Source organism: Cricetulus griseus, assembly GCF_003668045.3.
Source record: "Cricetulus griseus strain 17A/GY chromosome 1 unlocalized genomic scaffold, alternate assembly CriGri-PICRH-1.0 chr1_0, whole genome shotgun sequence".
Classification (NCBI taxonomy): domain Eukaryota; kingdom Metazoa; phylum Chordata; class Mammalia; order Rodentia; family Cricetidae; genus Cricetulus; species Cricetulus griseus.
Window position 1 is genome coordinate 237,804,886 of NW_023276806.1, and position 72,089 is coordinate 237,876,974.

At 35.8% G+C, this 72,089-nt stretch overlaps 2 pseudogenes; both read left to right on the forward strand.

Moving 5' to 3' along the window:
• The first annotated feature begins 11,308 nt into the window (after positions 1 to 11,308).
• On the forward strand, positions 11,309 to 39,652 carry LOC100771605 (annotated as a pseudogene).
• On the forward strand, positions 38,388 to 38,538 carry LOC113833311 (annotated as a pseudogene).
• Positions 39,653 to 72,089: the final 32,437 nt, after the last annotated feature.

Below are 72,089 nucleotides of genomic sequence, written 5' to 3' on the forward strand. Positions count from 1 at the left end.
CGCCCTCACAGGCGTGGTTAGGCACACCCCTAAGCGGGCAGCTTCCCCTACAACAGTTCTTTTATTCTATCAATTGAAAAATTGTGCAGCTTCCTTGCAGCTTCCATAGTCCATTAAAAAATACAATGTCATCCAAAGTAGTGCTCCAAAAGGTGCACAGTGCCATTACCCCTGGCTTTTCTTGAGAACTTTCTCTCTTCAGTGTTCATTTTAACATTGATATATATTTGCATGGATTTCCTTGGTTTTATGTAGACTTCCCTTAACTTATTAATTTCATAGTTTCATCAGTTATTATTAAAATAAAAACAGTTTTGAAAAAATACCCTAGTGAGAGCACAAAGACTCTACTCATAAAGCTGGGGAGCCAACATTTGACTTAATCAAGCCCTCTGAGTATGGGTGCCATCTAGGAGGCTTGGGCAGTCTATAAGACTTCTAGCAGTGGAGCTAGAGTTTATCCCTAGTGTACAAATGGACTTTGGGAGCTCATTCCCTATGGAGGGATACTATTGCAGCCCAGTCACATGAAAGAGAGCCTACGCCCTCCCCCAAATGATGTTACAGAATTTCTGATCCCCCATGGAAGGTCTCACTATCCTTCGGGGGTTGAGGGTGGCTTGGGGAGGTCAGTGGGGGGCATGGGAGGATGGGAGGGCAAGGGAATGGGGGAATTGATATGTAAAATAAGATTGTTTCTAAAATTTAAAAAAAAAATCTTTTTTGGCTTTGCAGTACTTCTCCCCTGGAATTCGGATGTACATCAATTATATGATAAATCTTTTATTACTTTTGTTCTTTTCATTTCTCTTATATTAATTTTAAGAAGGTTGTCCATGACAGAAAAAAGGATAATTAAATAAGTCAATACCTTGAAGCAAGACATTTCCTTATATAGATTTACATTACCATTGTTAAATAGATCTCATTTTTGGACAGTTAAATTATATATTTTAAGATAGATAAAATATGAGATATATTTAATATAGATAGATATAATAAAGATAAGGTAATTGCATATAATGTATCTGGCCTGGAAATATGTACTGATAGCATTTAGCTTGTGATTAAAAGAAAGTTTTGTCAACAAGACCAAGCATCATTTAGTCTATTGTTTTATCTCTAAAGCAATCTGGTATAACTTGAGAATAACTAAATCTAGAGAATTACTCATAAAAATACTCATTTTCAACAATTGGTTTAAGGATATAAAACTGCAGTTGGACAAGAAGCATGGACTCTGTGATGTCTTGAGGTCTACTGAGAGTATGATAAATATGGTTGATAACAATATGCTATATTTTAAAAATTGTGAGATAGTATATTTTAAGTGTTCTCAAGACAAAAAAATGATGAATATGAGTGATATAACATGTTAATTGGTTTAATTTAGCCGTGCCATTGTGAACATATTGTATTATGTATCATAATTCTGCATGACTTTATGAGCTAAATAAATAAATGGAAAAAAGGAAAAATAAAAATATACTCATTTTCACAGAAGTCCTAGTCTATTTGATCAGCTGAGGAGACTAGCACTGTTTTGGGTTATAATAAATGTACTCTATGGTATTCATTAAGACTGGATATACATCACTATTTTATATAATATTTGATTTTGTGTTTTATTGTTGTTTGTTGTTGTATAAGTAGAGAAAAACTCACACCTGACTCAGCAGCTGGTATATTAATAATACTATTTGTGTTCTTTCCAAATGCAGCACTAAATATACATATGCATTCATAAATATACATATATGCAAACATACACCCATCTGAGTGTAGTGGCTCATTTCTTTAATCCCAGCACTCAGAAGGCAGATGAAGTTGATCTCTGTGAGTTGGAATAGACAAATTGGTCTTCATAGGGAGTTCCAGGGCTGCTAGAATTTCATAGGCCCTGCATCAAAGTGTGTGTGTGTGTGTGTGTGTGTGTGTGTGTGTGTGTGTGTGTGTGTGTGTATAAAGACATAGACATAGATATATACATACAGTTTATTTTGTATTTCCTTTTAAATATATTCTTTTTATTGTTTTTATTTAAATTATTAATTACTACTCATATTTACATATCCGTCACCCCATTCCCTCGCCCTCCTATCCTCACATCTTACTCCCCAACCCATCCCACAACTCCTCCCCAGGGATAGTGAGGCCCTCCACAGGGGTCCTTCAAAGTCAGTCATATCATTCCGGGAGGGCCTAGGCCCTCCTTGTTGTATCTGGGCTGCAATAGTATCCCTCCATAGGGAATGGGCTCCCAAAGTCCATTTGTGCTCTATGGACAAACACTTTCCTTTTGAGGTTAAAGTAAACATTTTTCTTTTAAGGTTAAAGTATATTTTGAGTTACCTTCCACATGTGTGCTGCATTTGTATAAACTACACACACACACACGCGCGCGCGCGTGTGTGTGTGTGTGTGTGTGTGTGTGTGTGTGTGTATTAGGAATATATTCTCACAATGGCAACTTCACACAAACATTTACAAAAATCAAGAAGCCTTTTAAATAAATGCATAAAATTCAGGTGTAGAATTTTCTGGCTATTTTAAGTTGAGGTAGTAATAATTTTGTGCTCACTGAACTTACATCAAGTAAGATGAAATATATCCACTCTTGTAACTTGTATCCATTTATGCCATATATATTCAGATTTAGCAGCAATGACGTTTTAGAAAAAATCATGCTGCTTTCCTTATAAATGGATTGATTGATGAACAGGATAGAAATGAATTGGTTATAGATGACAGGATTTACTGTTTCAAAACTCTAAATCTTAACACTGGTTGTAAAAATCATGTTTGCTTCATATTTACATGATGCTTTTTCATGGACCTGCTTTATAAAATAACCTCTGTCTTTTAAACTGCAGCTCCAAAATTATTCTGAAACCACTTCATTTTGTTCACTAAACTTTAGTACCTTTATTGATTATTAGTTTTGAAAATATTATGTAGCTTGGATTTACTTAAAATTTCATCTACTTTAAGTCTGTAATTCAGTTGGGTTTTAAAATTTTCATGGATACAATCATCATTGTAATCCCATTTCAAATATCACCCCATCTTAAAAGTTCCATTTTGCACATTTGCATCTCTAATATAAGGAATTATTAGTATTATTCTGATTTCTGAATAGATAACCTTAAATTTCTACTCAATACTTAGAACGAAATATGTTTGTGTGTATGATTGAATTCCTTCATGTGACAGTGTACATTAGTAATTTCTTTATATTGTTTTATAGCTCTCCTGCATACTTATGTATTCCACTCAGTAATTCAGAAACTGATCAAAATTTGGAATGGAAGTTTATATTTTTTATGCTTAATTTACAAAGAAGCTACAAAATTGGTTTTCAGGGTAGTTACACCGTGACACATTCCCAGCAGCACAGGTGAGCATTCAGTTTCTGCATCTCCTTGCAAACGTATGATGCTGGATTCCTTCAACCGATGATGACCATAGCCTTAGATCAGATAGTACGGGGGTACCTTGTGATTGTAATGGATATTTTTGTACTTACCCATTCATATATCAGTAAGATGTCTGTCTTAATATTATTCCTGTTTTCTAAAGATGCATTATTCTATTTATTTGCGGGAGTTCTTTTTGTGTCTAAAACAAAAGCTTCACATTAAATAAACTTTAAAAACATTTTACTCATAGGAAAATAATTTATATCAAAGTCACGTGAATTAAATAACTCCTGTCAAAGATGCTGTTTATCAATAAACTTTGAAAACTAAGTAATTAAATAAATTATGGAAATATTATTTACTCCTTTAGAGGTTCTTTCTATCATAATGTAATATGTCATAAGGTGTAACTAACATTCAACCATAATTTAAATTATGATCTATGTTCAGTCTTAGAAAGAACAACTTTATTCTATGTCCTGAAGACTTTTTAAAGGTCACTAGGTGTCTCTGTAATTCTCTGTTTCCTTAGTTCAAGAAAGTAAGTTCTTCTGGACATTTTCAAGCTTCTTCTTTCCTGGGCTTAAAATTTCACAACCATGCTCACAGTATCTCCTCTGGAAACTGAGAGAAGGTGATGTCTGGAAGATAGATTGAACTCTGCCCTGAATTATTCACTCCCAACATTTTCAAAGAGACATATATAAGCAAGATTTTATTTCCTTCAAAAAATTCTGCTTCCTCTGTTTTATTTTTCCTTCAACACATGCATCTTTCTGCCTCATTTATTATCACAGGAAGTTGAATTGCAGTTGATGCTAATTTTATTTTAAAATACAAAAAAACCTTCATAGTACAATCAAATATAATGCATTAGATTGGAAAATAACTCAATTATCTTTTTATATTACATAAATATAGTTTTAAAAAAGGCTTTGCCTAATTTGTGAACTTACTCCTTGAACTTTTTCAGGTCTTCAGTAGTTCTTCCTCTCAAATTTCGTATGTTCATAAATTAAAACCCTCTTAATCGTTATCCAGGACTTAGTTCTCCAAATGAAGTCTTCCTTTCCTATATTTTTTTTCATCTTCACATTGATTTCACCATTAACTATTGATATGCTAATATGCTTCATCTCAAACAAATTTTAAAGTATATGTGCTCTCCCTAATATAACATTGTTCTCTTAATCCAATATTTACTTAATATAAAAAAACAGAGATAGCAGGAGACATATATATATATATATATATATATATATATATATTCTCCTTAAGTTTTATATGATTTTTTGTTCATCATAATTGTTATAATTAATTACTGAAAATACTTTACATGCCATACAAAATTCTGATTAGCTTACTACCTTTCTATCACAAATGTGCCCTCTTTGTGATGACCCAAGACATCTTAAGACAGAATAAACTATTTTCTGACCTCACTAACTACAAATATTATGCATTATTAACCAGGCTATGAAGTCATAGCTTCATAATTCCCCCCAAATGAAGCTCAATAGCACATTTAAGCATCTTCTGTTACCACCCCTACCCCTCCTTGTGACATGCTTCTTAAAATAAATACCACCATGACACATATGATCATCCTGTGTCCTCATCAAGGACATAATTATCATTGACCTTCAAGTTCACATTTGTGACAGATAAGTAGGGTATCTCTTTCCACCATTGACTAGCTTAAATTATTAGTTAACTTATTTAGTTATTTTCCTGGGTCTCTATTAGAAACTCCAAGTTTTTGAGCCTAAGTTAATACTGTTCATTTTAACATTGAATACAAAATATAATTGAAATAACATAATCCATTTTAATGCCCTAAATCTATTACTGTTAAAGGAAACTTTTTCCCCAAAGTGTATTTTGAGTCATGCTAACATTGTTCAAAGGCTTTTAATAATTTCTCTTTGAAGACTGTTCATAAAACAAAAATCTTTCAAGAGAGCTACAAAATGTCTCATTATATTAAAGTTATATGGCACTTTTTAAAGTCTAATATCACGGGCTTTTTCCTTTCTCCTTATCTTATCTCTTCATCTTTTCAATTCATACACTAATTTAATTCATGACATCCAGATGTGTTCCAGAATTATAAAGGCTGAAATCTCTGCTATAATTGTGGATTCTTGAGTAAAAAGTGAAGAGAATAACCTTGGAAGGAAGGTGAATGTTTATCAGAGTGAAAACAATGAGATATAAGAGTGTATAATTTCTTAGTTAAACTCTCCATTGTACATGTACACATCATTGATAAAGTCCTCTGAAGATTATCACTGTCTAGAGGATCTATTCTACCCAAGAGTTATGCATTTCCAATAGAAAGTTCTCTAGTTTGAGCAAGGTTAAAAGTGCTCCATTCAGAGAGCAAATGGCTGAAATATTAATTAGAATTTATTTTTTTCAAGCCAGGTATAGAAAATAATTGGAAATAATTCATAAAATAAAGTAATAGTAGAAACTTCTTGAAGAAAATCACATAAAAACTAAGTGCTTTGGGTCTCTGGGGACAGAAGTCATGTGTAGTTTGACACATGTTAATAATAGGATGAAGAAATTTAGCTCAGCATTTTCAGAACTTACTAGGATGGATGACTTTCATGATATTATGGTTAATAAGTCCTTATTTTGTTTCAGTGACTAGTCTGTAACAGGCTTTGCATTACACACTTCAGGGGATACATAGCTGTATACTTTTCATGTTGTTGTTACTTGAATGCATATGACTGGGTCCAATAACTTCTATTTAAAAACCCACATTTCCACTTTAAACTTTATAGACTTCCATCTGATACATATTTCTAGAAGTTTATTGGAGGAAAGTCAGCTTGCTTTGTAAAATAACATAATATTGTCTCCCTTAATAACAACCTCTCTCAAATATAATAAGATGCATTAATGATTTATAACTGTTTTATATTTATAAATATTTTATAAAATGGCTTACAAAGTAATTCATTCAATGTGTGAATACATATGCAAAATATATAACCAGTTGACTGAAATTTGTCAAACGTGTTTTAAAGAGGATAATTCTGGTTCTAGTCATAGTAAGCCACCCAGATGTCAGTGCATTGATGAGAGGTAATCTAATTTCTCCTTAATGCCTCATATAGATTATTTGTTGAAGGATGGCTGTTGTTCACTTTGTGATTCAAAAGACACACTTTTCATTTTATAGCTCTGACTGCTGTTCCCTAGATTCTTAGAATTCTCTCCATCTATTGACAGAATAAAGACAAATGGAGAAGACAAACTCTTCTTTTAAGAGAATGAACTAAGAAAGCAAATCATGATTCTTTTAATTAAGTTTTAAATTAATTAAATTCCACTCATGAAACAAGTTGCATGTCTGTACCTGATTCCATTTCAGGAGAAATCAGAAAGAAAAGTGACTCTGTGCAGCAACCTCAAGATAAAATCCCCTAATCTAAGAACAAAAAGCACAGATTTTCTTGTCAGGAGTAATGGTAATATGCATTAAACTTTTAGTGCCATGTTTATTTCCACATCATTTCCAAATAAATAATATGTAAATAGCATTTAATTATAGTCTGTGTTTAAATATTTACCCAGTTTGAAAATTTTGCCTTGCAGATGTTTAATTGTGGTTCATTAATTGCATACTGTGATATGATGGAGAGCAGTCTCAAGAGCAATATTGTGATACAGTAGAACTATTTACCTACATTATAATGCATCATCAGTCCTATGAACATTCACAACTCCTCCCACTGTGCTGTTATTTCCTAATGACTTTAAACAGCACATGGGTTACCAACCTCTTGAATTAAAGGACAGATGCACACACTCATTCAGAATATTTGCTTGCCTCAGTAATCAGATGCATTACTTTTAATCTTTATCAAACTAATGAAAATTCTAACAATAACAATAGCTTAAATTTCCTTAATTTCTTATTGTTTTCTCATTCTTTTGTATTAACAGGTTTAACAAACTATAAATTTTTGTAATTTATCAATGTTTGCAAATACAATCTGATTTACTGATTTTGATAATTTGTATAAAAACAAAATTTAAGCTTAGCTAATTTTTTAAAGCCTATGTTCCAGGTCTCAATTATAAGTCTACAATTCAGGAGGCTAAGGCCAGAGTCTTACCACAATTTAGAGTTCAGGTAATGATCTGTAGTGAGTTTCAGCTCAACCTTGGCCTCAGCGTAGGTACTGTCTATCCTTCTTTTAATAAATATTCATATTGTCATTCTACCATCTACATACTTGTCTGTTTAGCCTTGTTCTTTTAAAGAAAGGGACAAAAAGTAAACCAATTCTCTCCAGTACCTCAAAAAATAATTTTCACTCTAGAATAAATAATATGAATCAGTATTGGGGAGTAAGAGTCAGGTTCAGTGGGCCATTATCAGAAATATTCTGATTGCAGCAGATAGTGGTTGATGGAGAAACACATAGCTGGTGGAAATTCTGAGAATATGTGGTGATAGAATACTATGCCCTAAAAGGAGCTTCTGTACATCCTCCAAAGTCAAGGAATGTTGCAGAAGAGGCTACAAGAATGTAAGAACCAAAGGATGAGACAATGTGCCGCAAAGGGTGTCTTCTGCACACAACACAGCCCTTCTGCTCATGAAACTAGTGCAGCTATGGATATCTGCACAAGATCTACAGAAGATTGGAAGCATCAGTATTTCTTCATGGATAGGGGAGAGATCCATTCAAGGCTCTGAGGGAAAGTTTTCTGGTAATAGTTGCTGGATTAGGAGCCATTCATCTTTTCCTTGAGTGGGGTAGCCACCTTTGAAACACATCTAATTAAGCTCAAAGGATCACACACAACAAGAAGACATAAAATTAGTAAGTGACTGTTGGAAAGAACAAAGGTTTCGTTGGGGGATGGAAGAAGATGAGAGGGCAGAAAAGGGTGGGGATGCAAAGAACTAAACTTCATTATACATGGATAAAACTGTCAAAGATAAACAAATCAAAAAACTGTTTGAAATTTCCCAATTTACTTAAATGCATTAGTCTTTTGACATTTTTATATGTGGATGAAGATCTATGTACTGGTAAAAGAATTACACGCTATAGCAATGCAAGAATTTTTCCTTTAATTACTATTAAATGGCTATATCCATACATATTTATTTTGAGAGAGATAGCTTTATTTTAATATTTTTACTTACATACTGTTTTCTTTATATTTTAAGTTCTTTGGGAAATGTTCAGCTATATTTGATTTCCCTTAATTTTTTTTCTTTGCGTAATCATCTTGAAGAACTGAAAAGTGTTTAACTACTGATATCCCCAAATGCATTTGTTATCTTTTTACTATTTCCTTGTGTTCTCAGGATACAATTTAACACAGTTGTCTGCCCTCCATATTTCTTATAATTTTCATCTCTGTGCAGAGATTTTAACTGATACATGGTTGGTGCCTTTGGAAAGATCACAGGCAGCATCTGTGAGCAAACCCTCATGCTGAGTGCTTAAACTCACAATCTTTTAGAACACACTGTATCATTAGTCTTCATTAATTTCCAGGAATACAGCCTCCTGGAATATTTACTCATTTCTATAGCAATAAATCAGTTGATATTCAAAGACAGGTAAAGGATTGAGAGCTCCTGAAGATGATGGGAATTTGGGGCCCTAGCACCCAAGTGAGGTGTTTCACAATCATCTGTAACTCAAGGCCCTGTGTATTCAACTCCCTCTCCAGGAATCACTAGGTATTCACACACATGTGGCAAATATGCACAGACACATGAATGAAAATATGGTAAACATTATTTTTAAATTCAAAAGTTAAATACCAGAGTCTAAAGTTGACGAAATTGTCTTATTTTGTTTTCTTTCCCCTATGTGATTATGTCACCCTGAATTTGGACATATTTACTTGTGGCCACAACCTGTTTGCACTCTAACAAAAAAGCTTGCTTGATGATCACAGGTCAGAGCTAGACATAAAGTTAACCATAGAGGTCTGGAGGTCTGTACAGACAGACAGAAAGTGATATGGCTGTGTGGAGAGAGAAATATAAGGCCAGAGGAGACAGTAGCTCTCTCTCTCTTTTCAGTCTGAGGATCTCATAGAGGTAAAGCTCTAGTAGCTGGCTGCTCTGCTTATCTGATCTTTCAGCTTTCACTCACTAATATCTGACTCTGGGTTTTAGTATTAAGACCAATTATAACTTGCACTACCTTAACTTCTCTTTAAACTACTATAAACCTATACACAAATCTAATCCAAAGGTGGCCAGTGACTGGCAAGGTTAAAAATCCTCAAGTATGTTGTCACTGAGTCATTTTGATGGGGCTTTGCTCATCTTTGGTAGTTTCCTTACTCTCAAATATAACAAGAAGCTCCAAGCAGTCTTTAAATATTTCCTGCTCAGAGCTAGACTACATATCTATTCAAGACATGCTGGCTTCAGTCAATGAGAAATTTTATTGCAACATTATAATTAGGACATCAAAATTCTCACTGAAACAAGCTTTTATATTTTTTTCTAAACCAATTCAGTGGTCAGAACTAGAAGAGCATTTGGCTTTATAGAATATTATATCTTTATATACTCCTCATATATATTCACTGACTTTTATTGTTCAAATTGAAAACTTAAAATTTTTATGAAGACTATAGATATTATTTTCACAGTAAGCTTCATCCTCAAAACTAAGAAATAGAATTAGAACATCTCAAAAAATCACTCACATTTTGAACACAGATTTATTAGAAGTTTCAAAATAATACTACTTATACTGATTTAGCCACATACGATTGTTTAAAGCAGGTACGTTGTTGTGTATGTTTTATCAACATGATTCCATATTCTTAAGTACTGTTGCTACAACTACATTGTTGAAAAATATAGCCAACTCTATTCTCCCCCTATTATCCTCTTCTATCTTAACCCAACAAATCACAACATATTTAGCATTCCATATCAGTTATTATTTTTCATTCCAGTGTTTCACTTTAGCTAAGCTCATTCTTGGATATTCTGCAAGATAGACACATAAAAATTGTTAATTGAAGAGATATGAAAAGAGTAGGCAGCCCTGTGTTGCTCCTCATTTTAGAGGAATCACCTTGAGTTTCTCTCCATTTAATTTGAAGTTGGTTGTTCGTTTGCTGTATGTTGTTTTTATCACGTTTGCATATGTTCCTGTTATTCCTGATCTTTCCAAGACCTTTATCATGAAGGGATGTTGGATTTTGTCAAAGGCTTTTTCAACATCTAGGGAGTTGATCATGTGGTTTTTCCTTTTCAGTTTGTTTATATGGTGGATTACATTGATATATTTTCATATGTTGAACCATTGCTGCATCCCTGGGATGAAGCCTCCTTGATCACAGTGGATGATTTTTCTGATGTGTTCTTGGATTCCATTTGCCAGTATTCTGTTGAGTATTTTTGCATCAATGTTCATGAGGGATATTTGTCTGTAGTTCTCTTTTTTAGTTGTGGCCTTGTGTGGCTTGTGTGGCTTGGGTACCAAGATAACTGTAGCTCGTAAAAAGAGTTTGGCAATGTCCCTTTTGCTTCTATTGTGTGGAACAATTTAAGGAGCACTGGTACTCCTCTTTAGAGAGGTCTGGAACAGGGGAAGTATTAGGGGATCCACAGGGATGACCCCAACTAAGAATCTAGGCAGTGGCAGAGAGGCTGCCTTTGATGTCCTTCCCCTATAATGAGATTGATGACTACCCTGGTTACCATTCCTAGAGCTTTTCTTGCAGTAGCTGATCAAAGCAGAAACAGGCACCCACAGCTAAGCACTGAGCCATACTCCTGGAATCCATTTGCAGAGTGGGAGGAGGGATGAACAAAGAAGCCAAGAAGGTGCTAGAGAAACCCACAGTTACAGCTGACCTGACCTAGTGAGAGCATGGAGAACCTCGTCATAAAGTTGGGAATGAGCATTGGACTGAAACAAGCCCTCAGAATGTGGGTGCCAGCTAAGAGGCCAAGACAGTCAATGGGACCTCTAACAGTGGAGCCAGTGTTCATCCCTATAGCACAAATGGACTTTGGGAGCCCATCCTATGTATGGATACTATTGCAGCCCAGATACAGCAAGGAAGGTATGGGCCCTCCCCCAAATGATGTGACTCCCTGGGGAGGGGTTGGGGGATGGGTTGGGGGTTGGTGAAGAGCATGGGAGGATGGGAGGGTGGGGGAATTGGGGATGGATATGTAAATAAGAGTGCTTCTAAAGTTAAAAAAATTAATAAAAGAAATTTCTAATTTGATTTTTTACAAGTCAACAACAGTTTTTATGCACATGGACAGCTTTTTTGATGCATATAAATTCTTGTCTCTTATTTTATTCTTGAATTCTACAACTTCTCTTGGCTTGGTGTGGTGCTATTTCAAATGTATATGGTTATTCAATTTATTTTTGACCCTTAGAGGATACATGTCACATCTGAATAAAATTTTGTAGCCAATAATACTATAAGGCGAGATTGAACTCAATCTCATGGCACATAACTCACATACACCTATTCATTATAGGAGTAGGACTAATACCCAGCCTTCTAGGGCCTATATGTTTCTTCATAACACTCTTGGCCTGAACCTGCTGCCATACACCTCAGGTGATTCTGGCTACACCCATGCTTATCTGAATGGGTTGCACAACTCATACTTGCATTGGAGTCTATAGTTTCCATTTGCAAGCCCTGGCTTAAGGACAGAGGCTCATTGAATTGCTTCTGTTGTTTTGCAATGATCTGGTATAAAGTACAATGCAGAATCCTATTATGACATTTCTGACCTGTGCTGCAGTGATCAGAAATTGTGTCTATGCTGTTTCCCAAAATAGGAGGATGTATGCTGAAAGTAGAACTTCTGCAAAGTTGAGTCATAAGGTTAAAGCTTACCTTACCTTATACTATTCTCCAAGTGTAAAGTATCTCTCATCCAATAAAATCACCTGAAATTTGACAAGAGGTAATGAGGACACATTTCCTTTCTGTCTTCATCAATGCATTCATTTTTGTAATTATGGTAAAGATATGCACTCTGATCTCTGCCATTTTTTTTAATCTTCAAAAAGCATTTAATTGATGGTTCCACATGGTTCTACAGTTAATTGATGGTTCCATTGCTCTGTCTCATGCAATAGTATTTTTTAGGTTTTCACAGGGTCTGCACCAGAAGGGGTCCTAGATCTGAAGACAGAAATGGACATACATATATCTCTAACCCAAAAGTTATGTGCACTTGACAGCCATTTGCAAAGATTTTTTTTTTCTGTGGGAGTCTCACTAGGGAAATAAACTACTCTTAAGGGTAGGCCCTCGCTATGCCCAGTCATGAATGGACAACACAATACAAATGGTCTGTTTGGAAGTTCTTTGTGTCATAAATTACATCAGGGTTTTTTAGTGTTTTTCTATTTCTTTTTCCACCATATAAGTTCCTTTTTCTTGCTTTATTGTTTTGTCATATTCTTATTTGATTTTTATTTTTATGTTTATCACTTAGAAGCCTGCTTGTTTTCTAATGAGAGAGATGGTGAGAGGTTCCAGTTGGGTAGAAATATGAGTGGGGAGTTGGAAAAATATAATCAGAATATACTGTATGAAAAAATATATTTTCAATGAAAGAAAATAAATATATAAATACAATTACTATCAATATGAATTTTCTAACTCCTGTAATATTATTAGTTGTTTCCTAGCTAGTTCAACTATTCTTTGTTTTCTTTTCTCCCTCTTGCTGATTTCATGAGATTGATATGATTAATCCTCTTCTTTCCCATCTAAGAAATTTTTCTTTCCTATGCTCCCATAATGCTTTCACAAGAGGCCTCTGTGTATAAGATACCTCTATGTATCTTCTGCACTTAAGTAGGATTGCTCATAAATTATGTTAGCTCATTCTTGTCTTTAGTGTTCTAATCTTCCCATGTTTTTTAAAAAAATGGATGCACCAAACCTCAAACTGCTTCCTACTACATTTCTCCTCACACTCACTCAGACTTCAATGAGCTCCTGTCCCTTTCAGCCTTATATTCCTCTCTAGTGCTGGGATTAAAGGGGTGGGATCCTGAGTGAAGCATCGTCTCTATGGTTACCTAGTATGGCTACCTTTGCACTCTGATCTTCAGGCAAGCTTTCTTTGTTCAGTTATAAACCAAATTCCACCACACTACCCTTTAGGGGCCAGTCACTAGTAGCATTAAGGGAGAAGAAAACCAACCACTGCAACAGCACCAAGACCAAAATGAACATGAATTAGGCAAACAAATAAATTCAAGCTAACTCATGCACTATTATTTACTATAGAAAAGTAAATTACAAAGTATACAAAGAGAGAGTATGCTATGAAGTTATATTTTATTTAGTTCAAAAGCAAACATAGTAAATTGAGGAAGACTTGGGTAACACAAAGGGAAGAATAAGTTTGGTCAAATTAAGAAAAGAAAAAGAAGAGTGGGAAAGAATATTATAAGCAAGAAGAAAAAGAATAAGTGTGTTTTTAAGTTCTTATTTTCCAAAAGATAGAAGCTAAATTTAAAAAATGGTAACTACAATAAAAATAAGGAATAAAATTTTGCTTTAATATAAAATAAAGTAAAACTTAATAACCAAATATTAAAAATATAGTCCAAATTAGAAAAAAAAAATACATGATTCAGAACCAAAGCACTGGATCAGAGGGTAAAGCTGTTTGCAGTTCAATCTGGAAGCCCTGATTCCAAACCTAAACCTCACCATGCCTGCAGAGAACAGAATTCCAAAATTCATAATCAAATCTTCGCATTGAGCATTCTTAGCCTTAAATAGGCACATACCACATACTTGCTTAAAAACAATAATAAGTATTCCTAAAACAATGATTTTAGTATGTTCAAAGTATTATGATAGCCATTTTAAATCAAGTCATTTAATGTTTATAGTCTTGTGTGACAGGATCAATAATTATATTTGTGTTATTAATAAGGAAACTGAGACAAAACAAGTTGATTTTAAGCAATTTATTACCAATCATGGTATAGTAGAGATATCAAGGTCTGAATACATATGGTGGTCTTCCAGACAATATCACATACTAGGACATTATATTTGGGAGTATAAAGTCAAGAATAGCATCTCTTGGTATTCTAAATGAGCAGTTATGATCTATGTAAATGAGGCTATGTAAGTTCCCCATATCTCAGTTGGGGTATTTTATAACAACTAAGACAACCATCCCTGTAGCTATATATTATTTATAATTTATTAAAGCTTGCCTGAGGATGAAGAAAGCAAAGTCAGCCACAAGCCATAGAAGCCAGGCACACACCTTTAATTCCAGCAGCCAGAAGCTGGGAGGTGATGGTGGTACATACCTTTAATCCTTGGATTTGGCATTAAGTAGATGAATCTTTGTATCCACAGCCACCCAGATCTAGACAAGAATGAATCAGTCTGAAAGAGAATTATAGCTCATACCTTTAATCCCAGCACTAGAGCGGTATAAAAGACAGGAACAAGGATTCAATAAGAGGCATTCATTCACCAGCCACACTGAGGAAAGCAGTTTGAGACTTGGTGAAGAGCTGATGCCTGGATCAGCCCTTTTAGCCTGAGCTAGAGATGAGAGCTAATGGCAGGCTGCTTTGCTTTACTGACCCTCAACTTTAAGCTTGAATCCCAATATCAGTCTCTGGGTCTTTTATTTATTCATGTTACATATCCCCCTTAAAGAAATATGATTACCTGAAATCTACAATATTAGGTAAGAAGAATAAAGAAACCAAGCAATTAAATCGATCTATATCCTAGACACCCTGTGCTTGAATTCACTAAATAACAAAGTGTCTTACAGGAAATGTCTCTAGAACTTATTCAAGGATGGCTTGAAATGGATTAGTCAAGTAAACATGCACAAATATAGCTAGCTCGCCCAGTTTAAGATAAAAATACACTACATAGAAAAAGATAGCTTCTCCACCCACCCAGTTAAACACATGACCTGTGAATAGAGGCATGGTGACTTTGTGAAAGAACTGTAAAACTCCTTCTGGCCACCCAACCTTCTTTTAAATTCCTCTGTCACCAACTTCAAACAGACTTGAGCTTTTGCTCCTGTCTAGTTTGCTGGTAGACCTGCTAATAGGGGCTCCGTCTTTTGAACAAAACTAACCCTCTATTCTCTGTTCACTGAAATGCAAGCTGATGCTTGATATCTAAGTCAAGTGATATTTGCAATCGAGTAGTAATGTTTTTCTATAAAAAAAAATGCCTCTTAAATCACCCTTTTAAAAAACTGATAAACTGGTAATTGTCCAGACAGTGCATTATTCAGTTAATTTGCATGTGGTTCTCATTTACTTACCCAGTAGGGGTGTTTTGTTCGAAGTCACCAGATTAACTTTGAGTAATTGACAGCATTTCTCCAGCTGCCCTAGTTTAAAATAACAATAATCAATGTGAATTTTGACAACAGCTTTCTAAAGTCGCATTTCCTTTGTACGCAAACAGAATATGCTAAATATACTTTAAGCAATATTTTGAATGGATATTTAAATTGATTCTATGCTATGTAGAATTTGCAATTTTGAGATTATGTACAATCTCAGAAGAATCATAAATTATTATTTGAATGATGGAAGTTTTGGTATAAACATTATTTATTCTCTTGGTTTAAAACTGCTTTCACTAAATTATCAGTAACCTACATCTCACACAAAATTTGAGGTACTGCTTTTATTTAAAATAGGAAAGATAAAAAAATAAAATAGGACAGATAAAGTTTAAAATACTTGCCAGCTATGTGCCTTGCCAAACCAGACATCTGATTTTTATGTTTGATTTAACAACTATACATTAAAAGGAACTAAGGTAGTCCCCAATAGGTGTTTGGAATGGGAATTGTGATAGACAATTAAGTGTAAATGAGTGAGGAGGCTCTATTGTAGTACCCTTAGAAATACCAGGTGATGCCACTTGGGGTTATAATACTCTCCTCAAGACCATAAACTAACCAAAACTCTATTACCAAACATGAGAACACCTCTTACAAATTGTTGGTCAGTTGAATCCAAGATATTTTCAAAACATTATAGGCAACTGCTGTTGCTCTTGGTTACTACTCAAAAGTTCAAGGGAAATCCCTATTGCTGAAAACATTGCACACTTCCTTTCCACAACACATGTAAGAGTCAAACTAGAACTGACCCAACAGCCTCTTCATGAGGACTAGCTTTCATAGTATAAGAAAACTGCTATGAAAGCTATCACAGAAAAACAACAGTGAATAGTCCTACCTACCTGTAACACCAATGAACTACTTACTACAAGGCTACCATTGCAAGATACCCTTAAAGGTGCAATAATGGCACGTATAACTTGGGAGTAACCAATAACTATTTAAGTGGAACTAAACCCTACTCAATAGGAAGAATTCATGCCTGCTGTTGTAAAAGTAATCAATTTCCTTTTGTTGGTAACATCATGGACCCTAGAGGAAACCTAGTACTGTTAATTTCTTGAATTAGTATAATACCTAACTGGATCCTAAATACTTAACTTTATACACACAAGTAAGAATAGCTCTCAACCCTCATCAAAGTAACATACCTGGTGAACAGATAGAGACCATTACAGAAAGCCATGAGAGTCCAATGGCAGAGAATGACTAACTATGGGGTACCCATTCCCAACTGATACATCTATAACACCACCCAAACACAAAAGCTATAGGAGACACCTTGGAAAAGGGCAGAAAGTCTGTAAGAGCCAAAGGACCAGGAAATCTGTTGTGATATTATGCCTTCTGGATATGACTATGAACTACATTCATGTAATATTAACAATATGTCTGTCTCACCAAGATCTGAGCAACAAAAACATGAGTTACATGACAATGTAGATAGGAAGAATCTCAAGCAAGAAGTAGATTTCTGAGAGAACTATTCTCCAAGAAAAAGTTTCTAAATAGCAATACAAGTGGTCGGCCCTAAATGCCGTATTTATATATTTATTCATATATATGTCATATATGAGTATAGGTTTGTTACATATGTATCATGAAAACTCATGAAAAAGAGGCTATAAATTTTAAAGAGAGTAACAATGATCATGAAAGGATATAGATGGAAGAGAAAGAGTTAGGGAAATGAAATAGTTGTGTTTTAATGAAAGTAACACTTTTTTAAAACAAGAATATTATTACATATGATTTAGTCATGGATATTACCTTTTTGTGCTTTAGTTGTTAACTTGACATGCCTACTATTATCTAATAAGGGAGTCTCAGTGAAGGGATGACATTGATCACATTAGTCTGTGGGTATATCTGTAGGCAATTTACTTCATTGTTAATTTATATAGGAGGTTCAGCCAACTGTGGGCAGAAACATCCCAAGGCAGGTGGTCCTGGGCTGTATAAGAAAGCCAGACAATCACTGAGCTATGAACAATCAACATTCTTTTATAACTTGTTCTGTATTTCTTTAACTATGGGTGAGTTCCTTGACTAGAATTAATAACAAACATGCCTGTTTTTAATGTTTTGCTTGACCTAACCCTAACCCTAACCCTAACCCTAACCCTAACCCTAACCCTAACCCTAGCCCTAGCCCTAGCCCTAGGCCTAGCCCTAGCCCTAACCCTAACCCTACCCTAACCCTAACCCTAACCCTAACCCTAACCCTAACCCTAACCCTAACCCTAACCCTAACCCTAACCCTAACCCTAACCCTAACCCTAACCCTAACCCTAACCCTAACCCTAACCCTAACCCTAACCCTAACCCTAACCCTAACCCTAACCCCTAACCCTAACCCTAACCCTAACCCTAACCCTAACCCTAACCCTGAATTCTTGACCTTTTGTCCTGACTTCCCTCAGTGATGACTGTGACCCAAAAGTGTAAGCTAAATAAAGATGCTTCTCTTCTAATTTGCCTGTTTATTACAGCAACAGAATGAAACCAGAAAAGACCAAGTAAAGAGGAAAACACAAAATGACACAAATGCAAGCTATTCCAATATCATCTGTGGTCCTTACATGAACAATTTTAGTTGTTCCTTAACCAAAACTTCAAAAATGCATTTATTCTTTCATTTCCTTAATTTTTAAAACCATCTCCAATAATTTTAACATAGAACAATATGTGTACTCTGTTTATTTTGATGGTACGTAGTTTTGATTTTCTAAACTTTTAAAATAATGTATTATTTCAATTGTTTGATATGTACATTTTACCTCCCTCAACTCCTCCCAGATCCTCTCCTACCTCATTACCTGCCCAACTTCATATTCCCTATCAAAAAGTAAAAAATAAGGAAAACAAAAATAAAACAAGCAAACAAAAAGTAACCCAAAATACCAAAACAAACTAAAACCATGTGGAATATGTTTATTATTCCCAACTACTCCAGAGCATTGGGCTGACCGAAGACTGTGATTGATTTGTGATCTACTGGAATGTACCACCACTGGCCAAAAGCTTCTGGATTAGGGGTAGTAACACTCTTTGCTTGGATTTTTGTCTGATTTGAGCCTCCATATTCTGGCCTTCACCAACATACCTTTGGTGAAATACTGTGCTCCAGAAGTTAAGCAGTCAAATTCACAAAGTAAAATGGAAATATAATTCTTTGAGGTTTAAAGAGAGACATATTAATAAAAATGAAATGTGGAGATCTTGTCCCTTTCCTCTTCTCCAGGGGCCATGTATGTATCTCTTAGGGTTCTCCTTGTTTACTAGCTTCTCTGGCAGTGTGGATTGTAGGCTTGTATTCCTTTACTCTATGTCTAAAATCCACTCATGAGTACATACCACGTTTTTATTTTTGTGATAGGGTTACCTCGCTCAGAATGGTTTCTTCTAGTTCCATCCATTTTCCTGCAAATTTCAAGATTACATTGTTTTTTTTTTTTTCTGCTGAGTAGTATGTGTGCAAATGTACCACATTTTCTCTATCCATTCTTCAGTTGAGGTGCATCTAGGTTGCTTCCAGATTCTGGCTATTACAAATAGTGCTGCTATGAACATTGTTGAACAGATGTCCTTGTTATCTCCTGAGCAAATTGGGAGCAAGGGAGGTGGGGGGAGGGAGCTAGGAGAATGAGAAGGGGAGAAGATGAAGGGTGAGAAGGACATGAGGGAGCAGAAAGGTTGAGTCAGGGGAAGAATAGAAGAAAACAAGAAAGGAGTTACCATAATAGAGGTAGACATTTTAGGTTTACAGAGAAATCAGGCACGAGGGAAATGTCTGGAGATCTACAAAGATGACACCAACTAACAATCTAAGCAACAGAGGAGAGGCTACCTTAAATGTCCTCCCCTGATAATGAAATTGATGACTGTCTTATATGCCATCCTATAGCCTTCATCCAGCAGTTGGTGGAAGTAGAAGCCAACACCCACAACTAATCACTGAACCGAACTGGAACCCAGATGCAGAGAAGGACAAATGAAGAGAACAGGGATCCAGACCAGGCTGGTGAAACCCACAGAAACAGCTGACCTGAAAAAGGGGGAGCTCTTGGTCCCCAGACTGACAGCTGGGATACCAGCATGGGACTGATCCAGACCCCAGGAACATAGGTTTCAGTAAGGAGACCTTGGAAATCTATGGGACCTCCTGTAGTAGTTCAGTACTTATCCCTAGCATAGGTGTGGACTTTGGGAGCCCAATCCACATAGAGGGATACTCCCTGTGCCAAGACACACGGGGGGGGGAGGGGAGGAGTAGGCCCTATCCCAAAGGAAATGATAGACTCTGATGACCCCTTATGGAAGGCCTCAACCTCCCCTGGGGAGCAGAAAGGATAGGTGATAGATAGGGTATTATTTGTGGGGGAGGTGGCAGGGGAGGAGGGCAGGGAGTGAGAACTGGGATTGACATGTAAACAATCTTGTTTCTAATTCAAATTAAAACAATTAAGGAAAAAATGATATGTGATTATTTCAAGATAGTGTACATAACATATGTGTTTTCTAAATGTTCTAAAAACGAATCTCATGATCTCACATCAAAAATTAAAGTGTTTTGCAGTGCACTTCTACTAAGTAGAAATTAAAGTAGGATGCCTACAATGCTGTTTTCATAAGTTTGAATAGCCAAATATAAGATTTGGAGCATTTTCACATTTGTTACTTGCAAATTCAAAGTGATTTTCTTCATGTTACAAGAAGTTAAAGTGCCAATAATGACTTATATTTTTCTCTACTCAGTAAGATATTTTCTGGTGAACACATGGAGTTGTGATAAGTACAATTCCAAGTAAGAACATTATAGGGACAAAGCAATGAAAGCATATTCTGGAAAAAGATTTTGGTTATTGTATCATCATCCTTTGAATAGTTAGTGTTGTCAGTTATTTCAATGTCACACAGTAAACTTTACTTCATTTAAACTATTGAACATGTGAAATGTACCACCCTAAACACAGTCCAACCATTTTTCCACTGGAGAGAAGAAACATTATACAATTCCCATCGACACAACAGGATAGCAAAATTTCCATAAATTCTCTCCAGGAACCAGATTCCTACACAGTCTATTTAACAGATACTGACATCAAAAACCTCTTCAGAAGACATTATGACTACCCAAAGTGAACACCTGCTGATTAAATGTGGTAGTTTATATGACAGGCAATATTCTGCTTCTTAAATCAACAAAATATTTTGCAAATAACTCCAGTAAATTTGAACACATTCTAAAGATAAATGAATGTTAATGCTGCATATATCCTTATAATTCCTATCTACATATTTCATAATTATCATAAAGATGCACATATATTCCTGGTCAATTCATGAAAATGAAGTCACAAATCTGTTTTTTCTCTCATCTTTTATCTATTTTTCTATACTTAGTATTTATTTTCATGGTAAATATATTTTCTTATGATCTCTGCTATGTTTATAGAAGTGTTTGATATTTAAAAAGTGACTTGTTATGGTATCCCAAAGAAATCTATGAAGTCAAACATTTTGTCTTTGGCTCTTTCAAAGGTGATCAAACATCTCCCAGCATTCATATTTGGGACTGAAAGACACTTAGCATGCAGTGCTAAAGCAAGGATGTCAGTCCACCTTTGAAAATGTTACAGGATAGGCAATTGCATAGTAAAACTAAGGAGTTTGTGGGATTATTGACAACAGATGATATTCATAGACAATCATAAAACTAGGTTAGTAGCTGCATGGCCCTATGAAAAGAGCTAATGCATATTACATAATTACCGTGAGGTCAGCAGAGGAAGAGGGTTTGCAGGGAAATGTGCCAATGGTCATCCTTGAGATAAATGAGACATGTGGGCCTAGAGACATCCTTCAATTAGGGCAGGTGGAGAGCATGAAGCCTCACTGGGGAAGGAATTTTTCATGTTGTCAAGGTTGGAGAAAACTGTCAGTCCATGCTAGACCGCAACTTCTGACCAGCAAGGCCTCCCAACAACTGTTTCACAAAGGACTTAACTTTTTGGTTACATTTGTAATAGAAATAGAGGGATGATATTTATATTTAAAATATATAGATAATAGTAATGCGCGTGCACACACACACACACACACACACACACATACACACATAAATGCATATATACTGTTTCTACAAATCTTAACAAACAAAATTTTGAAGATAAGTCTCACAAGTGAACAGTCAATTAGAAGTCTGCAGGGTCTTCTGTCATCTTACTCTCTGAATTGGTAAAACCGTTTTATTAACTTCCCCAAGATCTCACAGTATTACATCATGGTCTGGTTCCTTGGGTCTATGGCAGTGATATAGTACTTCCTTTTTGGTTCATTTAAGACACACTGATAAATGACGTCTTTATAGAGTTTCTCTCAGTATCAGAATTTAACCTAGAACTGTCATTATACCACTTAAACTTCTTGTTTTTATATGGATAGTCTTGCTATTTTTAGGTTAGTTATCACATATTGAGTGCTATAATAATAAAAAACTAAAACTTAATTCAAAATATTATAAATATTTTACATTCTCATTTTTCTGTATCTTGGAAATTATTCAAAATACGGAAAAAGATAATAAATATATTGTGTGTCAGTGCATGCTCCAATGATTATCAATTCAATGTCAATCGTATGACATGTTTTTTGTAATACATCCTATACATCAGAAATTAAAATAACAATAATAAAAATATAGCTAAAAGATAGAATAACTTATAATGATGTTATATATAATAAAAAACTATAAAACTTAATAGTCCTGAATCAGCTCATTACTATCAGAATACCCCCTATATCATTAGCTCAATGTTAACTGATGTAAAGACTCCTTTACACTATATGAGTATCTATCCCAGTGATTACAATGCAGAAAGGTACGAGATATTCTCTACCTAACATTGCTCATTTCATGAGATGTCTCCCTTGTTAGTATTGCATAAGAAACAGCACTGATATTTAATATCTTAGAAATTCAGATATTTATTACTTTTCACTAGTATACAATTTGACTAGTTGTTTCTTCTGAGATTTCAGACTGTTTGAGAGCCTTCATCATCTGCATCAAATATTTCAGATAGAACTGGGTTAAAAAATGTGTTAAGGGTTGCAGTCAATTTTTTAAACTTTGCTGACACAAGCTCTCTATGGTGACCATACCACCCTGCTGCTTTATCTCAAAGCAGCCATTGCCAACAAAAAAAAAAATGCCTGAAAAAAACAATGTCTTAGATTTTCTATTGCTATGATGGAACACCATGACAAAAAATAATTTGAGGAAAGGAAGTGCTTATTTTAGCTTACATGATGTGATTATAGTCCATCATGAAACTCAAGACAGGAAGGAACTCAAGACAGGAACATGGAGGCAGGAACTGAAGGATAGACCATAGAGGAGTGATGGGGGAATTCTTTTGTATATATATATTTCTCTTGTTGGTTGATGAATAAAATACTGATTTGCCAAGCAGAAAGATAGGCGGAGCTAGGGGACCAGGAGAATTCTGGTGAATGAGGTGGAGGTAGAGATACCTTGCTGCCAAAGGAGTAACATGCTGGAAATGGGTTAATAAATAAGACAGAGGTAGCCAAAAAGAAGCCCTAGTCATTGGCCAATAATTTTATAACTAATATATAGTGTCCATGTGATTATTTGGGGCTGAGAAGAGTGGCAGGACAAAAAAATTGCAAGCAACAGAGGAGCACTGTTTTACTGGGTTTATCAACAAGGCATACCCAGCAGGTTTTATACAACTTATGATCATTTGCCTGGCAGTGGCACCAACTCCTGTGATCTGGGGCTCCCAATATCAGTCATTAATCAAGAAAAATGCCCAAATGGATATAGGCAATTTCTCAATTGGGATTCCACCCTTCCTAGATAATTATAGTCTGTGTCAACATAAAACAACAACAAAAATCAGAACAATTGCCACATTTAAAATAAATTTCATTTACAAAACAGATAATGAAGATATTCAGTGTGGTTGCTGTAACTTGTAGACTCCTGATTTTTATTTTTTTATAAAAATAGTACAGAGGTCAAAGACAGATGGACAATACCAGTAAGTGTCAGGGAAGTCAATATCTTTACTTCTTGAATTGAATTTATATCTTTATAGCATGAGTTGAATTTAGAGTAGAATGTAGTTGAGTATTATCGCCTATCTTTTAAGCCCAGCATATAATTCCACATGTGTTAACCAATATATTATTATAACATAATTTGCATAGGCTAATTAAATATATGGATCTAGGTTATCAAGTTAGGGTGTTCACACATATTAACAACACTATGAAACAGAGTTGTTATAATTATGCCCCTTGTAAAAATTTATTGCTTAAATTTTTATTTCAGTTTTTACTTAGTATTTTATAGTAATAATAATAGTAGTAGCAGTGGTGTGATTAAAATACCATAATAATGAAAACAAATCCTTTGGCAAAAGAAGTTAAATTATCATAATTAAATAAGGAATGAATTGTAGTTGGAGGTTTCTCTTCCTGCTGCCTGTTTCAAAATAACCACTAAGGCTTAATATTAATATAATTGTTTGGCCAATGGCTCAGACATATTACTGACGAGTTCTTACAATTAAATTAACCATTTCTATTATTCTATATCTTACCACAAAGCTCCTAGCTTATTACCTCACATCTTGCTTCCCCTGCAGCTATATGGGGTCTCCATGACACTGTCTTCTTTTGTTCCACATCTTTGTTTAGATTTCCCCCTGACCGGCTCTTTTCTGCCTGGCTGTTGGTCAAAACAGCTTTATTCATATAGAAGGATGTCTCCCATCAAGGAATGAAAAATGTAATACAGTCTAATAAACATAGATGAGACACAGATTTTTAAAGCATATATAAAAATTACAGACTTCCAAATTTCAATGAGTAAAAAACACTCATGCATAATTCTTTAACAAGTCATAGCCATATGGAGTACTAAAATTATTAAAACCTAAGAGGAAATTTTGTTTCATTTTTGAGTTGAATTTTCAGTGTGTATCGTTTAATTGTTTCAAGAGGAAGTTTTTAAATGACATGTTTTTCTCATTGCTCAACCTCTTAGGTACATGTTTTTCATATTGCTCAACCTCTTAGGTAATAAAACATCAACTTACAACTTATTTTAATGGAAAAATTATCATGTGGCTACTATGACTAACAGTGTAGTCAGCCAATGGTTCATATTTTTTTTTACCTTCAGTTACCTGGACAGTGTGGGAGAAGCCAGATCTCTCAACAAGAAGGGACTCACCAGAACAGAGAACTTTTCAGAGAAGCATGAAAGGAGCTATTCATATAAAAATATTTTTATGTTTCCTTTCATATAAAAATATTTTTTCAGAGCCTAGGGAATATGAACGTGTAATGAAGCTAGTTGAAATTCATCTTGACTGGATGTGCAATAGAGCTATTTGACTCCCACTGTGTTTTAACTTGAAGGTACAGTAGCAGTATGTATCTGAAAATTAAAGGAACAACATTGCCAAAATAGAGTAATATGGTTTTTATTTATTACAACATTACTGATCTACCATAAACCCTGTGATTTTAGGTTATCAACTACTTGAAGAAGAATGACAACACTGTTTTGTCTAAAATCCTTGTTTATATATTCTGATTAGGCTCCGGATATATTCACATCAAAATTTGCAAAAATAACTGCCAAATCCTGAAAGGAAACGTGTTTCAAAGATTACCATTCCAAGAGGCTTCACCCAGTAGTTGATTGAAGCAGAAACAGGCACCCACAGCTTAACACTGAGTCATACTCCTGGAATCCGGTTGCTGAGAGGGAGGAGGGATGAGCAAAGGAGAGCAGACTGTGCTGGAGAAACCTTCAGAAACAGTTGACCTGACCTAATGAGAGCATGGAGACAGTCATTAAGCTGGGGAACCAGCATCAGACAGAACTAAGCCCTCTGAATGTGGGTGCCAGCTAGAACCAATCAGAAGTTAGCTGGTGGCTCTATGCTTTATGCTTTATGGCTCTGGGTGTGCTTTACGGACAAGTGCACAGCAATGACGCACAGAGCATAGCAACCACCCTGAGAGGGCCTATGGGCCATATGTGGGTACCCCCTAGACACTCCCCTTAAGCTGCCCTACAAGATCGCTCGGCAGCTGGTTCGAGGTGTCTTTTCTAGCCATCTGTCATGGCGGGTGGGTGAAAGACCCAAGCTAACATGGGGTTAGCTCATTAAAAAAACAATAAAGCCTCATGCAGTTTGCATCAAGCTCTTGAATCTGCCGGGTGATTGGGGTGACCAAGGTGGTGGGCTGGGACCCCAGATACCTGAGTTTTTCCGGGGGTTAACAGTAGCATGTATTCTCTATTTTATTTTGTTTCCAGCAATACCTCTTTAATAATGAACAAAGAATCATGTTCAAATCCAAAATATGAGTAGCTTTAGGATGCCAATTTGACAAGAAATATTAGAGGTCTTTGCAATCTGACTTCAGAATCTGATGTTTTAACAATCTTAATTTTATTGTTTTTGGAATACATGAAATATAGCATGTTTTCACATACAGAAGTGAAGAAATAATAAAACCAATGCTTAGAAAAGAACTACTCCTGCCCTTAGTCTTTTTACCACATGATTGTATTCTAAATATATGCTAACAATTTCTGATTCTGGGTTGAGAGATATTTTAATCAGAAATGATTAATTTGTCTTCATTTTTATATTTACATAGTTTAAAATTTTTATATTTATTTTATTTTTGAAATTATAATTTCACCATCTCCTCCTCCTTTTTCCTTGCAACCTTCCCTTTTTGTCTTTTTAAAATTCATGGCCTCTCAGTAGACATGCCATGGTGGACAGTGGAAAGACGATAAGGCCTCAACTCTACCCAGAGAACTACAGGCAAATAAGGGATGCTGAGGGCAGAAGAAATTGTGCTTCTAGGAGAACAGCACAGACCACCTGGTTATCTAATACCAAATGGTCAGCCATGAATAACACAGGCAAATAGCATTTTACAAACTCAACAGTTTACATTTAGGCATACATATGTATATAAATATGCATGTTTGCAGGTAACAATAACTAACGACTTAATTTTAAAAGGAGACACAGAGATGTAGCCTTTATAGGGACAGTGGTTGTGAGCCAAAAGGGTGCTCCAGTTGCTATGAGAAATACCCTCAAACATCTAATCATCCAGGGATTACCTAGTTATACAGCATAGTAGGCGGTAAATGAGCTAATAAAGTAAGTAATATAATTCTATGCTGGAGTCCAAGTGTTAAGTGATAAAATAACATTTAACATCAAGATTGTGGAAATTTATATAAATAGTTGGCAGGAAGAAAATACATTATGTTATAATAGAAAATATAGCAAAATAATCACAATATTTATGGCATCTAGGTAGTATAAAATTTTGTATATGTTATTTGGAAAATGGAAGTATCACATATGAGAACTGTTGGATAGCAAAAACTAGTAAAAAGTAAGCTTGGTTCTCTGTTTTCTGAGCTTTCATGAATATAATTAAGCTCCAAAATTAACCTGTTCTCTAAGATTAATTTCTAGTTGAATAGTGACTGATTTGCTGGGGGCGATGTAATAATCTTTGTTTTTTTTATACCACGATTTTGTCATTCTTTCTTCAGTCTTACCTCAGACCAACATGCCTGTGTTTTCCAGAACATTTTCCATTTGTGTCCCTTCCTCTCCTCCTAGTCCCTCGCCTCACCTGCCCTTCTGCCTCACACCCACTCTTTCCTCCTGTTTTTTTTTTTTTTTCAAAAAGGGCAGGCTTCCCATAAATATCATTCAGCTATGGTATATTAAGTTGCAGTGAGACTTGAGGGCCAGTACTCCAAGGAAGAATAGTCAAGAGTCCCAGGATAGAATCAAATATGGCTGGCAATTTAAAAATGCAATGAAATGGTTACTAATGATATTCATAGATTGGTAACTAGACCAACTGTCATCACAGAGGCTTCACCCAGCAACAGATGGAAACACAAGCAGAGACCCACAGTCTAACATTAGGCTGACCTCAGGAAATTTTCTGGAATTAGGGGAAGAAAGATTGTAGGATTAAGATGGGTCCAGGACACCATAAACAAAACCACGGAATCAACTAACCTGGGATCATAGGGTTTCACAGAGACCCTATGCCTGTGTAAGATTGCATATATGCTACCTTTTTGTAACTTGGTCTTCTTGTGAGACTCCCAACAATGGGAGAAGGGGGCTGTCTCTGATTCTGTTGCCTACTTTTGGGACTTTTTCCTCCTACCAGATTGCCTTGCCCAGCCATAGTAGAAGAGAAGGTGCCTAGTCTCACTGCAACTTAATATACCAAGAAGAATGTTTCTTACTGTCTTGATAGTGATTTCTCTGTGCCCTGAGGCCAAGGTATGTGGCATCTTCAGTCATAGTATAGTGTATTACGACACAGTTGTGCTGGATAACCAAGAGCAATGGCAATAGCTTGTGCTCTTTTGGAGACTTCTAGGGCCTCCCTAACCCATAACTTGTAGAGAGGTATCCCATCCTTAAAAATGAAATTTTTGTGTATTGTTCTGTGTTATCCACTCATGCATTTAGAAAGATTGTTGAAACTATGCCACTAACTAGTGGGTTTGCTAAATGTTCTTTCATGAATGTTACTATTTTTAACCTATCCCCTATCCCCTACTCTACTGTTTGAGCACCTTCACCCAATATAAATCTTTAACTCCCAATATCTCTGACCTCTTTTTTCATAATATATGAATTGGGTTGTAAGACAGTAGGTTTCTGTATTGCTTTGCCACACACCTGTTTTCTGGATTTATACTTCAACTAAGACCCTGATTTCCCCACTCTTCTCACAGCTGTCCCTGCTTAAGCCTGACTATTCCCTGTATGGTCTCTGTTGCAGTTTTACTCACAACCCATATTTCTTCCTCCGTGAACTATACTCTCTTATATGGCATTTCATTTTATATTTTACAATTATTATTTACATCATATCAAAATCATTTCTGATCTCTAGCATATTTTCCCTGCCTAATCATGATATCTGTGCAGTTTAAATTTTATTTTAAGTTCAAATTAAAGTTTTAAAATCCTTTCAAAAGTTACCATGGAACAAAAATGTGACTCCTTTTGGGTGAACTCAAAAAAAAAAAACTAAATATTTTAGAGATGTTATTTTTAGAAACCCCTTAATCATCATCTACTATAAAATAAATATTCTATATATAAGCCATCATTTCCTCCTCAGTGGAAGAGTTCATAAGTGGTAATGGTGTGATTTTAGTAAATTTCTTCAGTGATGATTAAGTGGAACACAAGGCTAAAACTGTGTCTACACATATCATGAAATGTCTGTCAGTCACATACAGCCTTGTTAGAAGATTGAGAGTTCTAATTTCAGAAAATTATCATTTCTACTCATTCCTAATAAAGCAGCAAAATGTCCCTTTGAGGAAATCCAAGTAAATCTTACAGCCCCCCTCCAACCATATGAAAACATGTGTACTTATAAGAAATGCTTAATTTCACTAGTAGATGTTTGTTTTTTTTAATACTAATTATGCTGAAGCAAAAGTAATCATTTTCTAATATAGATCTACAACTTGAGTCTCCATGTTGGGTTATTAGAAGATTTTCATTTTAACTTTAAATTGTGTCACATCTGTCATTTAATGCCAGGCTCTCTAACAAAGCACTTTGGCCACCTTCATCAAATGCTCCAATTTACTGGAGCAGCAATGAAGACCTTGAAGTCACACATGTTGATTACTCATCCTTGTTCATTTGCAACACATTTTCATGGGCCTCAGCCCTATAGTTTTCTGAAGCAGTAAACATGACTATAAACATTTTAGCAGGTCCACTAATAAAATCCAAGGACTTCATTAATTATTCTCAATGATGATGATAATCCCTGTGCTTAATCAGTTTTATACTTTCTAATCACTTTATTATACAAAGTTTTCATGTTCATGAATTGAATATTGGAAAACAGTCCAAAGACAAGAGAGCTTGCTGAAAGTTTTTTTTTTCATGATACAATTTAAGTACATTAATTTTAATTCATGCCTGCCATGTTCTCATCTCTGTTGGGAGAGAAAGAATGAGTAAAGTTTATCAAAAATCACCACGTGTTATTGCACACCTACACAGATGCACACCTCTTATTTCATCTCTGTTTAACTTGGTTTTGTTATTACACAATCTTCTTTATTACTGTTTCCAACTTTCCTCTGAAATAATTTCCTGCTACCTGGAAAGCATCCTTTTAATTTCCTTTCAGAAGGGCCTCCTGATGGGGAAGATTATTTTCCCTCCATGCCTGTGTCATTTTCATCTGTACTTGACAGAAACCCTCACTGCTAACTAACTCTTGGAAACAGAAACCTTTTCAGTTGATTAAAGGGGCCATCTCATTGTAGCCATCAACTAGCTGTCTGTCATAGGGAAGAGAGGCTCCAGCCTGCTTGTATATTTTTACCTGATTTTCTGTGATCTCAGCCACATTTGCTTAATTGTTCACTTCTCATCGTGGCTTTGATCCTTTTATTAATTCTCTCTGCCTGTTTGGTTTAAAATTTAATTTTATGTGGTATTAACCTTTTTACTAGAAAAACAGCACACTGGGCTTCTCAGATACTCAACATGCATTTGTAGGAGGATGAAAAGTTCAAGGCCAGCCCAGACAACATAGTGAGACTTTGCCTCAAAAATAATAAATGAAAAGAGAAATTGAGCTACATTGCACCGGGATGGCTCTTCCATGTATGTCCCTGTCACTAGATCTAACCCACAGCAATGAACACAAACAAGTGCCTATTAATCCAAAGTTTGGTTTGAACAAAGTTTGCTGTCTCATCAGCGAAGAACACTTGTTCTTGCAGAGGACCTGAGCTCAGTTCCCAGCACCCAATCATGGGAATCATGTCTCACAACCATCTCTAATTCTGGTTCCAGGGCATCAAATGCTCTCTTCTGACTTCCTCAAGCACTAGGCACAAACATGGGCATATGTATATATGCAGACAAAACACTCATACACACGAAATATAAATATAAAGTATTTAATATAAATCATCCAGTCATTCCAAACATTTCTAATAACCCTCATATCTCATTATGACATTCTTTCATTTTTAAAGGAAATTAAGAACTATGTTCGTCAGATAACTGAGACCTGTAACAATATTACTAGTTAGTCCTATGTTACCATTCAAAGGGCTTTTATAGCTAAACTTTCTGTCCTTCATCATCTTCTATTTCTATAACCACATATTAACTTTCATATACCCAGAATATAGATCACTCTAATTTGTTTCAAAACAATATAAGTGAAACAATGAGCTATATTTCTAAATTTCCAAAGACATATAGTAACAGGCATCATTTACTCATCAAGGATTATTGAGATATGTGCTTCAGACAGCTTTGGAGCTCCTTACTGGAACGCAAAAAAATTTCAGTGATTTATGCAACCAGTAGAAATGGGAAAATGCCTAGGTACATGTGATGAGCTTTTCATATATTAACAAATACTTGGTCATGTGTATTCTTCTGCTACATGAAGCTATGATCTTGGACAAGGAAGACTCATTAGATGAAGGCTCCTACAGCTAAGCTTGATGTCCAATAACTAAAGCTACATGGTAGAAGGAAAGAACTTATTTCCACAAGTTGTTTTCTGACAACTCACATGCCATTGTTACACACACACACACACACACACACACACACACACACACACACACACACATACACACACACTAATACTAATTTAAAAATAGTATGATCTTGTCTGCTTTCTTAAAAGCTTCATCTTCTCTTAGAGATTAACCATTTAAGCAGCTTCTTGGACACCTCATGCTTAGAAAATGTCTTGCTGCTCTTTGTGGGATTCATTTCACTGTTATACAGCCAAAGGTTTTCGGTAACTAAGACTACATATACTTTGGTGTTAAAAGAAAAAGCTCTGAATTAATTATCTTTAGCAGAAACTAAGTAAGGAATGTGGCTCAGGAATTAGTGAAAACACAGATCCCAGAAAGCCCCATTCAGGCAATGTGAGCAGAGGGTTCTCATAGGACAAACACAAAGGAAATAAACCTGATATGCCTCCATTAGGGGCATTATTGGGGCATGGTGTTAGTTGTTGCTGCTTGTCATTGGCTGTAACTTGGTGTGTGATTTCTGACATTTTCTATTTGTTGTCAAGAGTATAATCTCATTAGTTGAGGTTTATTTATTGTTAAGGTACACTTCAGTTACTTATATGTGAACTCATTTCAATTCTCTTGCTTATTTATACTTTAACATTAGGAAACCTAGAATGAATTAAGATGGTTTTAATGGATAGAAAGTGAGAGAAGGGGATATAATAAAATGTTAATTACATCATTACTTCTTCTATTTTGTTTTTCCTGTTTGTTTGTTTGCATTTTTGTTTTGTTTTGTTTTATTCATGTATTAAAACACAGAAATCAGTTTCCATACATTACTCTGGCCACATATATTTCCTGTCTGTCCAGGATCAAAGAGTCCAAGTAAATGTTTTCTAAGTCACTTTGTTAAAACTCTTTGCAAAAACACTAGGGATTTTCATTTAGCTTTCCACATGCCAATTCAAAAATCAATTGACTCTTAAACATAATTTTCTTTATAGAATCATTACCAACTTTATATGTAACAACTAATATTCTCAACATCACTACCCAATATATCCAAGAAAGCAACAATTGCTATAATTGTTAATATTTCATACACTGTCACTAAAAGGTATATGAAGCAAAATAATAAAAGCTTCAATAAGAACATACAGTATGATTACCTATGCTGGCAGATACTAAAATAAATGGAAAGGTGAGAGTTGTGCTTTAGAAGGTGGATTAAAGGGAAAAAAAACTGTAGGTAGCCCTTAGAATGTACTGGGCCAGGTCTACAGTATATCAAATATTAAGAATCTTTATCCAATAGTGGAATAAAGGATAGATGCTTTTGCAATTTTATAACAATATACCATGAGTGTTCTGCTAAGTCATTGGATTTTTGTCTGAGAAAGTGCAAAATAGTGCCTTCAGGGAAAAATGTTTTAAAATTTATCTCTATAAAACCAGAGTCCAAAAACCACATAGCCATCTTTCAGAACTGTATCCATCCAGCAAAAACAGATAAGGCAACATCATAGCTGAGAAGGCTTCAAAAGAAAGCACCCAGTTACATTTGTGCAGAAAGAAACTTAATTTCCAAATCCATTTTCCGAAAGATGCTATGGGCAACCAATAGTGACATCAATAGGAAACAGTACATCTCGTGCACCAGCCATAAACCATGCACTGTTCAGAAAAGATTGGCATCTTAGGTGCCCTCTGCCTAAAACTTACATGCTAAATTGATACTTTGAGGAAAATTTGAGAGCAATGTCCTGAAAAAAAAGTTCACATTCCTATAGAATATTAGATTGAAGTCATTTGTTAGTTAAATGCAATTAAATCCATATCATAAAAAATATCTCCCTTTTCATTGAAATAAAAATCCTGAGAACCAAGGTAGACTTTATTTTCTATTTTTCTATATGAAATTACTACATATGTAGAAACCATACATTCAATACTTTGTGATTTCTGTAGGTACAGCCAAGATACCACTCTGCCTCAGGCTTTTTACAGCTACAGCACAACTGTCAATCATGTCAGATCATCTGGTTCTTAGCGGATTTCACTTTGTCTTGATTCAACATTTCCATTTCTTTTCTAATTTGGTACTGTGGTAGCTTGAATAAAATTGTTCCACAATGACTCATATTTGAATGCTTAGTCACCAGGGAGTGACACTATTTGAAAGATCAGTAGGGGTGGGCTTGTTGGAAGAATTGTGTCACTGGAGGATGGGCTTTGAAGTTTCAAAAATACAAGCCAGGTCCATTGTCACTCATTTTCTCTTCCTGCTGCCTGTGGATCTGAATGTCGAATTCTCAGCCAGCAAGTGTTCCTGCATGCCATCATGGGCCCCAACATGAAGATAAAGGACTAAACATCTGAAACTGTAAACAGCCCCCAATTAAATGCTTTCTTTTTATGCAAGTTTCCATAGTCATGGTGTTTCTTCACAGCAATAGAACACTCATAAAATGGGTTTCATTAATCTTTTAATTACTGTAGAATCAGTTAGGATTACCTACAATTAATATCTAATATAAAATTTTCTTTATTTTTATGGGAGAGTCTCAGTGCTACAACAATTTCATTAATCTCACAAATCAGCTTTGGTTTCTTTGATGCATTATTTTGTACATAGTTTAAAAACTAAAGAATATATCAATGATCTCATGCAGTTAGCTCTTTTTTGCATGCCAATATGTTGTAATGAAACCATATTCATGATGATTTAATACATTACATAAATGAGTATGTAAGATAAGTAATTATAATGTACATATGTAAATTATATAAACTTTAATCATAAGCAAGTTTTAGAAATTAACTTTATCACTGAATAACAATTTTGCATCTAATTTGAAATTATTTGTTCTATAAATACTACCATCTGTATTATGTGCAATATGCTGATGTTCTTATTTAAAGCATAACTTGAGATAAAACTTACATTCCTCCTAAAAGGGGTATTTTAGAATGAGTTTGCATCATTGGTTGAATAACCTGACAACATGATGGCCTTGAGATATTCTAGTTCCCAAAATATAACTGAGGGCATTTTTCTTCCCTGGAGACTTTATTATTTTCAATAACCAGACTCTGTAGTGGTATTACCATCTCAGAGCATCATTTATATGTGACATGCATTTCACTCTCAGAGCAAAGCTTTACAAAGGTTTGTCAGATGCTCCCTAGAGGATTTGGAAGGATAATGAGCAAATCAGAATATTTCTTTCAAAATTAGCTTCAATTTCTGTTCAATTAGCCTCAAAACAAAAAGCAAGAATAAAAGGCCCAAATAAAGATGCAAAAGTGTAAAAATTGGTTCATCTAATATTCTATTTCAACTGCAGTATTTCCAAGCTTAATGGGGCTTTGGGACATTTTAAGAGTAATCCAAAATTATGTGCTCTATCAACTATTTTACACTCTGTGTATGAGATTGTAGAATTTTCTCTGTTCTAAAATATTCAGAATAATTTTCTATAACTGAAAAATATTTTCCATTTTCAATTATTAACAGACTATGAAGTCATACTATCTCAATTTATTATTCTAGATATTGGTCTCCAGCTGTAAGTTTCTGTGACATGCAAATTAATCACTTTGATCAAGGCTGTCCTAATTGCTGTGAAAGGCCATGTCAATTGTGACAAAATAATTGATAGGGATAAAGTTTTTAATCTGCAAAAAGTTATACTATAAAAGTATCAAGGTCAGATATGAAACGCTTCTACTTATATAAGGTATTTGTTAAGGAAAGCCTCCTAGGTTCCCAAAAGAGTACAAGATCCATTTCTCTTAACTGCTCAACAGAATTAGATGAAAATCCCATATTACTGAAGATGCCATACAGTTTGGTTGTAAGAAAGAAACCTAGAACTGAGGTGGAAACTTCTTCTCAGATGTCTACATTCACAATGTCAGAAGATGCTGTATACACTGCTAGTGAAGAAAAGGCTCTGGTGGTCTGACCTAGGAACAAACACTGGAACTATAATACCAACTACCTTGTAAGATGTGCCCACTACTGTAACAGTGGTACATTCTTAATGGCCAACCAACTTCTCTCTGATTGTTTTCCAGGTCAGCTCTTCATCAGGAATTTTAAAGATAGTACTACAATTAATCAAGAACTCATGCCTGAGGAGGTTAAAAGCCCTAGAATGGAGCCTAATACTTTCATTTAACTAAATTGACACAGTGTTAAACTGTCTTTCAGAAACCGTTTCAATCCCATAGACATACTACTATAAGACTTAATTAGTGAAACTTGTCTATAATGAAAAATAGTGAATCCAATGAGTCTTGGCTACTCAAAGTATAGGGAAAAAGGATTATTGAATATTCAGATCCAAACAGAAAATGTATAACACACATTCTAAGGCTTGGGTAATATAATTGAAAAATGGCAGAAAGAATATAGGAGCTAGAAGATAGGGAGAAAGGCAAAAGAATGTGATCTTCTGAGTATGACACAGCTGTCAGAATCATGAATTCACAAATGCTTCAGTTGCTTACACTAGACCAGACTTAATAGACATAGAAGGAGCATGACTCATGGAACTTTACCCATATTTGCTGAACTATTGGTAATAAAGGATTTTACAGATGGTTGAGTTAGTCTACCAGTCTCCATTGGATAACTCCATGTCTTGGCCACATAGAAAGCTCTGGCAAACTACAGTCAATCACAAAACAAAGCAAAAGACACAGACATGGTCAAGAGTTTTTCACAAAGAGAAAGGCTGACAGAATTGAAGGGTATACAAATGAGTAGAGGGTGGGAGACTAGAATGCACTAATACATGTGTGAAATTTTTAAATAACACATTTAGTTATTTTTTAATGTTTTTTCTTTTAACATATACTTCATATCATAAATACGGTCAGTATTCTTGGGGTTTAATGCTGCTTTCAAACCCCTGGATTCTTCTGTTGCAAAACATTATTACAAGCATTCAAGACACTCAACTCTGCCACCCTTTCTGAATTCTTCTTGTCTTCCATACTCTATTGTAATTCAACCTTTTATTAGAATTCTTTAATGTTTTTCTCATAAATAAAGTTGGCTACTCTTCATGAACTTCCAGTACATATAATTGCCCCATGTTTCCCATTGACTTCTAAATCTTTGGTCTTTTGCTCCATTTCACACAATGTTCCACTTGCATGTTATATCAGATGTTATCCTCAGTATCTACATTTCCTTCAGTCAGTTTTCTACATGAAAACCCTTCAGAAGTAACCTCATCTCATTTACTGTGTTAATCGCTTTTATACATTTGAGATCCTTGATTTCTTTCAAAAGTTACAAATTATAAAATCCATTTCTCATCTATCATTTATATTTACCTATCATCTAACTCTATCATATATATATCTATCATCTACCTCCACATCTGATCCACAACAAGTAATAGATATTTTACCTCATAAATATATTCCAGGCATTTAAAATTTAGACAAGGAAAAAACGGAACATCGATGATTGTTATCTAATTAAAAGACATAGCTAAATCAGTAAGTGAAAACATTTCTAACAATTTTCTTTATATTTCTGTTGTTTATGCTTTCTTCCAAGGTGAAAATTCTTTAATACTCTTGCTTCTTACAAGAATATCCTAAAATTTTCATAAAACACATGCATATTACTACATGTTTTATTTTTATATTATTCACTACCTGATTTAAAATGTAACCTTCCAAATAGAACCTTCTAATGTAACCTTCTAAATAGAATTTTGGTTGTGAGCCTAACCTTTAATGGCTGAGCCATCTCTTCAGCCCTAAATAGAATTAACACAAATCCAGGTTTTCTTTTAACTTGTAGCTGGAATTACTGTTTTTCAATTGGATTTGATATATACTTAAGCAAAGCATAATACAATTGTTGGGAAATCAAAATAATTGAATGAAATTTACAAATATTCAATATTTCATAAGGAATTTTACAGAGACAAGATAAATTAAGGATTTCAAATGTTTTAAAAATATTCATGGCATTCAAATGATTTCTCAGTGATTAGTAGGATGATTATAACTGCATTACATATTTAAGTTAATTAAAGAAAAAAGTTTTATACCTAGTGACTTTATCTTTCAAATAGTAAACTAAAAATAAGTATACATCTATAAAATATACTTAGAAGGTCAGTATAGAAACATTATACTGAAACCACTTAAAAGTCACAAAAATAATGACAATTACTTCAGAAAATATCACAAAATTACAAGACAAAATGAAAAGGGCTAGAAGAAGTATAAATACAAATGCATACTCACTGAATAAATCAGTGATAATAGTAAAACTGCTTGGAATAAAAAATTGCTATGATGTGTTAGTTTCCTAGGGCAACATAGTAAATTAACATAAGGAAATTTTTAATATTTCTTGCTCTAAATTAATCAAAACAATAATGCACCGTACAAGAGGGTTACCAAATTTAAATATTCAAAATTCTCTAATAATTGGATAGGAAATAAACTAATATAATTGTACTAAGATAGCACAAGGAAATTATTATAATCTCTATAGTAAACAATGCAAATGAAAAGATAATTAGTTAACAGAGGGAAATGAAGTAATAAAAAGGCTTTTGTACTGAATTAAACCATTTATTAAAAGTCTTGGCTATAGTTCAGTTGGTAGAATATTTGCCTTGCATGTGTGAATCTCAGGGTTTGATCTGTAGCAGACCATAAACCTAGAGTGGTGGATCACTTCTATGATCCCTACATTGGGAAGGCAGAGATTGGAAACATGGAAACTCAAGGCCACCTTAGTTACATGTAGAGTTAGAGGACAACTGGAATATGTAAAACGTATCTCAAACATGCAAGTAAATAAAAATAATACATATAAGCTTATTAAGGAACTATAAAATACATTTGAATACTTAGCTGGCAGGGCAGATATCATGATCACAATGGGCAAGGCTTATTCATTGCACTCTGGATGTACTGACCCCTGTTATTTTCCCAAATGTGGGAAACTCAACTATATAATTTGTGGTAGTAGGGGACTACATTGGAGTTCTCTCCTGAAACTACCTTTGAATATTAAAATGAAATACTTTTGAAAAGGTTGGAGCAAATTTTAATACTATCTAAAATAATAATAATGTTCTTTTATTTTTGAATATTTAATTAAACATCAATTAATTGATGTGTTTGTATGCATGCATTTGTGGTCACATGTCATGATTGCTTGAATAGGAATGACCCCCCATAGACGAATGTGATTGAATGCTTGGCTTTTCCAGAGTGGCATTATCAGGAGGTATGGCCTTGTTGGAGTAGGGGTAGCCTTGGAGGGTATGTGTCACTGTGGGGGACAGCTTTGTGGTCTTATGTGCTCAAGCTGTGCTTAGTGTGGCACATAGTCACCTTTTTCTATCTGCTGATTAAGATGCAGAACTCTGAGTTCCTTCCCCAGCACTATGTCTGCCTGAATGCCATCATGCTTTTCACCATGACCACAAGGGACTAAGCCTCTAAAACTGTAAACCAGCCCCAATTAAAAGTTTTCCTCTATAAGAGTTGCTGTGAAGGCACAGTGAAACCATGGAACTCCAGAAGTTGAAACTTGCTGAACTAAAGTAAGAGTGCCTTTCTCATGGTTTAGAGACTGAGCCAATAAAACAAGATCTTATTAATAGGTTTGAGGCCTATCTTGAACATGCTGAAGAGGACATAAATGAAGAAGATGTTCTGGGAAATGACACCATGGAAACTACCTGTTAAAGAGGAAGAAACTCTTGAAAAAGCTGTTGACTTACATCAGAAAAGGAGGTGGGAAAAGGTTTATCTGAATTACCTCAGATCAAGAGAATGCAAGAGAGGCCTGAACAATTCGATTCATCTATAAGCTTGAGAGTAAGAAGGCTGCTTGGGCAGCTAGGATTCGAATTTCGTTAGTTTCAACAAAAGGTCTATCATCTGACACCAAGCCTATAGTTAACCTGGATAAACTAAAGGAAAGAGCACAGAGATTTGATTTGAATTTCTTTTCCATCTCTAGAAAGTCTGAGTATGATGAGAAGCTGAAAACAGGGAAAGAGAGACTTAGGGTTGTGACAAGTTTTAACTACAACAGGAACTACAGAGGATACAAAGGTAAAAAGAGGGAAAAGAGTAGAGTGTTTGGGGATTGCATAATTAAAAGTTCATGCTTTCTGCCCCACAGTGGTTTCCATTTCTCAAATTCTTCTTGGTTTTTACACACACCGACATGCACACACATACACACACAGAGATACACACATAAACACACACATGCACACACACACCTCTACACACATTACAAACAGACAGATGGACACACACACACACACACACACACACACATACACACACACACCTACAGGAACACTCACATATCTCATAGTGAGAAAGCATGTAACTTAGGTACATCCTTGGATTCCAGTAGCAGTTTGATTTAATTGCTACTCAGTATTTAAGCTTGTTGGATTTTTGTTTTTAACTATTGTGTTTATTAAAAAGAAAAGGAAGGAAAGAAAAAAAGGAGTTGTCATAGTCATAGTGCCTCTTCACAGCAATAAAACCCTAAGTAAGACACATGTGGGGTACAGAGTACACCTGGAGGTCATATGACACTCACAAGAGTGACTTTTCATTTTAATGTGGATTTTAGGGTCAGAGTTCAGGTTGTCAAGCCTGGCTGCTCAACCCACTGAGCCATCTTACTAGTCCAGTATAACTATTTTAATAACTGGGTTTAGCAGAAGCTACCAGAGAATAAGCATTAAATAGTAGGAAGAGAAATATTTCATAGGGATAAAAGTTAAGCTTTCCAAATCTTTTAGTCCTATGTCTGTGTGTGTGTGTGTGTGTCACCATACTTTATCTAAAAATGAAGTCTAAATTCCAATTGAGTTACTATTAAATAATAGTTAACTTAGAGAAATATTTTTCTAGCTATTATTTATGTATCTATAACATATGCCTATGAAAATAGAGCATGTAAGCAAATTTATTATTTTACTTGTATTTATTATCTTTTTAAATCGTTCATATTTATATGGATGTTTATGTATGCAGTGTCCATATGTGATGTGTGAATATGTATATTTTGTGTGCGTCATATGTGTGTATGGTGTGCTTGAAAGTGTGTGGTGTGTATGTGTGTGTTTGCATGTGTGGTATGTGTTGGTATATATGTATATATGTATGTCCGTGGCATGGTCTCTCTCTCTCTCTCTCTCTCTCTCTCTCTCTCTCTCTCTCTCTCTCTTGTGTGTGTGTGTGTGTGTGTGTGTGTGTGTGTGTGTGTGTGTGTGTGTGTGTGTGTGTGTGTTTACCTGTATGTATGTGCACCCTGTGTGTAGTGCTTACAGAAGTCAGAAGAGAGCATAGGAAGTCCTGGGACTGGAATTCAGTTAGTTGTGATCTGATGCTGGAAAACAAACCTGGGTCTTCTGCAAAAGCAGCAAATTCTCTGAATCATGAAGCATTCTCTGCAATCCCTTTACTTGTTATATTTGATCTACCTGCCTCTCTATCTAGCCAAGTAACCCTTAAAGCAAAATTGATCCTAAGGAATAACTTAGCAATTTTTGTGTATCACTAAGTCAATGTTATGATTTCATAAGTCCTTTGACCATGGTTATTTAACACCTGTGAATTGGAGTCCTTTGGTTGATGCATTTTATGGGTGCATATGTATGTGGACAAACATTACACAAACGCATGCATAATCTACTCATAATTTTGTACAAGCAGTGCATTTGTCTTATTTTAAGCTGGAGCCCATTATTCTTCTTCATCTCCTGTATTAACAACAATCCCTCAACTTCATCAAGTAAAATGATTTCTATGATGTATCAGTTCTCAGTTCCTAGGGCTACAATAGGTGATCACAAACTGAGTGTTTTACAAAAACCAAAAGACAGAAATTCAGTTTCTTTTCATTATACAGATCAGATTTCTGAAGTGAATTTATCAGCAGGATCACCCTCTATATGGGGAGGCTCTCTAGCTTCTTGTCACGTCCAGGGGCTCCATCATTCTGTAGCTTACAACAGCATTGTTCCAATCCCCAATGTCCTGTCTTCAATGCCCTTCTTTTCAATTCTAAGAAAAAATTGCTTACCTACCCCTTACCTTAACAAACACAACAGGATTTGAATCAGGACCTGGGATGATTACAACCAGAATGGATATCAAAAGATTTAATCTTGAGATTCTCTCAGAATTATATCTTTAAAGCCTCCATTTCCCATTAAGTTCACAGGCTTAGGTTCCGGGTAAACCTGAGTTTGGTGGAGTCACTGTTAATATCTCTCTCTCTCTCTCTCTCTCTCTCTCTCTCTCTCTCTCTCTCTCTCTCTCTCTCTCTCTCCTCCCTTTCTCCTTCTCTCTCCCTTCATCTCATCAATTTCTTTTCTGTCTCACATTTTATAATCTGTATCTTGTGATAATTTCTTAAGGTTAAAGTAACATAAGTAGTCAGATTCTATACCACAGAGGTTAAATACTAATTAGAACACTCCAGTTACTCCATTTACCTCTGAGTGTTTTCCTTGAAAAAAAAGTTACTACCTCTACCATAGAGGAGTTAAGACTAAAACAGTGTATCAGTATGCAAACCATATACCTTATAAGTGTGTAAGACCTTGATGTTCTCCTCTGGGAAGTGAGAACTTTTTTATAAGATTGTGAAATCAGTAATAAGATAGTAAGCCTGCTAATGTTGTCAAGATATATGACCCATGTGTTGTCTGATACAATGTAACTCATTCAATATATATTGCACTGATTAGTAACCCCATAATATCAAGTGTGTGATATGCTATTTGAATTCAATCAGGCAAACAAAGTTATGTCTAGCCATTCTGCAGTTTGTAGATATTAAGTTTGATGATTCAATCTGACAATGCAGATATAGACTCTAAAACCTGACTCATCATTGCATTGTTGTCATTCATGTTCAGCCATGAATGGACCTCTCTCTTTGCTGTTTTTTCTTTATACTTATTAAATTATGAAACTATATTATGATAAACTAATTGACCGTAATAAATGAAATTGTAAATTTTGTGAATTCTTTTTTTTTCTTTTTTTATTAAATTATTAATATTTTCACATATACTTTCCCTCTCCCTCTCCCTCCCCCCAAGGAAGGAATTTTGTGAATTCTTCATGACCAGACTAAAAGTATATATTTCCAGCTGTATTACAAAAGTCAGTAGCATGTTAATCTAGAAAAAGCACAAACTGTGCCTTGTTTCAAATGACTATGTTACTGATTCTTATTTAGAATAAACCCTACAATTGATCCAGTTCAGAACAGTTCATTGAAGCTGTTTGCATTATGAGGAAGAAATCGGGGTGTAGTTTCCCTTACTTTCAGAATTTCCTATTTATAGATAAAAAACATGTGAACTCTATAGTACTATCAATATTCTCAGTCTCTCACCTATAGAGAACAAAGTTCTCTCACACTTTAAAGCATTGTGGAATACCTGGATGCAATTTCTAACCTTGGCAACATGGGCCCCTCAGATGGTAACCTGGGTTAGTGTACATAAAATAGGAAACTCAGATCTCCACATTCAGACCAGTAAAATTACCTTCAATCCCATTTCCTGATTCTTTATCATGACGGACAGCTGAGAGATGCACCCAGATTTCTCACTCTGGGAATGCCATTCCCCAGCACATTGCCTGTCTCTTTTCAATCTGTGACAGGTGTTGTTATTTTATTTGCATCCAAGACTTTTCCAAGAAACGTACTCCATAGCCTTAATATAATTGTTTTGAAACTCTTTCTCAACACCAAGAAAAATATGTTACTTCTTTCAAGAAACAGTAAGAATCCCATCCATCAAAGATCCATTTTTAGTGATTGAATGTATTATTTTACAATTCCATACATTTCTAGTACAGTCTGCCTATCCTTACTACCCTCGTCTAATCTCCCACATATCTGGTATCCCTGCATCCTTCTGCTAGTCTCTTTCTCACATTAAGACCTTTTGGTTTTCTTTTGTGACCCTTTGATTCTAACCAAGGTCACCTATGTGGTCATCAGTTTGAACTCTCATCTGGAGACCATGGTATACACGTGAAGTGAATGACTACTCTTACCTCAGAATCTATCATCTGCTGATTGGTCAGCAAGGAGGTATGGGACCACCCAAAGGATACAATAGACACTAATGACACCCTATGGAAGGCCTCACCATCCAGGAGGATCAGAAAAGATATGTGACAGATAAGGTTTTAGTTGGGAGATGTAGGGGAGGACAGGTGGGAGAAGGGAACTGGAATTGCCATGTAAAACATTCCTGTTTCTAACTCAAATAAAAAAAGTTGGAAAAAAATCTAAAAACATGCACAAAATATTGAATTGATATATTAGCAGAATTTTCTATTATTTTTTGTAAATTTCATTTACATTCCAACCACAGGCCTCCCTCCCACCCCTCCATGCCTCCCCCAAGTCCACTCCCCATCCACTCCTCCAAAATAGTAAGGCCTCCTTGGGGGATTCAACAAAGCCTGGCATGCTAAACTGAGGCAGGGCCAAGCCCCACCCCCCTGCATTAAGGCAGATCATGGCATCTCACCATAGGGAATGGGCTCCTGCAAGCTAGTTCATGTATCAGGGATAGATCCTATTCCTACTGCCAGGGGCCCCTTAAATAGACCAAGTGACACAATTGTCTACCACATGCAGAAGTCTAGTTCAGTCCTATGGAGGCTCTACAGCTGTTGGTGTAGAGGTGTAGAGTTCATGAGTTTCAACAAGCTTGGTTCAGCTCTTTCTAAAGATTTCCCACTCACTTTGAGAATAATTTACTTTCCTTTTTGACTGACATTTTTGTCTTTTTAGGTCAACTTTATCAAAGAGATTTCTAAGTTCATTATTAAGTTTCCCTTTTGTTTATCTTGCTATTATTTGAAATATAGTGTGTGGGTGAGTTCTTGCCTGGTATTTCCTTATTTCAATTTCTTTTTTTCTTTTTTTTTCAACATTATTTTATTTGAATTAGAAACAGGATTGTTTTACATGACAATCCCAGTTCCCTTCTCCCACCCATCCTCCCCTACCACTCCCCCTCCACAACTAAAACCCTATCTATCACATATGCTTTCTGCTCCCCCTGGATGGTGAGGTCTTCCATAGGGTGTCATCAGCGTCTACTGTATACTTTGGGATAGGGCCTAGGCCCACCCCCGTGTGTCTTGGCTCAGGGAGTATTTCTCTTTATGGAATGGGCTCCCAAAGTCCACACCTATGCTAGGGATAAGTACTGAACTTCTACAGTAGGTCCCATAGATTTCCGAGGTTTCCTCACAGAAACCCATATTCCTGGGGTCTGGATCACTCTGATGCTGGTATTCCAGCTATCAGTCTGGGGAGCAAGAGTTCCTTGATGTTCAGTTCAGCTGTTTTTGTGGATTTCACCAGCCTGGTCTGGACTCCTTTGCTCTTCACTCGTCCTTCTCTGCATCTGGGTTCCAGTTCAGATCGGTGATTAGTTGTGGGTGTCTGCTTCTACTTCCACCAGCTGTTTGGATGAAGGCTATAGGATTAGTTCTAAAAATTAAAACCCTGTACTGGAATGCGCAAAATCTGCATACAAATTATGTTTATCCCAGATGTATAATCTTCTTGACCTGGGGTATATAATAAAACCTTAGTATGATCAAACTTGATAAACATTACATTTTGGTTCTTTTATATGTGTGCCCAACTATGTGGGCCGTAGATAGGTAAGAGGGTGGGAGGGTGTTGGAGTGTGTGGGTGCATGTGGAAGTCAGAGGACGACTTGCAGAAGCAGATTCTCTCATTTTCCCACATGGGACTCAGAGATTACATTTAGCTTGTCAGGCTGCACAATAAGCATCTTTACTTGCTGAGCCAGCTCTCTGGCCCAATGAGAACAAATTTAAGTGATGTTAAAGCCCATGTTTCCCTTGCTTTTCCTACATCTGTATGGCTAATAATAGTTGTCAGGATCTTTATCAGTAACAGCAGTAGACATTTAATGCATGTTGATTAGAAATGGATCCTTTAAATGCATATATATATATATATATATATATATATATATATATATTCACATATTTCCTCACCTTCCACTCTGTTTGATACAGGGTGTCTTCTCTTTCACCAGGCTAGTTTTCCCATGACTTTCAAAGGACTCTCCTCCACCTGCGTCCCTCCATGCCGTAAGAACCTTAGGTACAGACTTAAGCTACTGCATAAGGTTTTATGTGAGTTCTGTCAATCCAAACCAGGTCGTCACAAACGCAAATCATTTTACCAACTGAGTGATTTCCCCTGCATTTTTTTATTTCTATTCACCAAATGTTGCTTCTAAAATGTATGCTATCTTTAAGTAGCTTAAAAATTCACCCTAGCTCATGCAATTTTATTACGGATGGAGATGGAAATTCTGAACAAATATGTTTGAATCAAAGAATTGTGACTACAGACTAATTTGCTCCATTTTAACTTTTCCCACAAGTGTGCATGCATCAACTTGGCTCTCCTATGCTTCTGAAGAACAAATTCCGTGAAGTTTCACTCATTGGAGGTCAAACTACATGTCAATAATTTAATGTATTTTTGCTAAGTAATTAAAAGGTAACATAAGAGAACACAGTGTTTTTATGACTCAGCTGTATCTTAGTAGTAATATGAAATTGTCTAAAGTTCCTTCCACATACAGGATTAGGGAACAGAGATTTGGAGAATTGAGATTCAAAGATGCAAATGACTGCATGTTCAATAGAGGGGACATCTTCTGTACTAATTATCTGAAGAAAAACTATCTAAGAGTTTTGAAAATCTATTTGCCTGTGTGCATGTAGGGGGGGGTATGTGGGCAGGTTTGCATGTGCACACATGAGTGCAGGTGACTTCAGATGCCAGAGGCATCAGATATCCATGGAGCAAGAATCCCAGGCCATTGTAAACTGCCTGATATGAATGCTGGCATTCAGACTTGTGTCCTTTGCAAGAACAATATGAACCCCTTACTGCTGAGCCTTCTCTCCAATCATTAAGGGAATATTTTGGAAACATTACACTCCTAAGGAATAACGATAAAATAAAATGAAAATGTTTATAGCATTTAGTTAGGTTGATATATATTATTATTTTTCTCAGATAAATATTTGTTTATTTAGCTACCTGTTTTGAGCTGTTAAGAAGTTTCTAAATTTCTAACTAACACAAGATAATATTTAATTCTTTTAGTGTTTCAGAGAATCACTATTTTAAATTTAATTTGAAATGTTGTAATTACTGGTGAAAAATGACTATACACTTATTTCTGTGCAAATAGAAACTTCAGGTGAAAATCCAGAAGCATGGGGAAGAAAATATGCTATAAAATAATTTGGATTGTTAGGACATTACTGCAACCTTTAAAAATGTTAAAATAAATTACAATTATACTAAAGGCAAAATAACTGTGTAAAATATAATTACATCAAATATAAATAAGCTACAAAGAAAATAGCATTTACTTATTTTTGGTTAAGTTTAGTTTTGGTTTTAATGATAAAATCAACCAGTTTTTAATTAATTAATTAGTTAATTAGTTGCCAGTCTAGTTACAGTTTCTCCTCCATCCCTCCTCCCCCACGCAGTGCCTCTGCTCAGCTTCATCTCTTCCATTCCTCCTTTTTCTTCAGAAAAGTGCAGGCTTCCCATGTGTATCAGCCAGCCATGGCATTATCAAGTTGCAGTGAGACTAGGCACCTCATCTCCTATTGAGGCTGGATAAGGCAAGCCAATAGAAGGAAGAACCCCAAAAGCAGGTAGCAGAGTCAAATACATCCCCTGCTCTCAATGTTAGGAGTCCCACAAGAAGACCAAGCTTACACATCTGTCATCAGAAAAACTTCATCCAGCAAGTGATGGAAACAGATAGAGACCCACGGCCTAACATTAGCCAGAGCTCAGGGAATCCCGTGGAAGAGAGAGAGGAAGGACTGTGGGAACACAGAGGGGCCAAGGACATCACAAGAAACCCCACAGAATCAACTAACTTGGGTTCATAGAGACTAAATTCTCAGCCAGAGAGCTTGCACGGGACTGACCTAAACAACAGTCTATGAAAATAGCAGAATGTCATTACAAATCCTTTCATTGACTTGTTTTGTTTTGCCAGTCATGTTTAGCTCTATCCTGGGTCTCAGGGATATCCACTCTCTAGGTCCTGGCTCTCTAGGCAGTGTTGGGGTATGCTCCCTTCTCTCATGGTGTAGGACTCAAGCTGGACCAGTCATTTATTGGCCACTCCCATATTTTCTGTGCCACCTATATACCAGCATATCTTGCAGGAAGAGAAAGTTCTAGGTCAAAGGTTAGGTGCCTAAGTTGGGTTCCTGGTTATGAGAGTTGCCTAGTTCAGGCTTCATATCTCCCATTGCTAGGATCCTTAGTAGAGTCACCCTTATAGATTCATACGAGTGTCCATTGAACTAGGTTTGTAATTCACAAGGATCTGCTTAGTTCCTTGGGAATGGGGACAGTGAGTGAGGATTGGCCATAGCAGTTAGTCTGACAATGAGACTGGAGTTTGGATATGAAGGAGAGGAGGGAGTGAAGATGTGAAACTCACCTTCCTGACTTGCTCACCTCCTTGACTTTCCAGAAGTCTTGGCTGGAGGGTTCCCAGAGAATGCCTGCTGGAGTGGGGGACTGGAATAAAATGGAGTGTATAATGTTTACAGAATAATTTCAGTTATCCACATACAAAAAGTTTTGGTATTCACTCGACAATCAGAGTTAATGTTGATATGTTATTAAAGTATAAGCCAACTAATGTCCAATTAAACAATTTACTTTTATTTCATGGAGAGCTGGAAAGTCTTTTCAGGAAGGTTTCATTTGCTGTTGTTATGAAATAATTGCATTTTTTGTGTGTGTGTGTGTGTGTGTGTGTTTCTGTGTCTGCTACCTGTTATGATAAATTTCTCATTTGTAGAATTTATATAAAAGACAGGATTCCCCAATGGTTTCTGTGAAGCTATCTTTGAAGTCTAAAGACCTAGCAGAATCACTTAGAGAAATGAATCCTAAATCAATTAGTACTTTATAATTGGGGATATGTTCTTATCACATACCATATGTATAACAGTTGTGCATTTTCTCATGTTTTATTAGTTACTTGGAAATTTTTAATGGAGTATTTTGATCATATTCACCCCCTTTGCCCCCAATATTGCCAACTTCAACCAGGTCAACAGCCAGCTCTGTGACTTTTAAAACCGGAAATAAGTACAGTTTGTGCTTTATAGCCTTGGATGTGTGTCTTTCCTCTAGAGCATGGTGTGTGTGTGTGTGTGTGTGTGTGTGTGTGTGTGTGTGTGTGTGTTTCTATAATTTGTCAAAGTATATATTTGCAGAAGCGTGGTTGGTAAAGAGAAAAGGTAGAAACTCAAACTCTCACCCATGTGTACATACCTGCTCTGCTACCTCATTTGTGGAACATATCTGGACTTTAGATGAAAATGGGAAGAAGTTGTGTCAGAACAGCCCATGTTTCCTCTCAGGGGGTAAATTGAGAGCAGAAGCAACAGAAGGAAGAGGAAGCAGCATCACAACACAAGTAACCTCAGCCCTGATGAGAGATTTCAAAAACAGAGAGGTTTGAGGAATAATTTACCATCAGTAGGAAACTTTCTGACATGGCTAGATTGGACAGCGATGTAACATACCTTTGTGAGGTCATATACACACGTGCATACTCTGAAACTCTATCAGTAAAGTTCTGAGGAGTAAAAGTTGTCACTCTTTGCTTCCTGATGTGTTGAATATGCCTTTCCACAATAGCTGGAAATCTTGGGTCCCAACTGTGTGTGTGTGTGTGTGTGTGTGTGTGTGTGTGTGTGTATGCATGCACAAACAAGCATCTTTATATGTGTGTGAATGCCTCTCTGTGTATGTGTCTGTCTGTCTGTCTGTCTGTCTGTCTGTCTGTCTGTCTGTCTAACTCTGTCTGTCTGTTTCTTCTGACAGCAGAGGATGAACAGTAACAGTTTCTCCAGTTATTTACAATAGATAATGAGAAAAAGGGGAACATAGAACTGCCATACCAGGAGAAAAGCCACACACTGCACCACACAGAAAAGCACATTTACACTCAAGGTTTACAACTGGAACAAGATTGGAGAACTCAGACTAAATAACCCATTCAACCTATAATGACTTGAACTCCACTCTTAATTCTGCTATTAATTTTTCAGCATTGGTAACAGATCAGGCACATCACTTTAAAGTGAGTGGTTCATAGGATGAGGGTCAATGCCTTTATACTGTACCTGGGAGGTGAGGCGGAGCAATCTTCTGTCATCTGGAAGTGTAAGATGAAAGGTAGTGAGAAAAAATGAAATAAAAGACACAGAACTATCTTAGGAATAATAGTTGTCTATGCTACACTTTCAAATAGATTTCATTTTGGTTGATACCCACTTTCGTTGCTCATCTCTCAGATCCCATTTTACCATGCTATATTGTTCCCACCCATTTTCTCCCATCTGCTTTACTCTTTTTGTGTTTCTTATCACTTTAAAGATTTTTTTCTAGTCTTATTGGCCCCTTTCAAGCTTCTTTACCAACATTTATTCCCATGTACATGTTGAAGTTTAATGATTAAAAGGTACGAGAGAGCATGTAATACTTGTCTTTGTGAGCCATTACTAAAGTTTTCATATTTTCACTCTTTATGTTGAATAAAGTTCTACTCATGTGTATGTTTAACATTGACATTATCCTTTCTTGTGTCATCCTTGCTGATCCCATTTGATGGCTATTTTCACTAAAGAAGCAATGGATATGGTTGAGCAAGTATCTCCATGGCAGGATGCCAAGTCCTCCACTATGTTCAATAATGCCATAAGTTGGGTCAGATGGTGGTTGTTACTTTTAGTTTGCTTGAGAAGCCTAGGCACTGATTTATATAGTGGCTGCACCAGTTTTATTTGCTACAAATAGGAGATCAGTATTTGTTCCCAAATTCCAGCCAGCATCTGTTCTCATTTGTGCCAATGGCTATTAACTTTATTTTGTGTTTTGGTTTTTCTAGAAATCTATGACTATAAAGTTTTCTAGGAAATAGAAAGATATTGATTTTATTAGTGAAGTTTTCAGGGAATCGCAAGTCAAAATTCCCTATTAACAAAAAAAAATCATCTTCTGACACATAAGTTTTTCATCCTGCATGGTTTGGTCTTTGTTTTTGTTATTGTTGTTTCCTTATAAAGTGAGTCAGTGTGTAGTCACTGTAGAAAAAGGAAAGGATCAAATTTTGTTGCTATCGCTCCCTAGCTGGAGGAAATTGATCAAAATGTTTAATCTTTTTAAGCCTGCACTATACATAAACTCTAAGTAGGTTGGCAAATGCAGAATGGGTCTGAAGTCCTGCATAGGCATACACGTAAATGGGACAAACTTGGAGTTGAGATGTGATCTTACAAAAAGCACATCACTCTAGCCTCCATTTCAAAACTACACATTTCCAATCAAATCTCTACCCAAAGAGTTGCCACAGTGAAATGATTAAATGATATTTGTAGAGTATATATTATAGAGTAAGGGATTTTACTAGTCTTTGTCTTTACTTAGTCTTGGTATATCAGTTCTATACCTTTAGTTGCAATGTCTTCTTTTATTCATGGTGGGCATTTCAACCATGAATGAGTCTATGTTAATGATGTGACACAAGCTGGAAGCAGATCTCCTTAAAACACCATCAAGGAGAGTAGAGTTATGGATTTCAGAGCTAGTTGGTATCTGCCCAGTGACTTCTTGAAGACAGAGGAAATTAAGAAGTGTGCGGGCCCAGTTGTATGAATAATATCACAATCAATTCTGCACACATAAGTAACCATCATTAACAATTCTATATAGTGGAGCTTCCAGGTTAGTGAAGTCCTCAGTGTGTGAGAGGGCATTGGGAGTATGATTCATACTGATCCAAGTACAAACTGGAAAGTAGGCCTATGTTTGGTGAGCCTCTTACTCATTCATGTGGCTGTCTTCCTTAGACTTGCCCTGATTCCTCTAAATCTTTCAGAGTAAAAGTATCTTTATCAGCATAGTATTTCCCTGAGTTCTTTGGATCAAACTTGAGGGATTTATGGCTACTCCCTATTTTGAAGCCAGAAGTACCAATGACCTGAGGACTTCTAAATTCAGTGATCACAGCTAAAGAAATGGTAGTCTTGTTTGGGACTATAAACACTTGTAAAGTTTGTGCTAACATTTGTTGAGTAGTGTTGCAACAGAGTGTTCTGTTTTATGACATTCATATGTAGGGTGAGCAAACATGAAAGCAGGCAGCTTTCTATTTTCAATATTTTTATAAGTTAAGCAATGAAATTTAAGTATGATTTGTAAAGCCTAATATAATTTGTAGCTCACAGATTAAAATTATAATATTAATAATTAAAATTGCATGTAAATTTATATGCCCTGTATAGGAAAATTTTTCAAAACCAGATCCACATTTCAAAATTACTTACACTTTTCCAAGCGGATATTAAACGATAAATGCATGAGTACTATTTTAAGTTCCATACTAATTAAATATTACAGTTTTTGGTTGTGAGCCTAGCCTTAACAGCTGAGCTATCTCTCCAGCCCTAAATAATATAGTTTTAAAAATAGATTATTTGAAGCCCGGAGGTTGTGGAACACACCTTTAATTCCAACAACAGCGAGGCAGAGGCAGGTAGATTTCTATTAGTTTGAGACAAGTCTGGTCTACAAGAGCTAGTTCCAGGACAGCCTCCAAAGCCACAGAGAAACCCTGTCTTGAATGCCCCCCCCAAATAGATTGATCAAATTAAATACTTACAAATGGTGGCATACATAGCTGAGCAGAACAAAATGGCTAAGTGGTCCAGTCTGTCATACAAAGGAACCCATAGCTTCTTCATGAGTAGCACATGGAAGACAAAGCAAAATTTAGACTCCACCTTGAGGATAATATTTCTTTAAATATCGTCTACTAGTGTTGGGTAAAATTTTTTTAAAAAGGCATGACTTCAAACTGTTCCATTCTATTTTAAAATCATCAGAAGAATTTTGTAAAAGAACACTAATTAAGTAATAATAACTTCACCTCTGGTCACTTATCTGGAATAAATAACCTTAAAGTATGGACTTGCCAAGGACCATTAAGCCCACTCTTCTTTTGCTACCCAGGAAATGACCCAAACCATGGCATTATAGACATTTCACATCAATTTTCAGTATCATTTGAATTAACAACTGATGCGTAGTAACATAATCCTAGAATACATGACATGTCAGCAGTATAGGACCTAAACACATTTAAAATAATAGGTTAACATGGAATTATGATAAATTAGGGATCATAATTTTTTTTTGTTTTTTTGAGACAGGGTTTCTCTGTGTAGCTTTGGAGCCTATCCTGACACTCGCTCTGGAGACCAGGCTGGCCTCGAACTCACAGCGATCTGCCTGCCTCTGCCTCTGAAATGATGGGATTAAAGGCGTGTGCCACCAACGCCCAGCGGGATCATACTTTTATATGTATAGATGTTCTTATCTTAGGCATTTAATTTTAATTTGCAGACTCTTTTTTAATGGTTAATTCTTGTTCTTAATTGGGTTTATCAAAGTTGCCTTTCCCTGAACATAAGAGGCCTAAGTAAGCTACAAATGCCTTAGCAACACAAAACACTGACATCTGGGACAAGGACAAATTTGATCTCCAACAAGTTGATAATAAATCCTTCTTTGTTAGCATATCTGGCACTAGGGAGATTTCCAGAGATCTACAAGGATGACACCAACTGGCAATCTCAGCAATAGTGGAGAGACTACCTTAAATACCCTTCCTGGATAATGAGATTGATGACTACCTTATATCCTATCCTAGATCCTTATCCAGTGGTTGATGGAAGCAGAGGCAGACACCCATAGCTAAACACTGAACTGAACTCCTGGAACTCAGTTGCAGAGAGGGAGGAGTGATGAGCAATGGGGTCAAGACCAGGCTGGTGAAACCCACAGAAACAGCTGGCCTGAACAAGGGAGCGCTCAGGAACCACAGACTGATGGCTGAGACGTCAGCATGGGACTGATCCACACCCCCTGAACGTGGGTGTCAATGAGGAGGCCTCGGCAATATATGGGGCCTCTGGTAGTAGACTAGTATTTATCCCTGCCATTCAAATGGACTTTGGGAGCCCACTCCACATGGAGGGATGCTCTCTCAGTTTGGACACATGGGGGAGGGCCAGGGCCCTGCCTGGGATGATATGACAGACTTTGGAGATCCCCCATGGCTTCAACCTCCCTGGGTTTCAGAGGGGGGATAGGATGGGAGCTTGGGGGGTTGTTAGGGGACAGGAGAGGAGGGGAGGGAGAGGGAGCTGGGATTGACATGTGCAGTAAGCTTGTTACTAATTTAAAAATAATAAAAAAATAATAAATAAATCCTTTGCATTCTGCTGTCACCTGAGAGTCAATTATGAATGTCTTTCCTTATGGACTTCCATGAGGAGTTGACAAAGTCTGACAAATTAAGTTGGGGCAGGACCAAGCCTCCCTACCCTCCATTAAGGCTGAGCATGGCATCTCCTCATAGGGAATGGGCTCTAACAAGCTAGCTCATGCATCAGGGATCGATCCTGTTGGGAGAAGTGGATGGAGGTGGGTTAGCAGTGAGGTGGTGTCAGGAAGAAGAATGGGAAGAAGGACTTTAGTTGGAATGTAGAATGAAATTAAAAATAAATTTAATTAAAAATGTCTTTCACTATACACAAAGGCTGAAGTGATGGACAGAGAATGTTTTGTCTGATTTTGAAGGGATTGTCAATTCCTGAAGGTCCCAAATCCTAATGTTCTCTTATAGATTAGGATTTTGACAAATGAGCTTTGGGAGGACACAAACAGTCAAACCGTACCAAGAGGTAAGTAAATTTAACCAGTATAAAGTATTATTGTATGATTCTGGGTAGATAATTTTGAGCATATTATTCAGGAAAATAATACCTTTGAATATTTTCTTTCCCTCACCCTTTTATTTAGAAGTAAGCTTATGTCACCTGGAGTTCCATATGGCACAATAGCAATGTTTTTCAGAAAAAGGGAAGTTATGGGGGTTTGGGAGATAGCTCAGTTGGTAAAGATGAAGAACAGAGTTTAAGTTCCAGCATCTACGCAGAGAAGTCATCCAGGGCAGCACTTATACTCCCTGTGCAGAGGAATGGATCTTAGACACTATGTTAGCCATGAATTTAGAAACGTCATCTATATTATGTTACAGGTTAAATTATGGCTTGAGATAAATGATCTGATGTTCTTTCTTTATTTTTAAACCAATGACTCAATGATAAATAACAGATACAGCTCTTTCTTCTGATTCCCATATTACTACTCTCTTATATTTCAGTTGCTTTTAAAAACTAGATATATATGAATTCACATGTGTGTGTAATGTTTTGGTATATGTATATCTGTATACCACATGCATGCAGAAACCAGACAGTGTCAGGTCTCTTAGACTAGAGTTACAGATGGTTACCAGCAGCCAAATGGTTCTTGGGATTCAATTGTTTTGGGTCAAGAAATATGCCATATTTTCCTAAGTATTTCCTAAAAAGGAATATCTCAAAATTTGCTCTCACAAATAGCTACAACACTCCATAATTCCTTCACAGTGATAAATGTTATATACTTACCTACCTAAGTCATCTTTGAGCTAGTGAATCCAGGAGCATGTGAGGGAGTATAGAAACAAGCCATATCTCCCCCAAATTGTGGCTGCCTTAAAACCATAAAGCACACTATGGTATATTACAGACCTGGACCACAGCTTTCTCCAGGGGTCGCTGAATGCTGCCATGAGTGTGGAGCACAGGACCTCATGATGCACCTTGAGCAACATAACTATAGCCACCATGTGTCTTTTTCATACACTTAAGTGAGGGGAACTGGCTTACTGCATGCACCATATGTGGCTTATCTGTCTTTGTATGCAAGCTAGTCTTAATTAATAGTATTAGAAGAAGAGAGGAAACTCCAGTGATTTTTTTTTAATCTGAAATATTTTCACGTGAACTATACAGGGCAAAATTGCTTCAATTAAGAAAAAAATAGTATATCCCACAGAAGGTAAAATACTAAATATTTATCAAGTTAACATACATGTTTAATTTTTATAGAAGGAAAACATTCTGTGATAATTCAAGTAAAAGTAGTCTTTCACTGAATTTTTGTAGATAATAGTAGGTACAAGACATTGAATTTGAGTCTTGCATGTAAGTGATAATTCTGGGCAACTATCCCAACCCTAATGTAAAATTATCCAACTTTATGGTCTCTTCACTCTTCCCTCACTTGCCACTAATAAGTAAATTGGCTCTTGGGCTTGGCCATAATACAGAAATGTCATAGAGATCCCAGAATGGTGGCAATTTTCAGACTAATAACTAAAATGAGGAAAATAACAGGACCCTTTTGGATAATTCAAAAAATATGCTTTTGCACATAAGACCTCAGAGAAGTCTAACATCTGAGGAAATTAAAGCAGTGGATCTCCCCCAGCAATAAAAGGAAGGATTTTATTTCACTTAATGCCTCTCCCAGATGATCAATTTTCTACCACAATGAAAGATATAAGAAGTTCCAAAAATTTGACTATGCTTAAAAATGCCCACTTTGTGAAATCTTTCATTCTGTCATGTCTAACTGAGACTTTTGCTGAGCCAATGACCAGACATGGTCTCTGTGTTACTTTATTTGAAAAATAACCATCAACTCTTTATTTAAAATTCACATAGTTACTTGGTGGTTAAGTAGGAATCTTCTTCATATAACTGGATAACCAATCAAAATTTGCCCATTACATGCTTCTGTGCCTGTCTGCACATACATATTTAGGTTTGTCACAAAGCTCAATGACCTGCATGTGTGTTCTCTTCCTAAAAGGACACATTGTCCTTGCATGTATCTGTTAACTGACTGAAAATAACGGGCACTATGGAGGAAATGTAGAGGCAGGACTCTAGTGCTTTATGAAGAAAATCATAAGAAATCCTACCTTGCCATTATAGATGACATGACAAGGATATCCTACTCATTTCATCTTACCCAGCAGCTTCTCTGGAGCATTTTTCATATATTAAAGCACAAATAAAAAATTCAGTTCATATGTGACCCAAAACTTTCACAGAGTTGTAAACGTGACATTTGATCTCAGTTACTCATATAAAACTTCTGCAAGTTCTCTATGGAAAGTCTGGGTCACTCCCTTACTAGACATCAAAAGCACCCTGTGAAGCCATGAAGGTTTTCCACGTTACTGAAGCTGGGTTACTTCTAGAATCCTTGATGTTTTACTGAACTGACATGTTCTACTTGTGAATATCTTATAATTGAGATATTTACAAGTAATGTTAATAGTTTTTCATAAAAGGAACTAGAACCAACTATCTTTTATATTATTTTCATTTTCATACCCAAATTTTATGTGTGTGTGTGTGTGTGTGCAAGACAATATGTGTGACATCTAAGCCTATATTCCATAATGTTATGAGGATTTTAGGCCCAGACAGTGGACATCAACATGACAATGGGACACTGATGGTATACAAGAGTAAAAACAATAGCAAGTAAAGAGGTAAGTGGAGGAAATGTGGTTAAAAGACATCAAAAAAGAACAATAAGTAAGCTCTCTTCTCCCTCCCCCCCTCTCTGTCTCTCTCTCTCTCTCACACATACACACACAAATACACACATACAGAAAAGAAAAAGAACTACAAAAGAAGTATCTTGGATTTAGAAGAGATAAAACTGGGTTTGAGAATCAGCAGCCCGAGGGAGACATGTACAACAGCCACTTTCATGAGGAGTCATAAAATAATAAGTGCAATATAGACCAGAAATAATAAGAACCCAGGGAACGATCACTGAAAAATGGTTGTGTTGAGCTCTCAAGTGATTTAGGATATAGCCACACTGGGAGGTAAAATAGTGATAGCAAATAAGAATAGACCTATTCAACAAATAAACAGAAATAATACACTTTAAGGGGCAATGAACAAAGAATCATTAGATTGAATGCCACCCTTGTACTGTATATTCTTCCAAGACTCCAGTTTGGAAGCTTGAAGATATGAAATCTCACTAGAAATTGTAGACCATCACCTAGTGCATTTGCCTTAAGATTTCTTCATTAGCTTCTTAACCATTAATAATACTACCAAGGAACAGTAGCTTGCTAACCAACGGCCTGACGGTAAACATGGTATCATAAACAAGAAACAGAGCAAATGGCTTAGTATTGGAAAGAAATAAACAAACAGAGTGGGAAGTGAAGTCTAAGGCTAGATAACCAAAAATGTCTCTAAGACTCAGGGAACATGAGAAGCAAGAGCACATGTCAGGAAAACATATTTATTAGGTGTTGGGTACCTGCAGTTATATAGGCAAGGAAGACTCTCTTAAGATTTAGAGGCCAGACACCACAGCATCAACAAGACAGTATTTATTGAGCTGCAAGGTATTCATAAAACTGTACTAAAGGCATGGAGAACAGACTGAGTAGTGCACATAGTTATTCTTCTAAAATTGATTCAAAAGGGAGAAACATCTAAGCAAAAGGAAAGACAGAAGTAGATGTAAAGATATGTAATTATCTGTTATTGAAAGTTTTGCTTTCCTTAAGAAATTTAATAAAGAAAGCATATTGTATTTAAATCCATTAAAGAAACAGCCCTATTCAAATCACATCTCTTGGATGTATAGACAGGGAAAATGATTGGGTAAAGACAAAGGAGCAAAGATTTATGTACACAGAGTTAAAGCATTTGTGTACAGAGCATGACTTCAACCTCAGTAAACATGGCATGCTGGGAAAGGTCCTTTTGGATTCCCAAATAATTAAATGTTATGCTAATCTTCATTTTTTCCCAGGTTTACAAGGACATGGGGTGGGCTGCCTCATCATCACTTTAACTGTTAACATCATAGCATTACCCATGGCCTATAAAATGCCAATGTATACTGTATACTGTATACTGTAGTATATAAAAACATAACAGTTTGCGTTCAACAATAGACAATTTAAACACTCTCAAATTTTCTTTCAAATAAGCTAAATCATGGGATAATTAAAACTTTGTCTATAAACAGATATGTGCACATGACAGAAAAGGTAAGCAATATGAATATTCAGATTTCATTTTTCAGATGTTAAAACTCCTTGAGGTAATTAAGCCATGGATTTGTGATTCTCTAAACATATATAAAACATATCAAACTTAAGAATCATACTGACCTGTAAGATCTTTTTGTGGGAGTAATTTGGCATCTGCATAAACAACTGGAGCATGCTTAACTAGATTGTAGCTGTGATCTAGATCCTTTTCCAAGACTCAGCTGTCAATGCTGAGAGATCATAGTGAAACCTCAGCAAGGACTTCAAATCTTCCCCTACTTTATCACTTGAAAGATTTTATATTTTGTTTGGAATGACTTTCACTCTCTGATATTAAACATGCTCTCCAAGTAGACTTTGTTTCAACATGCTGAGTTACATCTATCCTATTTTCCTCTCCAGTCCAGGAATAAACACTCATTACTGTACTGCATTTCTTTGATTCATTAATACATAAAGCTCATTTCTCATGTTGCAAACTGTTGGTTGTTTGCCTAATCTGTTCTTTCTCTAATATTTTTTTCAGTTCAATGCAGATTTACTAAATCCAGCCTGAGTAATTTTAACTAAGTACAGCATAGTCTTCTCAAAACTACATAGATAGTAAAGTCATGTTCTCTAAAGCTGCTTATTTTTTAAGATTTGGTTATTTTTATTTTATATGCATGGGTGTTTTACCTGTGTTATGTTTGTGTACCACATACATGCAGTGCCAATGAAATCCAGAGGAGATCACTGGATCTCCTAGAAGTGGAGTTCAAGATGGTTATTAATCACCATGTGGGTACTGGAAACCCAACCCAGTTCCTCTGCAAGAGCAACAGTGCTCATCACTGGTGAGCCATCTCTCCCACCCCAGTGTTGCCTTCTTTTTATGTAGAATGTAACATTTTACCTTTAGTATTTGTTGTCAGTTACATTCGTTTTAATAAATTCCAAAATACATATATGTGTATAAATGCATACATATTATATATATTTATATTTATGTATAAACATATACATACTTAAATACATATATATATCTAGTTAGAAAAGGTAATTAATAATAACATAAAATATAAAATATTTTAGTCAGCTTTCAATTTCTTAGAATGCGGAATATAACAATGTAGAGGAGGAAGGGTCTTCTGGTTTCACCAGCTATGCACACTGTGTATATTGCTTCTGGGCACATGGTGAAGCAGGAGAAAATGGCAAGCAAAATGTGGCAGGCTGAAGTGTCTCACTTTGTAATAAAGAGAGGTCCCAGAGTAAGAATAAAGTGTTGAGTATAAGGAGGGTGGGGAACAAGGCAGACACCCAGGAGAATGCCCATGGAGACCTGCTCCCTTCCATTCGGTCCTACTTCCTGTAAGTTTCACCACCTCCCAGTGATTCCCTCTGCTGTCACAGGAGCCTATATGCTGCTATTTCATATCCAAACAATACCAAATTGACAACATATAAGTCAGAATTTACAATGTGGTAACACATTTTAGACAAAAAGCAATACATAGAATTACTTCTGCTCTTGTTAAAACAGAATTTGAAAAATCACAAAGTCTTTGAATCATTCCAGAAAAAAGTGTCTGGTGTTTTCAAGACAAGAAAAATATTTTTAATTTTACGTTAGTGTGTATTTGCTTAATAAAGATAGTGGTTTCATAATGGCATTTTTTGTTGTTATTGGTTGTGACTTGAGCACACTCACTTTTTATTACCCACTGTTATCACAACTGCCCCACCCTCCCTGCATATTTCCATTATTCTCATTTTATCTTTATGTCAAAATCTGGTACACGAATAATTTTCACAGATGACATTATCTTAGAACTCTAGCTTGTATATCAACAAGATCTCTAGAGTCGTCTAATTTTATTTACCGTGTGTGTGTTTGTGTGTGTGTGTGTGTGTGTGTGTGTGTGTTTCTGTGTCTGTGTCTGTCTGTATGGATGTGTATGATTTGTGTGGCAACAATGTTACCCACTGATCCATCTCAACAGACTGAGATTTTAAAATATTTGAGTGGTTTGCCATAACACAAGTTTCATTTGCTTTTACAAATATGTAATAATCCATCTGTCCTGTCTCCCAGATTTCCCCAAGTGTTTATTTATTTATTTATAGAGGGTTTTTACTTTGTAGCTCAATCTGTCTTAAAATGAGGTTCTAGTTTTTAAAAACAGAGAGAGAAATGATTCTTACTATGTAAAAGGAGAGTATTGAACTCCTTTGACTATGCTATCAGGAAACTAGCTTTGAACTTAATTACTGATGAAAATGAAACTATCTTCCTAAAATATCATATACTAAACTTTAAGAATGGTACATAAATCAGTCTGAAGAGACATAATATCATCTTAGTGGATGGCACAGTTTCTGCCAAAGTTCGTAAGACTCAGTGAAGTGGTTATAGATTCCTGAAACCTGAGTCGGCTGCCACAACAGGATTTCTCCAGTGTTTAGGTATGAGATGAAATTTAGACAAACAAAACACTCAAATTATCAACTCCCTACCTTCCATTGGATCACCGTATATCTAAAAATCCTGTTTGTTTATTAAACTTTTATATGTCATTCTATCTAGTTAGTGGGACTCATGACTTCTTTAACACATGCAAATTTCATTATCTAATGTTACCCTTGGGATTTTTGGCAATGATGAAACGTCATTGGAATTTCACTTCTATTAAAATTGAAACATAAATAGATCACTGAAATAAGAAAATAAAGATACAAAAATGATCCATTATGGTGACTGGGAAAGCATTGTGTTCACAGGGTAACTTATGAGTAGTAGTGGTAAGTCTTCTAGAGACTCTGTCAATAATCATAATGAAAATTGACACAATAGAATGCATCAACAATAAATAATGAATTCTGACTATGTTCTCATTCATTGAGACTTTGAGGGTATTTCACAGCTTTTGACCATTATATGAATATATACATATATATATTTGTTATCACCCAAAGTTATGTAATGCTTACAAAGACAAACAAATGTAATAAATAAATGAATAAATAAATAACAAGTTGCATAAGTGTATTGTTTCCTCTTTGGCATCATGCTATCAAATATTCAAAAGGCAAATTGCATATTGTATTCTGACAAAAACTGCTCATATGATTATGCAGTAAGAGGGCTCGATTGAATGAAATTCACAAAAACATGTTCTAAAGTTAAAAATAACTTAAGAAATCGAAGATTGTACCTGTCACCAAGCCAGCTGTAACTCATTTTTACAAAGACAGGATCTCACACACTTACGCAGCTTTACAAGAGTCGTGGGGCTGTCAGAGGAGCTCAGTAGGTATTAACTTCCTGCTGGAGATTTGATCGTTTCTCCACCCATATGTATCTTTTTATAGCAAGGGGAGAAAAGCCTCACTGGATGCAAAAGCTCCTAAGGAAAATATCTATTCACATATTGGACATATTTCAAAGGTTTGTGCCTGTTAGTCTATAAAGCAATTCTATATATGTGGAGTTGATGAGTGCCTGAAAATAATGCTCAAATGGATACAGAATTAAGAGGAGACTGCACTTTGTATATCTGATCTTGAATACTAGCATTTCTAGAAGAACACAAATAACCATTCTTATTTAGCTTGGATCAACAGAAGGTTAGTTTTAATGTGCAATGCCAGTATTTTACTCCCTTTTCTTAAATCAAATAAGTACAATTCTTAAGCTCTTATTAGGAACTACAGGGAGATAATATAAAAGCTCTATAAAAATGAAATAATAAATTTCTCCTTTGCATTAAGTCCATGAATGGCAACAAAGTCCTCCTTTAATTCACTTCCCATGATTCCTTGTAATCTAAGGAACAGACATCAAAGCTGGCATGCCAGGCATTCTGTGCAGCAGTGGTCATGCCTGAGCTGACAGCTCTTCCTCCTGTGAAATAAACCTAACTCTTCACAATGCAATTAGAGAGTAACAAATATCCTTTTATGAAACCATATCTCTTTCCTTTCCTGACACATCTTTAGTCTCCGTACAATCAATCTACTTCTGGTTAAAGAGCTGGTGTACAAATGAAAGCTCACACATAAATTTGTATAATTGTGTTTTATACGAAATACACAGGATGTGAGGGCAATCTGGCTGTAACATCTGTCACCCCATTGATTGTCAGTGTTGAATAGGCTGATCTGGCTGGCCAGCCAAGTGTCCCCTTCCTTCCTCACTGATCCATGTGCATCTGTCCCAAAGCTGAGCTCTAAGTTAAAGAGGAGGACCTTCCAGAATAGAGGAGAAACTGGTCTTACTGGAGGGTATATGCATAGTTATGCACCCTGGTAGAATCTCCAAAAAAGCTCTCAAGCAATGAATAAACACTACGTTTTTTCTTAGTCAGTCAAGATGCAGAAGCTGCACCTCTTTCCTAACATTCAAGCCACATATTTTGTCATGGAGCATCAAAACCCACACTTTCCAAATTTTTCCACAAAAAGGGCAATAATTTCAATTTAGTAAACTGTGTAAACACTATTGCAGCTTCTCCACTCTTCTCCTTCAGCACAAGTTTTCTTGAACAAAACTTGGACACATTAAGTCTGACTAATTTTACAGAAATTGAATCTTTAATAGCATGTACTTTTCACATGCCACAAAATGGTATTTATTTCTCAAGAGTTTAAGAATGATGGAAAGCATTCTTAGCCTTCATACCATGCAGAGCAATCATATATATGAATCAAAGACGGTAGTTTGCTTGTTCTGATATAGATGATGAAAACATCAAACTCAACATGCTTAAACAGGGACTCTTGACTTTCCCTTGTTTCCAAAAAGAAGAAAAAAAAATTACTTGACTCTCCAATACCCAAGACTATGCTTTTTGTGGTACTCTGTAACTTCTCTTAATCGGTTTTTCTTTTCCTTGAATGCCTAATCCTTTCAAGCTGGACCATTTAGGTCCTTCCATTTAGTCAGTTGACCATACCCTCTTGGCTGTCTCTGCTTCAGATCTTGGTACAGTCACTTCATTTCCACACAACCTAAATCAGTTTTCTCATAGCAGAACTAACATGGTCTCCTGGTTATTTGTTTAAAATGTGCTCATGATTCCACATCTCACAGAAGAAAAGAACCCTGAAGTCTGTACCAGATCTTAAGTCTTTGTCATATTTCTCAGCTAGCTTACTGTCTGCCATTTCTACCACTCCAGACAAATGCAGCTCCTGCTGTTTGCGGAACACTTAAGAGTCACTTTTACCCTGGCAGCAGTTGAACTTAGTCTTCACTTAGAACAATTGTCTTTCAAGAAACTGCACTGTTGAATTCTTAATTTCCTTATCTCGACCTTTTCTTCTAATATGCACACTTGAGTATTACAGGTGTGTGTGTGTGTGTGTGTGTGTGTGTGTGTGTGTGTGTGTGTGTGTGTGTGTGTCTGTCTGTCTGTCTGTCTGTCTGTCTGTCTGTCTGTGTGTCCTACTGTACCTCCTTTTATTAAACAATAACCTAAATGAATAAGCAAATGAATTATGAAGAGAGGATGAAAGGCCATACTAACTACCAAAAGAATCAGGAAGAAATGAAATTGATATCTGACCAACCAGTGCATATTGTTTTCAGAAAAATCTTTTCTTTGCTGAATTGTGACATCCAATAAAAATGATTAAATAATTTTAAATACACAGGCTGTGGGTAAGTCACACTTCTGTTTGCATATCCACTTTTGCTCCAGCTACCTAATCATTTTTGTGAGTTACCTAAGGATCTGAATATTGAAGGTTACAATTATGAAACAGAGGGGCTTATTCATATGTGAAATAATAAAGGACTCCATACAAACTCTTAAGCACAATGTTTGGCAATTTGGTCAGAATAAAAGGTAGGTATTAAAGTCCTAGAAATTCTACTTAGTTCATCTATTTTCCATTCACCTAAATGTGGAGCAAATATAAAGAAATAGGAAATTTCAAAAATTCAACCTAAGCAAGGAAATTATAGGATTATAGAATTCAACCAAAGGGATAAATACTAATGACTATAATAATGCATAAATATTCATTATATATGTACACATATTGAGTACTAATATTCAGATATTTATTCTGAAATTCATACCAGATACCAATATTCAGGCATTTATTTCACAGTTACATATTTTTCCCAATTTTCCAAGTGTATGCTAAGTATTGTGTCTCACCAGTGGAAAGACCAAAAAAAATGATTTTTTTAAAGTTTTATTGGTGTCTTATGGATGAAACAAACTAAAAACTGGGGAAAATCATTATAACTTATATTGAGGCCCATGTCTTTTAGCATTGGGAAGGCTGCAACAGAAGCCTCATGAGTTCAAAACTGCAGAGCAGAATATTGACACAAAAATGAATCCATTATAAAATTTTAGTTAAATTAGTTGACACATAAAATGAAATTATATTAATTTGGTAAACTTCAGGCCATGATACCTGTGCATATTGTATGGTGTCCTAATCACACTAAGCATGTGGACCACCTCAAGTAATTCTCAATTGGTTATGAATCAATAATTCAATTTTTTATTATATCTTACTGGAATATACAGTGAATACTTATATATATGATCACACTTTTTTTTACAGTAGCACATCAGAACTTTCATTTCTATTTTACTTTGAGACTGTAAATAAGTTTCCCTATTGCTTCCTTCTCATTAGAGTCCCCCATCCCTGTCACAACCACCATACTCTCAGGTTCTACAAGAATAATATTTTTGTATGCACATATGAGTGAGATCATTAGCATCTTCCTCTCTGTGCCTTGTTTATCTCACTTAGTACAATAACCTATAGTTCCATCCACATTGTCATGAACTATATGATTTTCCTCTTACACTGAATAATATCCACTGTATTTAGTTACCACATTTTCTTTATCTCATCAGCCCTTGATGAACACTTAAGAGGTTCCCCCCCCATTTATTGATTTCTGTGATTAGAGTCATGATCCAGATTCCCATATGTCAGATCCATCTTTTATTTATTTTAGTGATATTACAAGGCAGCAAGGGCACTGTGGGAAGAACAGAAATTTACCTCTCATATTTCTGGAATGTAGTAGAATTGGTTTCCGGCGAGAGTGCCTTCTCTGATTTATAAATGGCATCTTCTCTCTGTATGCTCTATATGGTGAATTAACACATAAGACAAGGAGTGAGAAACTCTCTGGAGTTTCTTCAGGAGGGCACTAATAGTAACCAAAGATACTCATTCCACTAATACTATTCCCTTGGGGATAAGGAACTTGACATGTGAAGTGGGGAGCGTGGGTCACAATGTTCAGATCACAGAAATCCATTCTTTATAATCCCAGCAAACACTTTTTCTTAAAAATAAGATGTGTTTTAATTGAATGATATTGCACCACTTTCTCCCTCCCTTTCTCTTTCCAGACCTTCCCAAGTAAGTGTCCTCCAACTACCCACCTGTATCTCCTCACTCTTAAGTTGATACCCTCTTTAAATACATATAGGTAAAATGTGAAGCCATTTTTCTTCCATTTACAAACCTTACATTTTAACAGGAAAACAAATTGATTCACCATGCTTGTTTTCCTTTAAGCTATTAAAGCTACTTCGGAGTTGTGCATAATCAATAGTTTCCAAACTTTAGTGTACATTAGTAGCACAGTGAGAGGTAGAAGCATAAATTTGATCAAGAATGCAAATGCCTGAATTCCCTGTGAGTTCACAGCTTCCTATTCCAAATGTTTGACTCAAGAAAGTCCATTTAAACATTAGTTCCTGTTACCTTCTTGCCAACCACCCACTTCATGGAATATTGACCTTATAATAGAAAGTATGTGTTATAAAGGAAGTTATAAAATTTTGCCCGTTATTCCTATGTAAATTATTTTAGAAACTGATTTTTTTGGCATTTCACTTGCATGATCAGCTCTTCTGTGCCAACAAAATAAAACATGTCTGCCATGTTTAAGCACCCTTATAATGAAAATTAAGGAACAATACAAAGAAATCTGAACTTTTCTAATGTTTAATAAATTTGTCTTTAATATGCATTATGTAAATCAATCAATAGAAATTTTTGTATCATGTTGTGGTTATGCTTTGAAACACACCTCAACCAGAGGACCTTTGGAGGGCAATATCAAACTTATCTTTTTTTTTGACATGAGACAATGTTTGATTTGATATTATGTATTCATTCTACATACCAACCACAGTTCCTCCAACCACCCCTTCACCCACATCCCCCCAATTTACCAACATACACCTCAGTAAGAGTAAGGCCTCCCATGGGAAGTCAACAAGTACTGGCACATTCAGAAACTGGCAGGGGAGATACCATGTCCACAATATCTTTAACAAACTCAGAAAAGCATAAGTTGTGTTTTAGTTCCACTTAAAAACAGTTTAATGGAAGAAAAAATAACATACAAAGAAACTTAGCCACACTTACCTGACTTACTTTTTTTTCCAGCTGACTGGGACTACAGAGAATATTATGGAATTTGGGATGCAGGTATAGCACCAAGTGTCCAGATTGGGTGTATAGGTACTTTGATTTTCCTTTTCTTTTGACTGGTGAGTAAATGAAGAAAGAAAAAAGAAACCTGAAAATTTTATGAAGCTTGGAAAGACTGTTGATTGGAAATGAGTGCCATACTTCACCTTTGCTATTTGAGAAATAATTACTGCAGTGTAATGGTTGAGAGGCTTGAATCAAATTTTACAGTCTAGATGTCTGGGAGGAAGAGGTGAGAATGACAACTAACAATGCCTGTTAGCAGTGGTTCACTAAAATTTGGAAAAGGGTAAGGTGTCTTGTTGGTATGATAAATGCATGCTGGTCTTCACAAGTAGCCTGCCTCAAAGGCAATTTTCTTGTGCTAAATTATGTGAATGCCTCAGTTAATTTTTCAAATTATTTTAAAACCTATTTTGGGAGAGAATGCAAGGTACAGGAAAGCCACATACCATCCTGATTCCTCTCATGGGATTTTTCTGTGAAGTTAATATAATTGGGGAATGTCTAATGCAGACATAGGAATATATATTTTTACTCTTTATTTAATAATAGGCAAAATTTTCCAATATAAAGGTAAAGTTTCAGTTATCATTATAAAAACATCTTAAATTACTTAAATGTTTTGATAATAACTGAAATCAGCCATCTTTCTGGATGGCATTCTCTTTTTCCCTCTAAGTGTGTGTTATTACTTGGTGCACAATTAAAACTCATGGTACACATATGTGTATACTGCTCTGATTTAAGCTTATAAATAAATATGCAAACATGAATATTATAATGATGTTTGCTCAGTGGAAGACCACATATACAACACACCCTATTTATAATCATTATGTTTCTCAGTTACTCTGTTAACATCCATCCTCAAAATGATGCAATCCAGTGTGTCACTTATTTTTTTTTTGGCAAGCATATAACTTTACTACTTACTAAAGATGAATTCAAATTTGCATGCACAGGTGAGCACTAACTGAGGCACCTTGGATTCATCACATATTTGAGTTACAATTAGCATATATATGTATATATTTATATTTATATAAAAAGAGCAATAATGGTAATATGTTATGCATCAATAGCAGCAACAGCTTTTCCAGGTTCTATAGTCCTTTGAACAAAATTGTAGAGACATCCAGCACACTCCATTTGAAAAAAACAACAAACAAACAAAAACAAAAAACAAACAAAAACAAAAAACAAACAACAAAAAAGTAAAAAACAAAATCCCCAAAGACAGCACAGTTCTGTTACTCTTGTGGTACTTGGCACCATTTTTTTAAAATTAGTTTCTCAGTCATCGTCTAGGAGGGAACCATTCTGAGCAACATCATTAAAAACAGCTCTGACAAAGCATGGTCACTACTGTGTATCATAAAGCAGGTCCACATATGAGTGAGTACATATCATATTTGTCTTTTTGTGATTTGGTTACCTCGCTCAGAATGGTTTCTTCGAGTTCTATCCATCTTCCTGCAAATTTCAATGGGACTTTTAACAATGAGGAAAGGATTGTTTTAAGGATATAAAACTGCAGTTGGACAAGAGGCATAGACTCTGTGAAGTCTGAGGTCTACTGAAAGCATGATAAATATGGTTGATAACAATATGCTATATTTTAAAAGTTGTGAGATAGTATACTTTAAGTGTTCTCAAAACAAAAATAGTGAATATGTATGATATAACATGTTAATTGGTTTAATTTAGCCATGCCATTGTGAACATACTGTATTCTGTATCATAATTGTGCGTGACTTTATTTAACTAAATAAATGAATGAAAAAATAAATAAATAAATAAAAAATGATGCGATCACTAGGTGTTAACATTTCTCAGAACATGTCTGTCATTAAGAAATATGTGATTGAATGTATTTTGAATTATCCCAATACAATGTTTGCTGTTAAAACAAGATTAATGATATAAGAAGTGGGACTGGAGAGATGACTCAGTGGTAAGAGCTGTGCAAGCATGAGGAACTGTGTAAGCATAAGGAATTGAAATCCAATCCCCAGCATCAGTGAGAAAGGTTCAGTGTGCCCATGTTCACACCTACAACGTTTTGTGGGGAGTGGAGCCAAGAGGATTGATGGGGCTTCCTGGCCACCAACCTAACTCCAGGTACAGTGGGGAATCTTGTCTCAAGGAAATGAGGCAGAGAGACATATAGTAGGAAACTGATGTCCCTTTCTGGACACTAAAGCCCACACAACCACAAATACTCACCCCCTGTCTCTCTGTCTCTGTCTCTGTCTCTGTCTCTGTCTCTCTCTCTCTCTCTCTCTCTCTCTCTCTCTCTCTGTCTCTCTCTCTCTCTCTCACACACACACACACAAATTTAATTTATATATTTATATATTAGAAATTATTTTTTCATAAATAGGAGCATACAATCATTCATCACATTCCTTCTGTGTTTCTTAAAGATTCATTCTGTGCATTTTTATGGAAAAGCCCAGGCTCCATCAATCCTAAGAGAGTAGGCTTGGTCACTTGTCTTACTAATATCAATAAAAAGACACAGAGAATAGTGTAAAGCAGAAAGTAAGTTTAACCAATGTGCTGAGAAGAGCAATAAATAAAACCGCCCAGTGAACTGAGCTCATCTTCATGTTACTGACATGAGCTTAACGTTTGAATACAAAATGAATTTGGAAGCCATGGCAAGAAAGCGGTATAATTAAGTGGTCTTGCTAGGGATTTCGTTTGACTAATCACTCTCTTCATTCTAGCCTGTAAGGTGGTCCCAAAGAAATGGTTGTCACTGTCATCTCTGAAGAGATGTAATCTGCTCCTCAGAGGTGAATATTTGAGTTCCAGCATGTGTATTCAACATCATGGATAACTGCCCCTATTTTAGTGTAGTGCATCCTCTAGATATTTCTTATGGGTATCTTCATTCATTGTCACAAATATGTGTATCAGTCAGCACTGTTGTCACTGGAATCCAAAAGGCCTAGGAAAGAAAGTGACTTTAAAGGAAAGGTTAGAATATAAGACACAGAACCAGAGAGACAGATGGTATCAGGCTAGTAATTAGCATCCTCCTTCAACTATATTCACTCATTCACCACATAGCTACTAATAAATTAATGTTCTAAGTGATCCACTATATAGTTACTGATACTCTGTGTTATGGAAACTATAAAGGAATATTTAAATGCAATCAAATGATATAGAGACTAGTAATACTTTTCAGAAAATTAGTAGAGGTCGCCTGGATCTTTTAACTTGGTTTTGCATTGATTTAATCAATCACATTATTCAGACTGAAGATTATCATAGGGAAGGTCATATTGATAAGATCACATTGAATGATTGCCAAATTGACCATTCTGTCTATGACAGGGAAATCAAGCATTCAAACAAGAGCACCATGCCCTTTTTCCCCAATCAGTCCCTTGGAATACAATGTGTGCTTTGAATTCAGATAAACAAGTTATATTTTCTATGGGAAATACTGTTTGATATCAATTATAAAACTAATAGGGTCATTTTCCTTCTTGTACTTGGACTATTTATAAATAATAAAAATCTGGTGAGTGAGGGGTAAGGGTATGATCTGTGGGTAAAAGCCCTTGTACAAATACTAGGATCTAGGTTAGAATGCCTGATACCCACGTAAAAAGCCAGATATGACTATGTGTTATGTAAAGTTCTGGGGGCAAAGACAGGAAGATAACTAAGGTTTGCTGGCCAGCTAGACCAGGTGAACCATGATATTATCACATTCAGAGAGAAGCCCTGTCTCAAGTGAACAAAGTGAAGAAATGATAGAGGAAGACACCCAATGTCATGCTCTGGCCTCCTCATGCAAGTGTACATGCACAAACAGGTACACACACCACACAAAGCTGAATTAATAATGATATTTAATAATTACCTACTATTTTATTCATATCATATCATTCAATCCATTAATGGCATGCATATGCTATATATAATAATCCATGAAATGATAGAATGCAGTCTTTAAGTGCAATAAAACCTGAAATTAAGTGTCATTAATGCATTATAAGCTTACAATATAAGTGACTGAAGTACATATCTCAATGTATATCATAATTAGCTTCAGTTAATGGGACCTAACATTTATTGATTTTTATTTTATCAGCCTCATAATGTCATATAACATTGTACCTTTGGATATCAGTTGGTGAAGAACAATGAATCAAGGCACAGCTTGTACAACTATAGAGAGTTAAAGAAAAATATTCAACGATTTCAAAACATTCCACAGCATGTCATAAGCTTTAGTATATGGTACTTGATCTTAATTTTATTTGAATTAGAAAGATTATTCTACATGTGAATCCCAGTTCCCTCTCCCTCCCCTTCTCCCCTGCACCGCCCACCAAATAACACCTTACCTATCCCATATACTTTCTGCTCCCCAGGGAGGGTGAGGCCTTCCATAGGGGGAGTCTGACATATCCTTTGGGATAGGGCCTAGGCCCACCCCCTTGTGTCTAGGCTCAGGGAGTATCCCTCCATGTGAGATGGGCTCCCAAAGCCCATTCCTATGCTAAGGATAAGTACTGATCCACTACAAGGGGCCCCATGGATTTCCGAGGTCTCCTCACTGACACCCACATTTAGGGGCTCTGGATCAGTCCCATACTGAGGACCAAGAGTTCTCCCTTGTTCAGGCCAGCTGTTTCTGTGGGTATCACCAACCTGGTCTGGACCCCTTTTCTATTCAGTCTTCATTTATACAAGGACATCTGTTCAACGATGTTCACGGTACTTGATCTTATAACTTTGAATTGTAAAAAAAAAAAAAAAAATGACACTGAACAATAAGACACAGAGTGGCATAGCAAAGGACTAGTAATATATTATTTCTGCAGTTTGAAAAACATGGTTCAGAAAATTGACAGTGAATAAGAACATGTTTTATAGGACCTTATCAGGCAAGTAACAGCTGATTCCCTGAAAGCTC